Here is a 72,089-nt window from a genome sequence, read left to right as displayed (position 1 = left end):
ATCAGTCAGCATGCAGTGTACAGTGCGGGCCCCCAGCGGGGGTGGGGGGGGTGGGTTTTGTTGTCGCTTGTGATGTCAGGCGGGTGATGTCGGGGATGTACGGTGGGGCTGGGGTTTAGTATTGAGAAAAGAAAAAAAAAGTCCTGCAGCAGCGGGCCGCGTCCGCGGTGATTAGGGTATGCCTGTGCACACCCGGCACACCCTGTGCGCACGCCTATGCCTCCGGTCCTGCGAGTAGTCCCCTGGCCGGGGAGCTCCTCTTACCTAGTCCTCTTACTTCGGCCGGCAGGGACGCCCCCTCGGCTTGATTGACGGGCCGCGTCATCACTCTGCGCTGATGAGGCCAGTAAATCTGGCCGAGGGGGCGTCGCTGCCAGCCGAAGACACGGGACCAGGCAAGAGGAGTTCCCTGCCCAGGGGACTACTTGTGGGGCCGGCGGGGACTAGTTTAAAAGTTCATATCCTAACCATCCCCGCAGGCAGGAGCATTCCCTGGGGATGGTGAGGATAAAGATTTTACCCTATATAATGCTTTGCCAAGCGTTATATAGGGTAAAATCTGATAATTGGTTTCCTTTAAAGTAAAATAAAGTAATAAAAATGCCTTTATAAGTACTGAAGAAATCATAACGTCTCTTTCTAATGCATATTTACCATCTTTGAATATACTGTTTTATAAATAATGGAGGACATTTATCAAGATATTTATAAAAGAGCCTTTTTTTTTACTCACAAAAGTCGCACAAAAAGTCACACATGCGCCTACGCATTTTTTTGTATGACTTTTGTGGGTAGGCAAAAAGTTACAAACAAGTTACCTAAGCAGATTTCAGTTTTCACTTTGCAGTGGTCAGTGGTGATGTGCGAAAAGTCGCACGTAGGCAAAAAAAAAAAGTCACAAACCCCCTTCAAAAAGTCACAAGTCTACTCCAGGTGGGACCTGGAGTACAAAACTCCTGTACGTGAGCAAATTTAAAAAGTCTCCGCCACCGTTCATCTCCCCCCTCCCCCCATCGCTGCCACTCATCTCCCCCACCACTCATCTCCCCTCCCCACCACTGCTCATCTCTCCCCCACCGCAACTCCTCTCCCCCTGCTCATCTCTCCCCGCTGCTGCCGCTCATCTCTCCCCTGCCGCTGCTCATCTCTATCCCGCGGTGAGTGATGAGCAGCGGCGGCGGGGGAGATGAGTGGTGGCAGGGGAGAGATGAGTGGCGGTGGGGAGAGATGGGCGGTGCCGGGGGAGAGATGAGCGACGGCAGCAGGGGAAAGATGGACGGCGGCGGAGGAAGAAATGAGTGGCAGTGGCAGCGGAGTCGGCGGCACCAAGAAATATGAAACTACACTGTAATTTCATATTTCCTGGGCGGTACCGTGATTGGCCACTTGGTCTCGGCCAATCACGGCACCACCCAGGAAATATGAAATTACAGTGTAGTTTCATATTTCTGGGAGACGTCCGCCTCCGCTGCCTCGGCCCCTCATCTCTCCCTCGCCGCCTCTCTTTCCCACCGCCGCCGCTTATTTCGTCCTGCCGCCACTCATCTCTCGGGTGGGAGATGAGTGGTGGGGGAGGGGTGCGGTGGCGGGATGAGGGGACGGGGCTGTCTGGAAAAGATGGTGGTTGTAGTTTAGCAGCAGCTGGAGGCTCCCTGTTTTGAAACACTGCTTTATGGGCATTCTCCCCAGGGGAGAGACCTATAAATGTACTAACATATTTTTGTGATTTTTTTATAATCATTTCAGATTCGCTTATGCAGTGGACTACTTCGGATTCGGAGGACTACAACAATGACCCACTTAAAAAAAATGTTTTAAATATTAATAAAATGGTTAACGAGGGCTTGTGGGGGAGTTGTTTTTTTAATAAAAGTTTTTTTAACGTGTTTTTTTTACTTTTTATTTTATTTACTTTAAAGGCTTTGTAGAGGAAGCTGTCTTATAGATGGAATCCATTACTAAGCCAGGGCCTAGTGGTAGCCTCAAAAACTGCTAGCGCTAACAGCCAATTATTACCCCGGTAAACCCGCCACAGTGTGCAGGGAAAAGCTGGTACCAACAGGCCCGGAGCGTCAAATATGGTGCTCCTGGGCCTAGGTGGTAAAAGGCTGGCGTTATTTAGGATGGAGAGGGCCAGTAACAATAGTCCTCGCCCACCCTGGTAACGTCAGGCTGTTGCTGCTTGGTTGGTATCTGGTTGAGAATGAAAATATGGGCAACCACCCTTTTCTTTTTTTTATTATTTAATTATTTCCAAAAGACATGTGGGGTTCCCAATATTTTCATCCAGATACCAACCAAGCAGCAACAGCCTGACGTTACCAGGATGGGCAAGGACCATTGTTACTGGCCCTCCCCAACCTAAATAATGGCAGCCTGTTTCACCTAGGACCAGGAGTGCCATTTTTTGACGCTCCGGTCCTATTGATACTGGCATAACTGTGGCAGTGGGTAACGGGGTAATAATTGTGGGCCCAAAAAAACACTCCCCCTACAAGCCCTCTTTAAGTATTTTATTAATGAAAAAACACTGGACATCTACGTAGTCCACTGAAGACAAAGAAGTCCTCTGCATACACGGATCTGAAATGAGAAGAGAAAAAACACAAAAAATAGTTTAGTACATTTAAGGGGAAAAAAGTGGTAAAAACTTTTAATAAACACACAGGAGAGGAAGTGGTGTTTCCCAGTGGTAATCTGAAGTTATTTATTGGTTTTTGCTTATGTAAGCTAACAAAAAAATTGGCATTATAAAGAAATTTAAAGTTTTTTGCTTATTTAAGCCAAATTTATCAACCCCCTTTGATAGTATAATAAATATGTCATACATTAGCAAAACCAAAGCAAGAAAAAATGCCTACAGAACTCGGTTACCAAAGCAAACGATGATAAATGTCCCCGAATGTTGTTAGGCTCGTTTCACACTATGAGCATTCATCCGTTATTAAACATCCATTTTCTGTGTAAAAACGGATGTATAATAACGGTGTAACATCCCTGATGTATGGCCGTTTTAACACCTCTGCCTACAGACTCCCACAGCTGGGACTACTACTACTCCCATCATGGAACAGACTTCTTTCCATCATTGGAGTAGTAATTCCCCACTGCGGGAGTCTGTGGGTGGCTGGGGAGGCTGTATTAGTGTTTGCACTACAACCCCCATCATGGAACAGACTCTGTTCCATGATGGGGAGTTGTAGTACAGGGGCTGAGGGGTTGATCGCACCAGGTCTCACTTCTGAGACCCGATGCGATTAGATGTTATTAAACAGGGGAGCGGGTGACATGCTGCGCTCCCCTGCGATGTACAATGTATTTACTTTCATTTTTAAATTCCCTGCCGGAAGCCCTGAATGGCCTGTACTGAGGAGCCATTCAGGGCTCCCGGCGGGGTTTTCAAATAGGAAGGTTGCGGTGGGGAGACATGTATAGAATCGCTGGGGGGAGGGGATGGGAGGTATATATCTGGCCCCCACAGCCCTTCTATATATCTTGCCCCCCGCAGCGCATTTATATATGTTCCCCCCACAGCGCCGCATATATATGTTCCCCCGCAGCGCATATATATGTTCCACCCGCAGCGCTATCATAAGCCCCCGGCAGCGCTATGAATGAAAAGTATTCTACAGCAGCGCATCTGGCCGGCGCAATGTGATGCTGAAAGAATACTTGTCATTCATAGCACTGCAGCGGTATCTGTATATAGATGCGCTGCAGAGGTCAGACATATATCCATATGTCAGGCCCCCACAACGCTTATATAATCAAATGCCGCCGAAGAGCTAGGAATGAAAAGTTTTCTACAGCAGCGCATCGGGCCAACGTGATGTGCTACTGAAAGAATACTTGTCATTCGCGCTGCAGCAGCATCTGTATATAGATGCGCTGCAGGGGTCAGACATGTATCCATATGTCTGGCCCCCACAGCATTTCTATAATGAAATGCCACTGCAGCGCTATTATGAATGAAAAATATTCTTTCAGCACCACATCGCGCCAGCCCGATGCCTGCTGTAGAATACTTTTCATTCATAGCGCTGCGGGGGGAACATATATAAATGAGCTGCCGGGGGGGACATATATAAATGTGCGGGGGGGGGCAAGATATATAGAAGCACTGTGGGGACCAGATATAAACTCCCAGCGATATCTTTCTCCACCGCAGCACTTCTATTTGAAAACCCCGCTGGGAGCCCTGAATGGCTCCTCAATACCGGCCATTCAGGGCTCCTGGCGGGGAATTTAAAAATGAAAGTAAATACATCGTACATCGCAGGGGAGTGGAGCATGCTGCCCTCTCCCCTGTTTAATAACTTCAAATCGCATCGGGTCTCAGAAGTGAGACCCGTTGCGATCAATCCTTCAGCCCCTGTACTACAACCCCCATCATGGAATAGAGTCTGTTCCATGTTGGGGGTTGTAGTAAAAACACTAATGTAGCCTCCCCAGCCACTGGCAGACTCCCACAGCCAGAGAACTACTACTCCCATCATGGAAACAAGTCTGTTCCATGATGTTAGTAGTAGTCCTTCAGCACTGCAGGAGTCTGCTGATGTCCCCTCTTCTAAGCATGCTCAGAAGTAATAACTGATATCATAAACCAGGTGCAAACAGATGACCTAAAGGCTCATCCATTTGCCATAGACTTCGATGTTAAAAATAACGGCCGTTAATTTACCAGTTTCTTGTGACGGAAGAAAAATTTGTACAGGTGCCGTTTTTTTCTTCCGTCACAATTAACGTCCGTTATTCATGACGGGCCATAACGGATAATCAAAAAATCCCATAGACTTGAATGGGATTTTGTAACGGACGTTTAATATCCGTTTTTAAAGGGTTTCTAACGGACGCTTATAACGGATCTTTTAACTGATGATTTTTATAGTGTGAAAGCAGCCTTAAATGTTATACCATAAAAATTGGTCCACTAATAAAACATGTCTAAGACTGATGATAGTAATAATAAGGAATTGAGCTTATAATCAATTGAATAGGGCTATGCTGTAATTCTTAACACAGATGGCAAACACACGTGTTTTCTCTATATAAAAAAAATAATGAATCTACTTTCTCATATCATACATTTCATGTAATATGTCTTTTAAACCCTTGTATAAGTCAATCTTTCACTGTTATGGTGTAAAAATATTATGTGACGGATCCCCCCATGTAAGAGATGTCATGACTGTTTAACTCTATGTTATAAATGTCTGTTATGTTTATGTTTTGAAAACCCAATAAAAAGATTGTAAAAAAAAATAAAATAAAGAAAAGAAAAGAAACTATAATAGTATAATTAGTATATGAGTGAAATGTATCAAAACCTGTGTAGAGGAAAAGTTGACCAGTTGCCCATAGCAACCAATCAAATTGCTTCTTTCATTAAAAAAAGCCTCTGGAAAATAAAATAAAAGCTATCTGATTGGATGCTATGGGCAACAACACAACTCTTTCTCTACACAAGTTTTGATAAATATCCCCCTATATGTCCATAAATGTATCAGAAATGTGTTCTATAATGATAACTAAATGCTAAGGACATGTAATGTTGCGCATGATTTATCCAATTACTAGCAGAGTACCCAGCAATGCCCATTTTTTCAACCTAATTCTTGTGGGAGAGGAAAAACATATTGTCCTCATATCCCGTCCTCATATCCCATCCTCATATCCCATTGTCAAATCCCATCCCCATATTCCATCCTCATATTCTGACCTCGTATCCTGACCTCATATCTGGAGATGAGAGAACTTTTGAAAAATTCAATTTGACCGAATCACCAAATTTTTGAAGAAATTTGGTTCGATACGAATTAAGTCTCATTGAATCTACATTAAAAACACCTATTTCTGGACTACAGAAAGCCTCAGTAGGGGTGTAGAACACTTTGCTTTGTTCTAACATGCATATGGAGTGTGCTGGGATAGTGAAATAATATTGTTATTCAGTATGACATGCAGATTACAGGCATCGCTTTTAGAATCACTGCCGCAGAGCAGCACAATGACAGAGCCTGGTGGTGGCATTAGTATGAGGAGACCATGTAGTGGCTGAATAACACAGCGTGGAGGTGTTGGCAGCATGAGGAGACTATATAGTGGCTGAATGACACAGCGTGGAGGTGTTGGCAGCATGAGGAGACCATATAGTGGTTGAATGACAAAAGCTTGGATGTGGCTGAAGCATCAGGAGACAATATAGTGGCTGAATGACACAGCGTGGAGGTGGTGGCAGCATGAGGAGACCATATAGTGGATGAATGACACAGCGTGGAGGTGTTGGCAGCATATGGAGACCATATAGTGGCTAAATGAAACAGCCTGGAGGTGTTGGCAGCATGAGAACACCATATAGTGGCTGAATGAAACAGCTTGGATGTGGCTGAAGCATGAGGAGACCATATAGTGGCTGAATGACACAGTGCGGAGGTGTTGGCAGCATGAGGCGACCATATAGTGGAAGAATGACACAGCGTGGAGGAGTTGGCAGCATGTGGAGACCATATAGTGGCTGAATGACACAGCGTGGAGGTGTTGGCAGCATGAGGAGACCATACAGTTGCTGAATGACACAGCCTGGAGCTGGCAGCAGCATGAGTTGACAGTAGGGCTTCACAATCCCTAAGATTAAAAGATGAATTTTGAAATTTAAATTAAAGATTTATGATAGCTGATGCTACCATAAAAAAATGTAGGCGCAGGCCCAGCAGCATCAGTAAACCATATATTGGCTGAATGACACAACCTGGAGGTGGCTGAAGCATGAGGAGGCCATATAGTGGCTGAATAACACAGCCTGGAGTTGACTGAAGCATGAGGAGACCATGTAGTCTTTGAATGGCACAGCCTGGAGTTGGCAGAAGCATGAGGAGACCAATGAAATTTAAGATTTGTAAATAGAAATTTAAGATATTGAAATTGAGGATCTTGAAATTGAAATTTTAACTCCCAAGTTTTAGTGTCCCTGGCCTCGGCATGTGGGTACAAAGGACAAAATCTAACAAGGAGTCACATGTCACATGGCAGCACAATGACAGAGCCTGGAGGTGGCATCAGTATGAGGCGACCATATAGTTGCTGAATGACACAGCTTGGAGCTGGCAGCAGAATGAGTAGACACTAGGGCTTCACAATCTCTAAGATTAAATGATGAATTTTGATATTTAAATTAAAGATTTATGGTAGCTACTGCTACCATAATTTTTTTTAGGCCCAGGCCCAGCAGCATTAGTAAACCATATATTGGCTTAATGATACAGCCTGGAGGTGGCTGAAGCATGAGGAGACCATACAGTGGCTGAATGACTCAGCCTGGAGTTGGCTGAAGCAAGAGGAGACCATATAGTGGCTGAAGGACACAGCCTGGAGTTGGCTGAAGCATGATGAGACCCTATAGTGGCTGAATGGCACAGCCTGGAGGTGGCTGAAGCATAAGGATACCATATACTGTATGAATGGCAGAGCCTGGAGTTAGCAGAAGCATGGGGAGGCCATTGCAATTTAAGATTTATTTTTTATTTATTTTTTTATTGAAATTGAGTATTTTGAAATAGAAATATTAACTCCCAAGTTTTAGTGCCCTGGGCCCCGGCGTGTGGGTACAAAGGACCAAATTTAACAAGGAATCACAAGGCGGCACAATGACAGAGCCTGGAGATGGCATAAGTATGAGGAGACCATATAATGGCTGAATGACTGCCTGGAGTTTGTGGCAGCATGGGGAGACCATATAGTGGCTGAATGACACAGCCTGGAGTTGGCTAAATCATGAGACCATATAGTGGCTGAATTGCACAGCCTGGAGGTGGCTGAAGCATGAGGAGACGATTGAAATTTAAGATTTAGAAATGTAAGATTTTGAAATTGAAATTGAGGATTGTGGGTACAAAATACCAAATTTAGCAAGCAGTCACATGTCACATGTCAGCGCAATGAGAGAGCCTTGAAGTGGCAGCAGCAGCATGAGGGCCATGCCAACTGAGGGTTGAGTCTGAGGAACCCAACGACTGTTGACTGGGGGTGTCAAATGTCACTTGGGATGAAGTGGATGACCGAGTGAACCGATCCATCACAGCTGCTGGGTTGCTGGTCGAGACACAACTTCTAGCTGATAACGAGAGCTCAGACCTCTCGCTGGGACCTCTGCCTGCACCTGAAGAACTCCAATGTTGACGTCCTGGCACTACTCTGCCTGACATACTTATTGCGTATAGGAGGGAAATACAATACGCTTCACTATGCTTAAAATAGTATTTGTCTAAAACAGCAGCAGTGTACTATTGGCTGTCCATTCAAAGTACATAGACCCTTTACAGATTAACATGTACAAAATAGTACACTACTTAGATGTATGCATGTGGTATGCACTTATGAGGGCAGAAAAATGCGCTACACTACACTTAAAAAAGTATCTGAGTAAAAACACCAGCCTGTGAGTACTTTTGCCTGGACTTTCACAGTATCTAGGCCCTTAACAGATTAATACTAGGTTCACACTGCGGAATCTCCGGGCAGAAAGTTTCCACCTGGAGATTCCGAGTGAGAACAGCGCCGACTACAGCAGTCTCCAATAGACTCCAATGTGTTCCGCGAGTATTTCCGCCTGAAGAATGAGCAATGCCATTCTTAAGGCGGAAATTTCCAAGCGGATTTTCCGTTCACAAATTCCGCTTCACAAATTCCGAAGTGTGAATTTGTGAACGGAAACCCATTCACTACACAGTACATTTTAGCAAATGGAATTTCCGCCTGCAAATTCAAAGCGGAATTGCAGGCGGAAATTCCGTAGTGTGAACCTAGCCAGACAGGTACAAAATAGTACACTACTTAGATGTAGGTATGTGGTATGCACTTATGAGGGCACAAAAATGCACTGCAGTACACTTAAAGGGGTATTCCAGGAAAAACCTTTTTTTATATCAACTGGCTCCAGAAAGTTAAACAGATTTCTAAATTACTTCTATTAAAAAATCTTAATTCTTTCAATAATTATCAGCTGCTGAAGTTGAGCTGTTGTTTGCTGTCTGGCAACAGTGCTCTCTGCTGACATATCTGCTTGTCTCGGGAACTGCACAGAGTAGAAGATGTTTGTTATGGGGATTTGCTTCTAACCTGGGCGGTTCCCGAGACACGTGTCATCAGAAAGCACTTAGACAGAAAAGAACACCTCAACTTCAGCAGCTCATAAGTGCTAAAAGATTTTTTAATAGAAGTAATTACAACTCTGTTTAACTTTCTGGAGCCAGTTGATAGATAAAAAAAAATGTTTTTTCCTTGATAACCCCTTTAACCCCTTACGGACCCAGCCATTTTACACCTTAGGACCAGAGCGTTTTTTTAACATCTGACCACTGTCACTTTAAACATTAATAACTCTGAAATGCTTTTAGTTATCATTCTGATTCTGAGAATATTTTTCGTGACATATTCTGCTTTAACATAGTGGTAATTTTTTGTGGTAAATTGCATACTTTCTTGGTGAAAAATTCCAAAATTTTATGAAAAAATTTAAAATTTAGCATTTTTCTAAATTTGAAGCTGTCTGCTTGTAAGAAAAATGGATATTCCAAATAAATTTTATTTTTATTCACAAACACAATATGTCTACTTTATGTTTTGCATCATAAAATTGACATGTTTTTACTTTTGGAAGACACCAGAGGGCTTCAAAGTTCAGCAGCAATTTTAAAATTTTTCACAAAATTTTCAAACTCACTATTTTTCAGTGACCAGTTCAGATTTGAAGTGGATTTGAAGGGTCTTCATATTAGAAATACCCCACAAATGACCCCATTATAAAAACTGCACTCTCCAAAGTATTCAAAATGACAATCAGTAAATGTTTTAACCCTTTAGTTGTTTCACAGGAATAGCAGCAAAGTGAAGGACAAAATTCAAAATCTTCATTTTTTACACTCGCATGTTCTAGTAGACCCAATTTTAGAATTTTTGCAAGGGGTAAAAAGGAGAAAATTTTTACTGGTATTTGAAACCCAATTTCTCTTGAGTAAGCACATACGTCATATGTCTATGTTAATTGTTCGGTGGGCGCAGTAGAGGGCTCAGAAGGGAAGGAGCGACAAATGGTTTTTGGGGGGCATGTCACCTTTAGGAAGCCCCTATGGTGCCAGAACAGCAAAAAAAAAAAAAAAACATGGCATACCATTTTGGAAACTAGACCCCTCGGGGAACGTAACAAGGGGTAAAGCGAACCTTAATACCTCACAGGTGTTTCACAACTTTTGCATATGTAAAAAAAAAAATTTACCTAAAATGCTTGGTTTCCCAAAAATTTTACATTTTTAAAAAGGGTAATAGCAGAAAATACCCCCCAAAATTTGTAACACAATTTCTCCCGAGTACGGCAATACCCCACATGTGACCCTAAACTGTTGCCTTGAAATACGACAGGGCTCCAAAGTTAGAGCGCCATGTGCATTTGAGGCCTAAATTGGGGACTTGCATAGGGGTGGACATAGGGGTATTCTACGCCAGTGATTCCCAAACAGGGTGCCTCCAGCTGTTGTAAAACTCCCAGCATGCCTGGACAGTCAGTGGCTGTCTGGCAATACTGGGAGTAGTTGTTTTGCAACAGCTGGAGGCTCATTTTTGGAAACAGTGGCGTACCAGACGTTTTTCATTTTTATTGGGGAGGGGAGGGGGGCTGTGTAGGGGTATGTGTATATGTAGTTTTTTTACTTTATTTGCCGCAGCTCAAACTTGCAGCCGGATACTTACTGTAAACCTCCGCCCATGTGAGTGTACCCTGTACATTCACATTGGGGGGGAACATCCAGCTGTTGCAAAACTACAACTCCCAACATGTACGGTCTATCAGTGCATGCTGGGAGTTATAGTTTTGCAACAGCTGGAGGCATACTACTTTGGCTGGGAATGCTGGGGATTGTAGTTATGCAACAGCTGGAGACACACTGGTTTGCTGCTTAACTCAGTGTTTCACAACCAGTGTGCCTCCAGCTGTTCCAAAACTACAACTCCCAGCATGTCCGGTGCATGCTGGGAGTTGTAGTTTGCAACAGCTGGAGGCACACTGGTCGTGAAACACTAAGTTAAGTAAAAAAAAAAACTCTGTGTTTCACAACCAGAGTGCCTTCAGCTGTTGCAAAACTACAACTCTCAGCAGTCACCGACAGCCAACGGGCATGCTGAGAGTTGTAGTTATGCAACCAGCAGATGCACCACTACAACTCCCAGCATGCACTTTAGCTGATTTAGCAAGCTGGGAGTTGTAGTTATACAACAGCTGAAGGTACACTTTTCCATATAAAAAATGTGCCTCCAGCTGTTGCAAAACTATAAGTCTCAGCATGCCCATAAGGGAATGCTGGGAGTTGTGGTGGTCTGCCTCCTGCTGTTGCATAACTACAGCTCCCAGCATGCCCTTTTTGCATGCCGGGAGCTGTTGCTAAGCAACAGCGGGAGGCTGTCACTCACGTCCAATGTTCCACGCCGCCGCTCCTGGGGCCCCGATCCCAACAGGGACGTCGGGGATCGGGGTCCCCAGCTGCCGGGGTCCACGTCCCGCACCCGCTCACGTCCTCCGGAAGAGGGGTGGAGCGGGTTGCGGGAGTGACACCCGCAGCAGGTGCCCTGATTTGCCAACAAATCAGGGCGATCGTGAGGTGGCACCAGGTCACTGGAGTCACCGGGTCACTGGAGACCCGATTGACCAGGAATCCGCCGCAGATCATTGGGCTGAATTGTCCAGTGATCTGCGGCCATCGCCGACATGGGGGGTCATCATTACCCCCCTGGGCGATATGCCGCGATGCCTGCTGAACGATTTCAGCAGGCATCGGGCACCGACTCCACTCCAGATGGCTGCGGGGGGCCGGGAAAGCGCATGACGTTCTCATACGTCATGTGTCCTTAAGGACTTGGAAATGGAGACGTATGAGAACGTCATGTGTCCTTAAGGGGTTAAAGAGGTATCTGAGTAAAAGCACCAGCCGGTGAGTACTTTTGCCTGGACTTTCACAGTATTTAGGACCTTGACAGATTAACATGTACAAAATAAATTTTTTTTTCAAGTAACTTTTTATTGGGTTTTCCAAACAGAATATACAGCAAAAGGAACAAAATGTACTTCACAACATACAGTGATGGTAAAGCATGGTAGTAATTAAGTCAAAATTACAAATAACAGTAATAACGAATAGAATATGAAAGCTAAACTTCAGGTAAGTGGGTAAGAGTGGTGATGTAAAGGATAGGTATAAAAGGGGAATGGGTTAAGGGAGGGGGAGGGAAGATATACTAGAGAGTGAGTCCTTCACTTCCGCAACTTTTCCTCCACCAGTGAACATGATAAATATGTATTGTCCCAATATTCGCGTAGTTCGGGAAGAGGACACTATACAACCCTGCCCTTGCAATATTCTGACTGAATCCAGGGCTTCCATATTTTAGTAAATTTATCATGGGATCTCAACATTCTGTGGTGCATCTCTTCGAACCGACATATTTGGTGTACTTTAGACAGCCATTCAGTGAGAGTGGGTGCAATGGTATGAGGGATTTCGCAGCAGCTAGCAATTGCGAGATTAGGGGATCTTTTATCGGAGAGTATCCTAGGCAAGGCAGACCTAGTAACACCGCCGCTGGTGAGAGTGGAATTGTCGTTTTCATGATTTTGCCAATGGCCCTATTGATCTCAGACCAATATGGTGCCATTGAAGAACATGTCCACCATATGTGGGCGTGTGTCACTACTTGCGATCCACATCTCCAGCAACAGTTAGAATCAGAGAGGCCATGCGTATAAAGAAATTCGGGGGTCTTGTGCCATCTAGCCGTGAGTTTGTATTGAGACTCTTGTAAACGAATGCATCGCGAGGGACCATGGGAGTACTTTAGAATGGACTGAACATCAGTCTCTGAGAGAGAGAGATTCAGTTCCTTGGCCCATGATGAGACAAAGTGTGGTGTGAAGTGTGGTGATGCTGTATCTATGAATGCTTTACAAGTCGAGATACTTCTGCGTTTGGACTGAGAGTTTAGTAATGTCTCTTTGAATTTAGATAGTTTTGTCAGAGGGCCATGTAACTTCCAAAACAGCGCACAACACTCAGTGAAATGGTGTGTATGAAGGAAAGAGTACCTTTGTAGCGGAAGGAGTCCCCTCAACGTCTCCGATGTCAGCACTGTCCCATCCCTGAACAAACTAGAAACTGTGATATGACTCAGGATGATTTAATGTTCACAACCACATGTATAATGCTAACAGGCATAAGTGGGGAAATAGAGGGGGAGAGGGTAGGTGATATATCAGACCAGGTACAGGTAGAGAGAAGACCTAGATACAGCAGGTGTGGTGACTTGGGGTGGTATCTCTTTTGTGTGGGTAACCAATGGCTCTCCAGCAAATCTGGTGGTATGTTCCCCGTGGTCCCCTGCAGTACGTCGTGTGTATTTGTAATGGGGGCTATCAAGTCCATCCAGTTTCGTAGCTGAATGGCCTTGTACAGTTTGTTAACATCGGGAAGTCCTATGCCTCCTTCCCCTGTCCGGTTAATCAGAATTCTATGTGCCAGGCGTGGTTTTTGTGTCTTCCAAACGTATTTTGAGAATAGTGACTTTATGGTTTTAGAGAATGTTTGAGGAAGCGCTATTGGTAGCATCCTGAGAACATAGAGCACCTTTGGGAGTACATAGCAGTTTAGAACATTCTTCCTGCCTAACCAGGAAATCATGGGAAGATTGTAATCTTCCAGGATCTTCTCTATCTCCTTAAAGGGGTACTCCGGTGCTTAGACATCTTATCCCCTATCCAAAGGATAGGGGATAAGATGCCTGATCACGGGAGTACCGCAGCTGGGGACGCCCGCGATCATGCGCGCGGCACCCCGTTAGCGAACACGCTCCGGGTCTGATTACGTTCCGCCCCCGCCCCCGTGTGACGTCCTGCTCCGCCCCTCAATGCAAGCCTATGGGAGGGGGCTTGATATGGGATAAGATGTCTAAGCACCGGAGTACCCTTTTAAGCAATGGCTTGTAATTAGCATCATATATGTCTGTGATGTTCTTCGTGATATGCACTCCAAAATACCTCAATGAGGTTCTTTCCCAGGGGATGGGGTTAGTTGCAGAAACTCTGACTTTAAGGGGCTCTGGGAGGGAGATGTTCAAAAGTTCTGATTTTTGTAAGTTTACTTTAAAGTTTGACAGTTCACCAAATCGCTCAAACAGGTATGTGACATGTGGTAGACTGGCAATAGGGTCGCTCAGTAAAAAGAGTAAATCGTCTGCGAAGGCTAAAAAGTTTAGTTCAGCGCTGTGAGTGGATATCCCCTTTACTTCGAACTTTCTGTAGCAGCGTTTCCATGACCAACACAAACAGTGTTGGGGACAGGGGACATCCTTGTCTAGTTCTGTTCCCTATAGGGAAGGACGAAGAGATGATCTAATTTAGCAGGAGGGAAGCTTAAGGTGCAGAGTATAAGGAGAAGATTGCGTTTATGAAGGGGTCTGGGATATGGAATTTTCTTAATACTGCTTTCATAAAGCTCCAGCCAACTCTATTGAATGCCTTCTCGGCGTCAACACCGAGAAGAACAAGATGTGATCTCTGTAGAGAGACCTCATGTATTCCCCTGAGCAGTTTCCAAGTGTTTGTACAGCCTTCCCTACCAGGGACAAATCCAGCTTGCTCACTTCCAACTAGGCGTGGAAGAAACTTTTTTAAGCGTAGTGACAACAACTTCGCCCAGACCTTTAGGTCAAGGTTGAGAAGCGAAATTGGTCTATAACGACCACATTCTACTGGGTCTTTCCCCTCTTTGGGTAGCAAAGTGATATGTGCCTTGAGAGACTGCGCAGGTAGAGTGTCCCCCTTGAATACGGCATTACACCATTCAGTGAGTCTAGGCGTGAGGATGTCCCCAAACATTTTGTAATAGGAGAGGGGAAGACCATCAGGTCCCGGGCTTTTACCTGGTGGAAAAGACTTCAGAACCCCGGCCACCTCATCTTCTGACACCGGGAGAGTTAATTCCAGCCCCATGTCCTCGGTAAGCCCTGGTAGATCAAGGTCCTGGAGAAAAGCTTGTGTGAGTTTGTAACGTTCTTCCACCTGTGACCCCGAATCATGTTCCCTTAAATTATATAGGGAGTGATAGTACTCTCTAAAGGAGTTGGCCATATTAGGCGACAGTTTGTTAAGTTCCCCCTCCGAATTACGAATCATGTGGATGTGGGTTTTAGCTTTGTCCTTTTTGATTAGCTTAGACATGAGCTTCCCCCCCTTGTCGCCATGGGCATATATTTTATGTCTACAGTGAAGGTAAGATTTCTCCGATTTTTTATGTAAATGTGTTAGTAATCGCTCCCTCAGGGCTGTTAAGTTTGACAGTGTTTCCACGGATCTCATGCGTTTGTGATCTTTTTCTAGTTTTGCAATGTCAACAAGCAATGAATGTACATATTTCTGTTGATCTTTTTTAAACTTGGAACCCCAGGAGATCAGGATTCCCCTAATATAAGATTTATGGGCTTCCCACACATATGGGGTAGATGGCCCAGAGCCTGCGTTGATCTCAAAGTAAGAGTTCAGATGTCCCCTGACATCCTCCCTCACTCCTTGATTTTCCAGGAGATTTTCATTTAGCCTCCATCTGGTAGGGGAAGGGTGAGGGGGTGAAAGAAAGAGAGAAAGATAGACAGGTGCGTGATCTTAGACAGTTACTACGTCTATACCTGCGGTTGTGACATTTGATAGCAGTGATGAATGCACGAAAAGGTAGTCCAGCCTCTGATAGGAATTGTGTACCACCGAGAAGTGAGAGTAATCTTTTTCCGATGGATAGAGACAGCACCAGACATCTAGTAGAGAGAGTTCGGTTAATTTAGAGCTTAACTTTGCTAATGCTCTCTGTGAAATGTGGGATCTACCGGTTGAAGAGTCTAGTGCAGGGTTAAGGGTGATATTTAAGTCACTTCCTAAAAATTACTGGGCCATCCGCAAACAAAGATAGTCTATCCAGTGTAGCTATCAGCCAGTGAATTTGACCCTGGTTGGGTGCGTAGATATTAGCTATTGTAAAGGTGTGTGTTGGTGATTGAGCCTTCAGGAACAGGTACCTACCATCTGCATCACTAAGAGTGTCCAAAACTTGTAGATGAAGAGAGTGATGAATGGCTATGGACACTCCCCTTGACACCAAGTCAGGATTACAGGAGTGGAACCATCTGTCATAGTGTCGTGTCGGCATCTTGGGCAACTTTCCCTCTTTAAAATGTGTTTCCTGAAACATCAGAATTTTGGCATTTCTCTTACGTATGACTTCCAGGACATGATGCCTCTTATTAGGGGAGTTGTAGCCTCTGACATTAAAGGATAGGATTGTTATGTCTGCCATGTGGTACAGTGTTGATGCAAGAAAGTTGAGGACAGTCGCGAGATAGAAATCGCCTGTCTCACCAAGTCCGACTAGACACTCAGGTCGTGGGTAGGATTGGGAAGTAGAGGGGATGGGGGTTGGGAAACCAGGTCAGTGGTAGGGTAGAGGAAGAAGTTATGTGTGGGTGGGTTAGTAGACTAATAACTCAAATTGAAGAGAAGAGTAAGAAGTATCTAAATAATGAAAATTCCAGCCGCAACAGGAACACAGTAGTACAGCGGGAATTCAACAAGAATAACTTAATGAACAGGTATTCAATCAATATGAATAATGTGAGGAAGGAGATTCAGTTGTTCCTATAACTGATGTCCAGCCTGTGAAACACGGGCCCAACATCTATAACATGGGCCTAAAGAGAAATATAGCTACAAAACAGGGTGAGCTCTATTACCAAGGTGCAGAATATGGTCTCAGGCAACATCATGACAAGACTCCGAGACGCCAGATGATTAACATTGTACATGCAACAATAACAATAAAATATATTGAGCAGGAGAGGGAGATAGGCAAAGGAGCGGAGTAGGAAAACAAGAAATCATAAGGATATCTGGGGTATCTCTCAAAGGGTCTTCTACTCGTATTTAGTGCTTCTCAATGGACACATATTTTTTTTTTTTTGAACATGTGCTGCACTCTTCCCCACCCCCTCAGCCCAACCCTATATAAATAGTAGTTAGCTACACATGGGTCATTTCTTTCCTAGCAGCCTCCCAGTCTGACTGGGAGAGCATGGTAAGTGAGCCATTACGCCTTGTTCACACTGGTGTGGTGCTGTGCGGTGTCCGTTGCTGCCGTGGCGCCGTGTCTGCGGGGGGGTGCGGCCCATAGACTGGTTTGAGTGGCATTGGGGCCGCTCTACCGGTGGGGCGTACCCCCCTGTGGGCATTGGTGTCGCGGCGGTGGTGGTCGCCGCCCGGTGCTGCACCATTTTATGCTAGGGACGTTAGGGACTCACTGTAAATAGGTGGCCTTGACGTGGCGAGTGGGCTTGTACTTTTTGATCAAAAATGTATACTAACAACCTGTTAGTTTTTGATATTATGCTGAGAAGCAATCAGATCATTATACAAGATTGTAGATGTGCACCATGTCTGTTTTTCTACCTGAATTCACACTGTGATTTCTATCCCCTTTTTTTTTTTTTTTTGAACATGTGCTGCACTCTTCCCCACCCCCTCAGCCCAACCCTATATAAGTAGTAGTTAGCTACACATGGGTCATTTCTTTCCTAGCAGCCTCCCAGTCTGACTGGGAGAGCATGGTAAGTGAGCCATTACACCTTGTTCACACTGGTGTGGTGCTTTGCGGTGTCCGTTGCTGCCGTGGCGCCGTGTCTGCGGGGGGTTGTGGCCCATAGACTGGTTTGAGTGGCATTGGGGCTGCTCTGCCGGTGGGTCGTACCCCCCTGTGGGCATTGGTGTCGCGGCGGTGGTGGTCGCCGCCCGGTGCTGCGCCATTTTATGCTAGGGATGTTAGGGACCCACTCTAAATAGGTGGCCTTGATGTGGCGTGTGGGCTTGTACTTTTTGATAAAAAATGTATACTAACAACCTGTTAGTTTTTGATATTATGCTGAGAAGCAATCAGATCATTATACAAGATTGTAGATGTGCACCATGTCTGTTTTTCTACCCGAATTCTCAATGGACACATAGATGCATTGAGTAGTGGGGGGAAGATCTAAAACCAACAGTAACTCTATGCAATTCCACAGTCACGCATGCATGAGATAATGATGGGGGGTAGGTATGTACAAAGCGCAACTCTTTGACATAAAGATAAAGACTATCCCCGGGCAGTGATAAGCTATTAGGAAGGATAAGGAGAGATGAAGACATACAAGAAATAGAGGGTAGAGATATACAGTGCTCAAGTATAGAGGTTAGAAGTAGGTCAATGGAGCACAATAAAGCTGCTCATAAATCAATCAGGAGTAAAATACTTATCTCCGCAGAGATGGCATTACAGAAGTTAACCACTTAGACAATCTCCCTCCATCTCCCTCCCTCCACCCCCCAGCTGCAGCTGGAACTCTGAGGGTTAATAGGAGATAGTTCTAAGGCTCCACGAAGTGTCCATAACCCCTGTCTCAATAACTATACTGTACCAACAATCAACGAGGAGGTGGTAAGTCTTTAGTTGGGGTTTTCTTCGCCTTGTTGTTCTTTTGCCTTGCGAAGTGTTTCCATTCTTCTTGCCGGGGGAGAGCGGGCAGCGGGGACAAATCAGATACCGGCAGCCAGGAGGGAATGTCCAGCGGAGCAACATCCAGGGTAGACCAGACTGCTGTCAGATCCTCCAGTGTTCTTACTATCAGTCTCTTGCCGGGTAGATTGATGGATACTCCAAAAGGAAACAGCCAATCGTAAGTGTTTTTCTCCCTGAGCAAGACCAGTAGAGGTCTCAATGTTCTTCTTTTGGCTAAAGTATTAGGTGATATGTCCTGGTATAGTGTAATTTCGTCCTCCCAAGGACTAGAGTTCGATGGTCTCGTGCTGCTTTGAGAACTGCAGCAGTGTCCACATAGGAGAGAAAGCCGCATATGACATCCCTTGGAGGTTCCAGCTGGCGCGGTTTAGGACGCAGGGCTCTGGGGACTCTCTCAATGGTGATCATGGCCGCTCTCTCAGGGCCCAGCAGAGTAGTGAATATCTCCATAGCTGCATCTTTTAGGGTGTCAGGAGCCCATGCTTCAGGGATGCCCATAAGGTGAATATTCTTTCTACGGCTCCTATTTTCCTGGTCCTCTATTAGTGCCAGGGCCGTGTTCACGTGGGAGACCAACTTACTTTGTCTTGCTACCATGGCTTCAGAGTGTTCAGTTAAGCCACTGCAAGTCGCCTCCAGTGCCTCCGTGCGATACTCTATAGCATGCACCTCTGTCTTTATCTCTGACAGATCTGCGATGACCGGCTTCAGGGCGTCAGTCAGGGCTTTCCACATGAAAGACTTAAGGAACTTCTGCGTTATAACAGCTGAGGTATGACTCTCTCCGTCTCCTCCCGAGTCCTCCACTTCATCGTACATGCTCTGTAGTGAGGAAGCCGACGCCATCTTGGGTGGTCTCGCTGGTGAGGCAGTGTTATGTTTCTTCAAGAATTTTGCCATGTCGGCTTGAGTTTTGCCCGGGCCAGGTGATTCAGCAACATCCTGGTAAGCTCCCCTACCGATTTTGCCCATTTTGAAGCTGATAAAATGGCTATGTTAGATGCTGAGAGCGTGTTAGGACAGGGAGCTGCAGGCTCACACGTCCATTTTAGTCCGCGGCTAGGCTCCGCCTCCAGTGATTACTTTTGCCTGGACTTTCACAGTATCTAGGCCCTTGACAGATTAACAGGTAAAAAAATAGTGCACTACTTAGATGTATGTATGTGGTATGCAGTTATGCACTTATGAGGGCAGAAAAATATGGTACAGTATGCTTTAAAAAAAAAGTATTTTACTAAAACACCAGCCAGTGATTACTTTTTCCTGGACTTTCACAGTATCTAGGCCCTTGACAGATTAACAGGTACAAAATAGTACACTACTTAGATGTACGTATGTGGTAAGCACTTATGAGGGCAGAAAAATGTGGTACAGTACACTTTAAAAAACATATTTTTGCACAACACCAGTACACAAATAAGCTGTGCACTAAACACAAAATTGCACTCTGTCAAAGACTATTAGGAATGGACTTCTGGGTATCATATCGTCTACAGACTAGTTTAACCAGCAGATGATTTGTTGTGGAACAAAAACACAGAATTGCGCTGAAAAATTATTCCTGCCTCCTCTGCTAAGGTTTGTGAAGTTGAGGCAGTGTATGAGGCAACACACAGCTATCTGCCCCTCTCTGTAATACAATGCTGAAGAAAGTGACTGGAAGGTTAATGACTGCAGTAAAAATCCTTTTCAGTGAAAAAAAACACTGCTCTCTGTCCACCAGAACGCTGATGTGACTAGGATGTGAAACGCTGCTGGAATGAGCTTTTCTGTGTAACACAAACACACACAGCATTGTCTGTCCGTCCCAGTCGCAAAATGGCTGCCGAATATATAGGGCTGTGACATCACAAGGGTGACTGGCTGCTGATAGGCTGCATCCTGCATGTGATTCGGGGTCATCCCGCTTACTTCCCGTCTTGCCTTTCAGCCTTTCCAGCGTTCCTTGCACCATGTACTGACATGTGGATGCGCAATTTTAGATGCCCTGGAGCCTGGACCGCAGTAAATGGAGTTTAATTAAGCAATTCGTGAGATAGAATTGTGGCGATATTCGCATTCGTTACAAAGCCAATATTTCATGACATTTTTAACAAATATTTCTTCCTCATATCCCCTCCTCATATCCCAGCCTCATATCCTAACCTCATATCCTGACCTCATATCTTGTCCTCATATGCTGATTTCATTTTCAATCCTCATATCCAGTCTTCATATCCCATAAGAGATTGTAGACCGAAAATAGAGGGGGCTTTGTTGGGGGCAGGTGGCATTGTGGAAGTGGGTGTAACTTGCAAGTCAGTTTGACACACAAAAAGGGTTAAAAATAAAAGGTGGTGTGGTTTTGCTGGAAAAGGCATGGCTTAGCAAGAGGTATGTGGCTTGTAATCTGGACAAATGCACAATAAAGGACCAAAATAGAACCTGGTGGGCTTGTGGTAGGTGCCATGGCTTGCAAACTGGACCTACACATTCGCCTAGAGATGCAGAGCGATGCTTGTGAACTGAGTTGAAGCTAATTTGTGATGAGAGGTGTCGCCAGGGAGGGGGTGGGGCTAACTGGGCTGTAGCCCCGAGTGTAATGCAAATAGCCCTGGGTCTCTGACGGGGCTGATTATTTAAAAAAAAATTCTTGGTCAACTAGGGCGGCCCTGCCACTGCTGCGCTGCCAGTGCTCACTTTTTTAAAGCCCCTGCCGCGCAATAGCGCAGCGGCCAATTTAAAACAGTGAGTCTGCCAGCCGGGTCTGACAAGGGACGTCACGTAGTACCTCCGCAGACCCGCGCAGGAGGATGTCAGTGACATCACTCGTCAGGCTGCCGCTGGAGATAAGCCAGGTGAGTGTGTGTGTGTCTGTGTGTCGGGGGTCAGGGGAGGGCTGGGAGGAACTATGCTGATGTGGAGGAACTGCTACCTAATGTGGGGAAGCTATGCTAATGTGAGGAATTGGTACCTAATGTGGGGGAAGCTATGCTAATGTCGAGGAGCTGTTACCTAATGTGGGGAAACTATGCTAATGTGGGGGAACTGTTACCTAATGTGGGGAAGCTATGCCAATATGGGGGAATTGCTACCTAATGTAGGGAAGCTATGCCAATATGGGGTAATTGCTACCTAATGTGGGGAAACTATGCTAATGTGGGGGAACTGCTACCTAATGTGGGAAAGCTATGCTAATGTGGGGAAACTGCTACCTAATGTGGGGAAACTATGCTAATGTGGGGTAACTGCTTCCTAATGTGGGGAAACTATGCTAATGTGGAGAAACTGCTACCTAATGTGGGGAAGCAATGCTAATGTAGGGAAACTGCTACCTAATGTGGGGAAATTGCTACCTAATGTGGGGAAACTGATACCTAATGTGGGAAAAGTATGCTAATGTGGGGAAACTGCTACCTAATGTGGGGAAACTATGCTAATGTGGGGAAATTGCTACCTAATATGGGGAAACTGCTACATAATGTGGGGAAACAATGCTAATGTGGGGAAACGATGCTACCTAATGTGGGGAAACGATGCTACCTAATGTGGGAAAACTATGGTATCTAATTTGGGGAAACTATGCTACCTAATGTGGGGGAACCATGCTGCCTACCTAATGTGGGGGAATTATGCTGCCTATCTAATGTGGGGGAGCTATGCTGCCTCTCTAATGTGGGGGAAATATGCTGTCTATCTAATGCAGGGGAACTATGCTGCCTATCTAATGCGGGGGAACTGCTGCTTATGTAATGCTGCAGATTAATGTGAGTTGCATTGCTGTGGAGCTCTTGAATATGCAGTGCAATTTTATGGCATTTATTTCTTTGGGGGGGGGGGGGGCTGGAATTCGTTCTTGGACCCAGGCGCAGTACAATGTCTTTGGCAGGACCTGGTACAACCTGCCAGAAGACGCCGGCCCCTATGTTTGGCACCGAGAAGTGGAGAGCCTCGACCTCGGGGGGAGCCTCGGCATTCGGCAGGCTCAGTGTGGACCTGGAAGGGCCGGCTCGGCAGAAAGGTATTTGACCCACATGGTGAAGAGGTGGGGTACAGGTGTTGACCACACCATGACCCCACCGCCATCTTATGTCCCTCTGTAGATGTAGAGAAACTACAACTCTCAGCATGTCCAGACAGGGCTTGCTAGGAGTTGTAGTTTTGCAACATCTAGAGGCACCTTGGTTGTAAAAAAAAATCACTGCATTGAAAGACTTCCAAGCCAGTGTTTCCCAACCAAAGTGCCTCCAGGTAAAGCAGTAGAAAGATAAGAAATTCAGGAGGCACTCACGTTCGGAAGGTGGATCACGGCTTCTTTATTATAGATGCGGCAGTCTGCTGACGGCGGCGTGGGACGCCGGAGCGGTAGGAATACACTGAGTGACAATTGTTTCACGCCCCTCCGGGCGTTTCTTCAGACTAACCCGTCTCTGGATCTTCACACAGGTAAATACCTTCACCCTGCGTGACGTCACCAGAGGGGGGGAGGTAACTTGTTATACAAGATAAAACAGTTAAAAACATATACAGTGAATCCATAACAATTAATTACATGGAGTGCTACATAGGATTACAAAAACACACTAAGATCTAAACGGTCATTTAACCCTAGATTTCCCTGGGCGTTCAACTCTAAGATTAGCCTGGCTTCTCGTTGTAACAGGGCTCTATAATGATCCACTCCTTCCTTATAGTTAACTCTTTCTATTCCCAGGAATTTTAAACTAGTGGGATCTCCATTATGCTGTTCTAAAACATGTTCTATTAATCTAGGGCTACCATGACCGGTTTTTAATGAATGTACATGTTCCCTAAAACGGATGTTTAGAGCTCTTTTTGTACAGCCTACATAAAACCTTTTACACGGGCATATTATGATGTATATGACAAAACTGGTTCTGCAACATATAGTGTCCTTGAACTGTATAAATTTGCCACCTATATTTACGCTTTTATCTATGCATACATAACTGCACCAGTTGCATATATTACATTTGTAATTACCTGGTGGCAAAGTTTTACACAGCCAATCACTATTTTGTTTCTTTTCAGTGAACTTACTTTGGACCAATTCATCTTTCAGATTTCTGCATTTTCTAAATGCTATTAAGGGTTTATTTTTAGTAAATTCCCTCAAATTCACATCATTTTGCACCAGAAACCAGTTGTTAGAAATTGCCTTCTTGATTTTTTCTGCCATGGGGCTAAACCGGAATGAAAAAGCAAAAGAAGGTGTATCTCCTTGATTCCTTTATTTTTTATAATGTTTTTTCCCTTTTAGCAGGTCCTTCCTCTGTTGTTTGGAGGCTCTATCTAGAGCCTAATCTAAAACTTTTGCTGGATAACCTCTAGCAATAAGGCGTCGTTTTAAGTCCAGTGCCTGCAAATTAAAATCCTCATCATTGCTGTTCACTCTTCTTAGTCGCAAGAACTGCCCATAAGGCACAGCCTTTTTGACATGTTCAGGATGATAAGATTCAAAATGCAAGAGGGAATTGCAGGCAGTGGGCTTTCGATACCCTTTGGTTTTAAGGTATCTCCCTCCAGACAGACTAAGACGTCAAGAAATTCAATTTCTTTTCCTCCGATCTTATAGGTAAATTTAAGGTTCATATCGTTGGTATCATTTAGGTCGGACACGAAGGCCTCAAAAGAGGACTCCGTGTCCGTCCAAACGATGAACACGTCATCAACAAATTGCCTGTAACAGGCAATTGACCTCAAATGCTTATTTTTCCCTGAAAAAATAAACCTCTTTTCAAAAGCCGCTACGTATAGGTTAGCCAGTGTACGCGCCACTGGCGTCCCCATAGCAACTCCTCCGGTTTGAGTAAACCATTGTTCTCCAAATTTAAAGGAGTTATTCGTGAGGATAAGTTCCAGGGAATCTCAGATGAAGTCAATATAACCTGTCGTTTTGTCAGAGGCCTGTAACAAGTCACGTATGGTTTTTATTGCTTCTACTTGGGGGATACTAGTATAGAGGCTCTCTATGTCCACGGATGCTAAAATGCAGTCCGTGGGCCAAGAGAGCCCCTCTAGAGTTATCAAAAACTCATTAGTATCCTTGACTAAAGATGGGATTTCCGTCAATAGAGGATGGAGGAGCCAGTCCACAAACTTAGAGATGGGCTCCGTTAGAGTCCCCACCCCGGACACAATAGGGCGTCCGGGTGGGGACTACAACGTTTTGTGGATTTTTGGGAGAAAGTACCAATGGGCTGCTTTCATTGTCTTGGGCAGTAATTTTTCGGCCATTTTTTTAGAAATAATATTTTTCTCCTTGTAATGACGCAACAGAGATTGTAATTTATTTTTAATTTTAGGAAGGGGATTGGATTTAACTTTTTGATAGAACCTGTTGTCATTTAGTTGTCTATTTGCCTCTCCTATATAGTACTCCTTTTTCATGAGAACTATGTTGCCCCCTTTATCAGATTTTTTGATAATTATGTCTTCCCTCTTTTTTAATGTTTCTAGGGCTATTTTTTCTTTTTTATTTAGATTATCATTCCCCCCTGGGTAGTGAAGGGCTTTGATGTTCTCAAGTACCCTCTGTTGAAAGAGGTCTAAGCCACTTCCCACCGCTAGTGGTGGACAAAATACAGATTTATTACCCCCTACAAATTCAGGGACAGACAAAAAATCGTCATGAATGGGGTCAGGATCATTCTCACTTAACAGGTCTATCAGAGATTCCAAGCCTTCCAATTCAGCAGGGGAGGCCTCATCAAAGACACTAAATCCCAATGTACCTATATTAACTGGAATTTCCCCCTCACATCTCTGTTGCTCATAGGTGTATTTATTAAGGGAAAAAAAATCTCTTTAAATTCAACTTCCTGACAGTCTTAAACAGGTCAATTTCAAATTGTATGGGATCAAATTTTTCAACCATACAAAAACTCAGTCCTTTTTTCAACAGACTTTCCATATATGGATCTAACTGAAGGTCTGTTAAATTAATGATGACTAGACTGTCCTGATTTGATTCATTCTGTCCAGTCAATGCCTCCAGGACACTTTCTTCCTCTTGAATTTTCCTTCTTTGCTTTGCCCATCTTGTGTGTCCTCTCCTGGTCCTCCTCCTAAAGGGTGACTCGATGCCGATTGGGAGGTACTGGCTTCTGATGTTTTCCCAGGAACATTGCCTTTTCCTGATAGGCCAGAATTTAAATCTTCAGTACCGCTGGACTCCGAATCTGTTGTCCAATAGTCCGTTTTTTAATTACTGTTTTTATTCTTATTACGGCGGCCTCTATACTTGTTCTGGCGTTTTGTGACTTTAGCATATGTAAAAACTTTATCAGTGTCATAGTCCGTCTTGTCTCGGATAAATTTATCCTTCTTGACGTCTTTAATAACGGTCTGAATGGAGGTAAGTTTTTTCTCCATTTTAATGAGAAAAGCAGAGAAATTTTCTTCCGGGATTCTCACTTTTAGCTCCATCTTGGCTTTGAGTAACTCAGCCGTTATCTCTTCGTATTCTTTTTCATGCCGGGCTATTACTAGCTTCATCATGTTTAGGGAGTATACTTCGTGTATTTTCGTACATTCTTTCAAGAAAGAGGTGTCGTCTGTGTAGAGGGCTGGCTCCTTATAATTTCTTAATCCTCTTGGGACTCGATTGCACTCGGCATATGATTTTAAAGATTTCAGAGTCCAGAAGAGTCTAGTCTCTTTTTCAGCCAAATTAGCCACTCTAAACTCCAAATTTTTGACACTCAACACTTGATAAATATCTTTACTGTTGCACTCCATGAAGAAATTGTCCGCATCCTGGCTTCCCACATTAAACGCACCTTCGGTGCTACCAGCTGCACTGCTCACTGAATCATCTGATTCCATTTTAGAATTGCTGTACACTTGTCTTTTAGATAGACTACGGTGTGCTCAGGTAAAACCAGATAGTTCAAATCAAGATAGGATCCAAGACACAGAACCGGCACTGCTGCTGTGTATGGCAATAGCGCAATGTATGCACTGGTACTGAGAGCTAAAGCAGCATTCACAACCATATGTCCAACAATCCTGGCGGTGCTCAATCCTCTCAAGGTAACAACAAGTAAAGCAGTAGAAAGATAAGAAATTCAGGAGGCACTCACGTTCGGAAGGTGGATCACAGCTTCTTTATTATAGATGCGGCAGTCTGCTGACGGCGGCGTGGGACGCCGGAGCGGTAGGAATACACTGAGTGACAATTGTTTCACGCCCCTCCGGGCGTTTCTTCAGACTAACCCGTCTCTGGATCTTCACACAGGTAAATACGTTCACCCTGCGTGACGTCACCAGAGGGGGGGAGGTAACTTGTTATACCTTGAGAGGATTGAGCACCGCCAGGATTGTTGGACATATTGTTGTGAACGCTGCTTTAGCTCTCAGTACCAGTGCATACATTGCGCTATTGCCATACACAGCAGCAGTGCCGGTTCTGTGTCTTGGATCCTATCTTGATTTGAACTATCTGGTTTTACCTGAGCACGCTGCAGTCTATCTAAAAGACAAGTGTACAGCAATTCTAAAATGGAATCAGATGATTCAGTGAGCAGTGCAGCTGGTAGCACCGAAGGTGTGTTTAATGTGGGACGCCAGGATGCGGACAATTTCTTCATGGAGTGCAACAGTAAAGATATTTATCAAGTGTTGAGTGCCAAAAATTTGGAGTTTAGAGTGGCTAATTTGGCTGAAAAAGAGACTAGACTCTTCTGGACTCTGAAATCTTTAAAATCATATGCCGAGTGCAATCGAGTCCCAAGAGGATTAAGAAATTATAAGGAGCCAGCCCTCTACACAGACAACACCTCTTTCTTGAAAGAATGGACGAAAATACACGAAGTATACTCCCTAAACATGATGAAGCTAGTAATAGCCCGGCATGAAAAAGAATACGAAGAGATAACGGCTGAGTTACTCAAAGCCAAGATGGAGCTAAAAGTGAGAATCCCGGAAGAAAATTTCTCTGCTTTTCTCATTAAAATGGAGAAAAAACTTACCTCCATTCAGACCGTTATTAAAGACGTCAAGAAGGATAAATTTATCCGAGACAAGACGGACTATGACAACGATAAAGTTTTTACATATGCTAAAGTCACAAAACGCCAGAACAAGTATAGAGGCCGCCGTAATAAGAATAAAAACAGTAATAAAAAAGCGGACTATTGGACAACAGATTCGGAGTCCAGCGGTACTGAAGATTTAAATTCTGGCCTATCAGGAAAAGGCAATGTTCCTGGGAAAACATCAGAAGCCAGTACCTCCCAATCGGCATCGAGTCACCCTTTAGGAGGAGGACCAGGAGAGGACACACAAGATGGGCAAAGCAAAGAAGGAAAATTCAAGAGGAAGAAAGTGTCCTGGAGGCATTGACTGGACAGAATGAATCAAATCAGGACAGTCTAGTCATCATTAATTTAACAGACCTTCAGTTAGATCCATATATGGAAAATCTGTTGAAAAAAGGACTGAGTTTTTGTATGGTTGAAAAATTTGATCCCATACAATTTGAAATTGACCTGTTTAAGACTGTCAGGAAGTTGAATTTAAAGAGATTTTTTTTCCCTTATTAAATACACCTATGAGCAACAGATATGTGAGGGGGAAATTCCAGTTAATATAGGTACATTGGGATTTAGTGTCTTTGATGAGGCCTCCCCTGCTGAATTGGAAGGCTTGGAATCTCTGATAGACCTTTTAAGTGAGAATGATCCCGACCCCATTCATGACGATTTTTTGTCTGTCCCTGAATTTGTAGGGGGTAATAAATCTGTATTTTGTCCACCACTAGCGGTGGGAAGTGGCTTAGACCTCTTTCAACAGAGGGTACTTGAGAACATCAAAGCCCTTCACTACCCAGGGGGGAATGATAATCTTAATAAAAAAGAAAAAATAGCCCTAGAAACATTAAAAAAGAGGGAAGACATAATTATCAAAAAATCTGATAAAGGGGGCAACATAGTTCTCATGAAAAAGGAGTACTATATAGGAGAGGCAAATAGACAACTAAATGACAACAGGTTCTATCAAAAAGTTAAATCCAATCCCCTTCCTAAAATTAAAAATAAATTACAATCTCTGTTGCGTCATTACAAGGAGAAAAATATTATTTCTAAAAAAATGGCCGAAAAATTACTGCCCAAGACAATGAAAGCAGCCCATTGGTACTTTCTCCCAAAAATCCCCAAAACGTTGGAGTCCCCACCCGGACGCCCTATTGTGTCCGGGGTGGGGACTCTAACGGAGCCCATCTCTAAGTTTGTGGACTGGCCCCTCCATCCTCTATTGACGGAAATCCCATCTTTAGTCAAGGATACTAATGAGTTTTTGATAACTCTAGAGGGGCTCTCTTGGCCCACGGACTGCATTTTAGCATCCGTGGACATAGAGAGCCTCTATACCAGTATCCCCCAAGTAGAAGCAATAAAAACCATACGTGACTTGTTACAGGCCTCTGACAAAACGACAGGTTATATTGACTTCATCTGTGATTCCCTGGAACTTATCCTCACGAATAACTCCTTTAAATTTGGAGAACAATGGTTTACTCAAACCGGAGGAGTTGCTATGGGGACGCCAGTGGCGTGTACACTGGCTAACCTATACGTAGCGGCTTTTGAAAAGAGGTTTATTTTTTCAGGGAAAAATAAGCATTTGAGGTCAATTGCTTGTTACAGGCGATTTGTTGATGACGTGTTCATCGTTTGGACGGACACGGAGTCCTCTTTTGAGGCCTTCGTGTCCGACCTAAATGATACCAACGATATGAACCTTAAATTTACCTATAAGATCGGAGGAAAAGAACTTGAATTTCTTGACGTCTTAGTCTGTCTGGAGGGAGATACCTTAAAAACCAAAGGGTATCGAAAGCCCACTGCCTGCAATTCCCTCTTGCATTTTGAATCTTATCATCCTGAACATGTCAAAAGGGCTGTGCCTTATGGGCAGTTCTTGCGACTAAGAAGAGTGAACAGCAATGATGAGGATTTTAATTTGCAGGCACTGGACTTAAAACGACGCCTTATTGCTAGAGGTTATCCAGCAAAAGTTTTAGATTAGGCTCTAGATAGAGCCTCCAAACAACAGAGGAAGGACCTGCTAAAAGGGAAAAAACATTATAAAAAACAAAGGAATCAAGGAGATACACCTTCTTTTGCTTTTTCATTCCGGTTTAGCCCCATGGCAGAAAAAATCAAGAAGGCAATTTCTGACAACTGGTTTCTGGTGCAAAATGATGTGAATTTGAGGGAATTTACTAAAAATAAACCATTAATAGCATTTAGAAAATGCAGAAATCTGAAAGATGAATTGGTCCAAAGTAAGTTCACTGAAAAGAAACAAAATAGTGATTGGCTGTGTAAAACTTTGCCACCAGGTAATTACAAATGTAATACATGCAACTGGTGCAGTTATTTATGCATAGATAAAAGCGTAAATATAGGTGACAAATTTATACAGTTCAATGACACTATATGTTGCAGAACCAGTTTTGTCATATACATCATAATATGCCCGTGTAAAAGGTTTTATGTAGGCTGTACAAAAAGAGCTCTAAACATCCGTTTTAGGGAACATGTACATTCATTAAAAACCGGTCATGGTAGCCCTAGATTAATAGAACATGTTTTAGAACAGCATAATGGAGATCCCACTAGTTTAAAATTCCTGGGAATAGAAAGAGTTAACTATAAGGAAGGAGTGGATCGTTATAGAGCCCTGTTACAACGAGAAGCCAGGCTAATCTTAGAGTTGAACGCCCAGGGAAATCTAGGGTTAAATGACCGTTTAGATCTTAGTGTGTTTTTGTAATCCTATGTAGCACTCCATGTAATTAATTGTTATGGATTCACTGTATATGTTTTTAACTGTTTTATCTTGTATAACAAGTTACCTCCCCCCCTCTGGTGACGTCACGCAGGGTGAAGGTATTTACCTGTGTGAAGATCCAGAGACGGGTTAGTCTGAAGAAATGCCCGGAGGGGCGTGAAACAATTGTCACTCAGTGTATTCCTACCGCTCCGGCGTCCCACGCCGCCGTCAGCAGACTGCCGCATCTATAATAAAGAAGCCGTGATCCACCTTCCGAACGTGAGTGCCTCCTGAATTTCTTATCTTTCTACTGCTTTACTTGTTGTTACCTTGAGAGGATTGAGCACCGCCAGGATTGTTGGACATATGGTTGTGAACGCTGCTTTAGCTCTCAGTACCTGTGCATACATTGCTCTATTGCCATACACAGCAGCAGTGCTGGTTCTGTGTCTTGGATCCTATCTTGAAAGTGACTCCAGGTATTGCAAAACTACAACTGCCAGCATGCCCAGACAGCCAAAGGATGTTTGATCAAACTGAGAGTTGTAGTTTTGCAACAGCTTGAGGTACATTAGTTGGGGAACGCTGCCTTAGAAGCCTTCCAAGGCAGTGTATCACAACCAGGGTGCCTCCAAGTGTGGCAAAACTACAACTCCCAGCATGCCTAGACAGCCAAAGCCTTTTTGAGCATGCTAAGAGTTATAGTTTTGCAACAGCTGAAGGCACCCTGGTTGGGAAACACTCACCTACTGTCATACTGGGCTACCTAACTTAACTACATACATGCCTACCTAACTGCCTAGCTACATACTTGACTACCTCCCTACTTTCCTAAAAAAAATAGAAAACTGGCTACCTAACTACCTGGTTAGTTACCTAGTTACATACCTGACTACTTGGTTATCTACGTGCCCATTTTTACTGAGCAGGACACCAATGGGGCATTTTTATAGGATGGAGGACTATAGATAGGAAGATTGTGTAGAGGAGGGCACTGGCACTGGAAAAATGTGGAGTCTATCATGTTTGTCCTGCAGATGCCAAAGAGATTAAGTTTTGGCTGGAAGAAGCAGTCATGTACATCTGATCTGAATGGAGAAGAAAATGAAAGAGGACACCGCTGATCAGAAAAGACACCCTCTTTGAGTCCCTAGATGTACTTTTATGTCTATGTTAACACATGCGTATTTTCTACAGCAGATTTGCTTTAGTAGATTGTGCTGCCCACTGACTTTGAGCAGTTGCAAAATCTGCTACGGCAAATCTCCAGCAGAGAATACACAGGTGTGAATGTTCCCTTTATCACTTATGGAGTCAAACACCAAGGTTTCGGTGGTCAAATCAGGGCTGAAGATTTATTGCAACATTTAACATACAGTGCTTTGTTTTATGGTGCAATGAATCTTCAGTCCTGATTTGAACATCAAAACCTTGGAGTTGTGCTGCTACTTTCTTTGTCTTTCTGTACTGTGTACAGCTGGTATCTACCTCAATATAGTCCTGAATATAATCACTTACATGGTATACAGATACTGTGTACAGCTGGTATATACCACTATATGGTCCTGTATATAATCACTTACGTGCTATACAGATCCTGTGTACAGCTTGTTTATACCACTTTATGGCCATGGGTCCTGTATTTAATCAATTACATGGTATACAGATCCTGTGCACCGCTGGTATCTACCTTTGTATGGTGAATTTGGGAATATGGTCTTTTGTTCAGTTTATTTTATTCAGCAACAAATATAATGTTATTAGTCAGTGGTAATGGTAGTAGTGGTCAGTGTATGGCGGTATTATTTGTTCCTACTGGTAACACACAAAACTAGCAGTTTGCACTTCTGCATGTGTTTCATATTGTTTGGAGATGCTGACCATTTTTGCTTTTTTTACAGTGACCCCCTGACCTACGATGGCCCCGACATATGATAAAATCGACATACGATGGCCTCTCAGAGGTCATCGCATGTCGATGTCAGCATCGACATACGATGCTTTTTTATGTCGGGGCCATCGCATTAAGTGCTATCCGGCAGCGCTAAATGCTTAAGCTGCTGCCGGATAGCAGCTTAATGTTCCCCGTGTGGTGCGGTAAGTATTACTTACCCCTCCACGATGCTCCGGGGTGCCCTCAGGGTCCAGCGCTGGTCTTCCCGTGTCTTCTCGGCCCTCTCCGATGACGTCAATACGCTGCTGCGCACGTCATCCAATAGGAATGGCGTACGCAGTGGCGTAATGACGTCGCTACGCAGGCCCAGTAAGGCCTTGCGGAAGAAAGCAGAGGACCGGAGAAGACAGCAGAGGACCGGAGAATACAGCAGAGGACCGGAGAAGACAGCGGAGGACCGGAGAAGACAGCGGAGAGCCCAGCGGAGGCGTGGGGACACCATCTCGAGCGGCGGGTTACAGGTTAGTACAGCTTCCTATACTTTACATTGCACGAATCCCTCAACATACGATGGATTTGACAAACGATGGCTCATTTGGAACAAATTACCATCGTATGTTGAGGGACCACTGTACTGGTATTATTGGTCTTAGTTTTGGTTAGATATGGTCGCTAATAGAGGTGAGTGAATTTCTGAAAAATTCAATTCAGCTGATTTGCCGAATTTTCAGAAAAAATGTGGTTCAAACTAGATTTATTTGTGGTGAATCGCCATTAAAAATGGCTATTTCTGGCCTACAGTGAGGCTCAATAGGGGTGTAGAACACTTTGCCTTGTCCTAACACACATAGGGAGTGTGCTGTGTAAGTGAAATAATACTGTTATTCAGTATGACATGCACATTACAGGCATTACAGGCTATTAAAATCACTGCTGCAGAGTGTCTAAATGTGGCAGATTTTTTATGTAATTTTTATTTTATTTTATTTGAATTTTTTGATTACCCATTCTGGTGAGCATCGGTCCTCTGCCAGGTGAGATACCACCTGTTCCAGCCCCTGCCTCTCAGCACCCCCCTGACTGTGAAAGTGTGAAAGTTTCATTTAGTTCAAGGTTCATTGTTATTGCTCCCAGCTGTTTCATTCGATTCTTGCAATAAATCCATGACGTCGACAATCATAGGGCCTCAGTCTTGAAAAGATTACATCGTTTTTTTTTTTTTTAATTTAAGATTTATATTAGATTCCCACATTTAATGTCCCAGTGTTTACTTTGAACTAATACCGTATGACCACAAAACGAATCTAACAAGGAATCACATGGCAACACAATGACAGAGCCTAGAGGTGGCAGCAGCAAGAGGAGACCATAATCTGGCAGAATAACACAGCATGGAATTGGCGGCAGCAAGAGGAGACCATATAGTGGCTGAATGACACAGCCTGGAGTTGACGGCAGCATGAGGAGACCATAGGGCTTCACAATCCCTAAGATTAAAAGATGAATTTTCACATTTAAATTGAAGATTTATGGTAGCTAGAGCTACCATAACATTTTTAAGGTAATGTCCCAGGCCCAGCAGCATCAGTAAACCATATAGTGGCTGAATGACACAGCTTGGAGCTGGTGGCAGCATAAGGAGACAATAGGGCTTCACAATCCCTAAGTTTAAAAAAATAATTTTCAAATTTAAATTGAAGATTTATGGTGTCTAGTGCTACCATAAACATTTTTAGGAATTGTCTCAGGCCTAGCAGCATGAGTAAACCATATAGTGGCTGAATGACACAGCCTGGAGGTGACAGAAGCATGAGGAAACCATATAGTGGCTGAAAGGAACAGCCTGGAGTTGGCAGTAGCATGAGGAGACCATATAGTGGCTGAATGGCACAGCCTGGAGTTGGCGGCAGCATGAGGAGAACATATAGTGACTGAATGACACAGCATGGAGGTGGCGGAAGCATGAGGAGACCACAAAGTGGCTGAATGACACAGCTTGGAGGTGGAAGCATGAGGAGATAATATAGTGGTTGAATGACACGCGTGGAGGTGGCGGCAGCATGAGGAGAACATATGGTGGCAGAATGAGACAGCCTTGAGGTGGCAGCAGCATCAGAAGTCCTGAAAGGGACCAGGTGACAGAATGGTTCGGTGGGTGGATGATAGGCATCGGCCAACTAAGTACGTAGGATGTCTCTGTAGTAGGTCAGTTTGTCCTCTCTCTCAGTGGATGTAAAAAAGGCCCCCATTTTGTGTCGTAAGCGAGGGTCCAATAAGGTGGAGAGTCAGAAGTCTTTCTGCTGCCAAATGGTGACAATTTGGTGGTCACTACGCAAGCAACTGAGCATGTATCATGCCATTTGTACAAGTAACTCGGGGGGACTCCCTGCCTCAATCTCCACTGCATACTGCCACGGTGTGTCTGGGTCCTCTGTCTCGCCTTCCTCATAACCCTCTAGCTCCTCTAGCTGCTCCTGCTCCTCCTCTCCTGTCAGATGACTAGAAAAACTGCCCATTTCTTGAAACCTAAACTTTGTTCCACTGTGCCTCTCCCCTTCCTCCTCCTCCTCCAGTTCAGCCCCCACAGGGCTCATGTTGCCATGAGATGTAGGCGCCACGTCTCCAGTTCCCTGACCAGCCATCATTTCCAACACGTGTTGTAGGAAATGAAGCAGTGGAATCAACTTGTTCATTCAGTCTAATTATGTGGCTTCCTCAAAGGGCCTGAGCAAACGGCAGGTGTCACATATGAGCGGCCACTGTTTGACATTGAAGTTAGTTACACAGGGAAGTACCCCTATCCGCTTGGATCATCAAGAAATCGGTGATGGCTTTTCTTTGTTCATGTAGTCAGTCCAACATATGGAGGGATGAATTCAAACGTGTGACAACGTCTGAAATTAGACTATGTTGTGGGATACCATTCTGATGCTGGAGCTCAAGGAGGGTATGCTTTGCGGTGTACGAGTGACTGAAGTGCATGCAAAGTTTCCTTCCCATTGTTATGATATCTTGCAAATGGGGGGGAACACTTCAGGAACCGCTTGACAACCAAATTGAACATGTGTGCCATGCAGGGTGCCATGGCTCAGCCTTTCTTGTTGCAGCGCAGACAAGATGTTCTTCCCGTTGTCAGTTACCATGGTTCCCAATTCCAGTTTTCGTGGAGTAAGCCATGCTCCAATTTATTTATGAATGATTTTTAGCAGTTCCTCCCCTGTGTGACTCCGTTCGCCAAGGCAAACCATGTGTAGAACAGCGTGACACCGCCGTGCCCTGCACACATGGTATGCTGGAGGGACACTGAGACTTGTCCGTGCAGTGGAGGCTGAGGACATGATGGAGGAAGAAGAGGTGGAGACGGACACTGTCACAGAACCAATGACCTGAGAGCATGGAGGAGGAAGCAGCTGGACCTTTCCAAGTTGGTGTTGTGGCTGTGAAGGAACCATATTCACCCAGTGGGCCGTAAATGACATGTATTGTCCCTGACCATAGTTACAGCTCCAGATGTCGGCACTGCTGTGCACTTTGGTATACACCGACAGTCTCAGGGACTGACCCACTTTCTCTTCCACAAAATTGTGCAAGGCTGGCACTGCCTTCTTCGCAAAGAAATGACGGCTTGGGACTCTCCACCTCAGCTTGGCACAAGCCATCAGTTCTCTGAAAGGTGCAGAGTCCACCACTTGAAAAGGGAGGGACTGCAGGACCAGCAACTTGGACAGGAGCACATTCTGCTTCTGCACCGTGGGATTAGTGGGCGCATACAGTTGTCTCTTGGACATGGCTTCACCGATGGATTTCTAGTGGAATGATTGACTAAAAGTAGGAGGAGCAGGAGCATCTGGAGCAACAGAAGGAGGGTATGACACACAACTTTCTTCGGCTGAGGTGGAGGAGCCTTGGCTGGCTGAAACATGAAGCAGCGAGCCATTGGGTGATGCAGCAGGCTGGACCACCACATCGGAGCCACAGTTCTCCCAGGCCGCTTCATGGTGGTACAGCATGGTGGTGCCAATACCGGGACCTTGGCTATGCTTCACCTTCTGCCGACACATCTTGCATGTGGCTATGTTACCCTCCTCCGGATGCTTGATGAAAAACTGCCACACCGCAGAGTAACTGATTTACCCACCAACAGTCCGCACTAATTGTCTGCTAATGCCACCGTCTCCAGAAAACCCTGCTCCACTACCTCCCAGGATGGTAGGCTGCCACGAAGCAGGTGGTGTCCCCCGGGCACGTTTGAGTCAAGAATTTCCACTTCTGCCACCATGCTGACTGCAAACCATGCTACCCCCTTGCTGGCTCAGCTGCTGTCTCACGGGCAACCTGCAACCCTCTTCTCCAGATGATGATGAAGCCCCTTCTGCACCCTGGTCCCAATTGCGATCGGCTTCATAATCATTAACAAGTGTCTGCATGTCACTGATATCCTCCTCAGGTTCCTCAACAGTATCTGGTTCATGAGCCTGAATTCTGGCAACACCACCTTCCATGCCACTCTCCTCATGACTACCTGTCCGCCTATAGGAGGAAGCGGCGGATTTCTCCTCCACTTTCTCCTGACTGTGCTCTATTAGATCATCCTCACCGAATAGTGGAGCTGAACCCACAGCATAAGATACTTCTTTAGATGAAGGAACAGCATAGGACAGAGGCAATGCAAGGACAGGGACGTCTCCCAGGCCATGCCAACTGAGTGTTGTGTCTGAGGAACCCACCGACTGTTTACTGGGGGTATCAGATGTCACTTGTGATGAAGTAGATGACCGTGTTAACCAATTGATGACGGCAGTTGGGTTTCTGGACAAGACACGACCGCTGGCTGATACCGGAAGATGAGGCATCTCGCTGTGAATCCTGCTGCCACTCACCCCTAGTCTGCTGCGATCTCTGCCTGCGCCTGATGAATTTAGGCCACTCATCTGAGCACGTCCTGGCACTTCTCTGCCTGACATACTTAGTGTGTATATGAGGGGAGTACAATACGCTTCACTACGCTTAAAACAGCATTTGTCTAGAACAGCAGCAGATGTTTACTTTTGGCTGGCCTTTACAGTATCTAGGCCCTGAAGACTTTATCAGGAACAAAATGGTAGGACACTTTGATGTACATATGTGGTATGCACTTATAAGGGGAGAAAAATGCTCTACAGAACGCTTATAAAAGTTTTTGTGTACAACACCAGCTGGTGAGTACTTTTGGCTGCCCTTTCCCAGTATCTAGGCCCTTGAGACTTTATTAGGAAAACAATGGAACAACACTTTGATGTTCTTATGTGGTATGTATTTATGAGTGCAGAAAAGTGCGCTACAGTATGCTTAAAAAAGTTTATGTGTACAACACCAACCTGTGAGTACTTTTGGCTGCCCCTTCACAGTATCTAGGCCCTTTAGACTTTATCAGGAAAAAAAATGGAACAGCACTTTGATGTACGTATGTGCTATGCACTTATGAGGGCAGAATGATGCAGTACAACTACACTACGCTTAAAAAAGATTTTGTGCACAACACCAGCAGTAGACACCAGTGATGCAGCACACAGTCACTTGTACTACAGCCAAAATTGCACTTTCTCAATCTCACTCCCTTCCCTATCAGTGCTTCTAGCCAGGATTTGTGCTTGAGCTGAATCGCTGCTGTTCTTCTGTGCAACACACTGCTCTCTGATCCTCTCTATAATAGAATGCTGTAGACAGTGACTGGAAGGTGGATTGCTGCAGTAAGCATGATTTTCTGTAACAAGCAAACTGCTCTATGTCCAACAGAACACTGACTTGGCTAGGAGGTAAATTGCTGCTGTAAAAAGCTTTTCTGTGTAACACACACAGGGCTGTTTGTCCCTATGTATCTTTCTACAGTGAAAGGATGAAGTGACTAGCTGGAACATGGCTGCCGATCATATAGGGGTGTGACATCACAGTGGTGACTGGCTGCTGATAGGCTGCATCCTGCAAGTGATTCAGGGTCATCCCGCCTACCCTTGTTCCTGTGTTCCCAGGATTCCTTGCCCCATGTCCTCACATGTGGATCCATCATTTTAGATGCCCTGGATCCTGGACTGCACTAAATGGAGTTTAATGAAGCGATTCTCGCGATAAAATCGCATTCATTACAAATTAAATTTTCTATGAAATTTGCAAAGAATTCGGATTCGTCAGATTGAATTTGCTCATCTCTAGTCATTAACAGTATGGCAGTAATATGTATGGTGATAATATTTCTCTTTGTATACTGTGTGAGATTGTGGTCAGGGGCGTGACTGGGGTGTGGTTCGGGGCGAGACTGGGGTGTTGTTATCAGCGTGGCTTGGGCTATGGGTACTAGCCCCCGGTCTTTTGAAGACCTAACAACGCCCCTGTTTGTGATAAAGATATAGGACCTGTGATGTGTTTGTATCAGGCGTAAATGGTGTTTTGGCCATGAGTTGAAACAAAAAAGGGCAGAATGTAGAAGGGGTGACTTGTGGGAGGAGCATGGCTTTGGATAGTGGCTTTGCTTGCAATCTGGACTGAGGCAGTCACCCAGAGATTCAGAGCAAAACTTGTGGAGTAAGGTACCAAAAGTCCCATAGACTTGCATGGGACTTAAGACAAAAACACCTAAGGTGGTGGGTTCATTTAACTATCCTATATTTTATTTAACATATAAGTAAGGCTAGGTTCACATCACGAATGTGCCTCTGAGGCCCGGATACATTGGTAAAATGTCAAAATGACATGCCCACGTAGCCATGCTCGGACAGGCATGGGCCCAATTCATATAAATTGCTTAAGCATAGTCTGCTAGTGGCTACGTTTGGGTCCTTTCTTGAACATATACAAGTTTTGATTTAGACTAAGAAACTCTGATACATTGGCTAAATGACTTGAACCTAGACACTTACTGACTACACTCGGGCCATTAAAATGAATGGGGCCCATACCTGACCGAGCACGGATATGTTGGCACGTCATTTTGACATTTTTCTGACGTATGCGTACTTCAGAGGTACCAATCATGATATAAATGAGGCCTAATCTGTGTGCTAAGTTACATTAAAATATCTCCAGCCTTTTGGAAGTTATTATGGAATATACACTTCCCATAGACTTGCATTCAATTTTTATAAAAAACCTCTATGCTTGCAAATGGGAGACGGTTGGGGTTAATTTAAGCATACATACATGCCTTTATATATATATATATATATATATATATATATATATATATATATATATATATATATATATACACATACACCATGGCTAAATCTTTACAATAGTTAATTTCTGAATGTGGGACAGATCACAACAAAATTCTATTTCTGGATAGCTGCAAACAGTTACCAAATTTTAAAGAACTAAAAAAATGTAAGAGTTTTTTTTTTTTTTTTCAAAATAAAATTATAATTCATAAATATATATCAATATTAATTTATAAACTAGCACAAATTCCAAATTTGAAAGCCCAGCCCTTCACTAGCAGGCTTTAAAACATTTCTTTATTAAATCATGTTAAAACAAATATTAAGTTATTGGGTCAATTACCATATGTGTTTTTTCTTATATTAAAATTTTTTCTATATTATAAAAATATGTTAAACACTACATGCAAGTTTTAATAATACAACCTCACAATATTAATAATACAACCTCTTGATATGATATAGCCTCTAATAGAACAATAAAAAAATAACTTCCCTTCATTTGTGGAATCATTAATTATTCAGATTCTTTAAGTGCTCAGTAAATTTACATTTAAATAAATATTCATTGCCTATGCTCGAAATAATCTTTATTCATGTTGGAGCCAAATTATATATTTTGATTTGTTACTGAAACAAAAATGTCATGTAAGAAGTATTGTCTTTTGTTTGTTTTCTTTACTTTAAAAATATTACATATGTTCCTTATTTTAACCCCTTAAGGACTGGGCCAATTTTCATTGTTGTACTTTCATTTTTTCCTCCTTGCCCTTTATTAGCCATAACGCTTTTATTTTGTACTCTACACACCCATATAAGAGTTTATTTTTTTGTAAGTCCAATTGTACGTTGTAATGTCTTTGCCTTTAGCAATCAAGCTAAAACTATACCCAATTTGTATAGTTTGCATCATGTTTTACTAATTAAAAAAAATTCTAAACTTTTTAGATTTTTTTTTAATTTCCATTTTCTGACCACTATAACTTTTCAATTTTTTTGTTTACCGGGCTCTATGAGGGCTAATTTTTTGTGCCTTGATCTATAGTTTTTATCAGTACCATGGTGGTATATATTTTTGATCTCTTTTTACTTAATTTTTCTGGGATATGAGGTGATAAAAAAAATTCTGTGGTATTTTTTAACGTTTTATTTTAATAGTTCAGACAATTACGGTATATGCCGGCGTATAAGACGACTGAGCGTACAAGACGACCCACAACTTTTACACTGAAAATATAGAGCTTGGGATATACTTGCCGTATAAGACTACCCCTCCTACCACGATGCACAGTACATTGTAGTTCCCCCCATATTAAGTAGGCAGTATAGTTCCCCTACATTAGGTAGGCAGCATGTTCCCCTACAATAGTAGGAAGCTCCCCCACATTAGGTCAGCAGCTCCCACACATTAGGTCAGCAGCTCCCACACATTAGGTCAGCAGCTCCCCCACATTAGGTCAGCAGCTCCCACACATTAGGTCAACAGTTCCCCCACATTAGGTCAGTAGTTCCCACACATTAGGTCAGCAGCTCTCACACATTAGGTCAGCAGCTCCCCCACATTAGGTCGGCAGTTCCCCCACAATAGTAGGCAGCTCCCCCACATTAGGTCGGCAGCACCCCCCACAATAGTCAGCAGCTCCCCCCACAATAGTAGGCAGCCCCCCCCCCACAATAGTTGGCAGCTCCCCCCACAATAGTCGGCAGCTCCCCCCACAATAGTAGGCAGTCCCCCCACAATAGTAGGCAGCTCCCCCCCACAATAGTAGGCAGCTCTCCCCCACAATAGTAGGCAGCTCTCCCCCACAATAGTAGGCAGCTCTCCCCCACAATAGTCGGCAGCTCCCCCCACAATAGTAGGCAGCTCCCCCACAATAGTAGGCAGCTCCCCCCCACAATAGTAGGCAGCTCTCCCCCACAATAGTAGGCAGCTCTCCCCCACAATAGTAGGCAGCTCCCCCCACAATAGTATGCAGCTCCCCCCACAATAGTAGGCAGCTCCCCCCACAGACATACAACTTCCAGCCATATAGAGTGTATGGCTGGAGGCTGTATACTGCCCCCCACAGTGTTTCGGTCACCGCTCCTCCGGCCCGGGGTCACAATCTACTGCTATGGCCTATGGACCATAGCAGCAGTCCCGAAACCGGAGGAGAGGTGATCGGAACACTGTGGATGACGCGCCGCCGGTCACTCACCAGGCCCCAGCCGGCGCTCGTCCTCCTGCGCCTCTATGGTTGTACGCACGGGACATCACTGACGTCCCGTGCGTACAACCATAGAGAGGTGGAGAAGCGCAGAAGGACCGGAGGAAGACCGCAGGAGGACGCGCGGCGGCCGGGGAATGGTTAGTGACCCACGGACATCCTTAGGTCCCGAAATGATTTTTCGGGACACAGGGATGTCCGGAATAGGAACACTTATAATTATCTGCCCGGGCTGGCTCCTGTGTGCGGCTGCAGGCTGGGGCCGGCCAGAGCATGTAAAAACTAATTCATGTATACTAAAAACCAGGGTGCCTCCAGCTGTTGTGAAACTACAACTACCAGCATGCCCGGACAGCCTTTGCCGGTCCGGGCATGCTGGGAGTTGTAGTTTCACAACAGCTGGAGGCACCCTGTTTTTTAAGTATACAGTTATTAGTTTGTACATGCTCTGGCTGGTCCCCGCCTGCAGCCGCACACAGGAGCTGACCCGGGCTGATAATCATAAGTATTCCTATGCCAGACCCCAATACCCGGCGTATAAGACGACCCCTGACTTTTCAGAAGAAAACTCGGGGTTAAAAAGTCGTCTTATACGCCGTGATATACAGTACCCAAGCAGCGATACATAATGTGTTTATTTTTATTATGTTTACATTTTTTTTTATATGGAATTTGGGAAAAGGAGGGTGATTCAAACTTTTAATATGGAAGGTGTTAATGGGTGTTTTTTTAAACATTTCTTCAACTTTTTTTTTCTTCCACTTTATTAGTCCCTTTAGGCTAGGTTCACACTACGGAATCTCAGAGATTTCGAGTGCGGCTAGCACTGACTGAATCAGTCAGCGTTAGGACAACGTGGACACTGCAGCCTTCAGTAGACTGCAATGTGTTCCGCGAGTATTGCTGCCTGAAGAATGAGCAACACCATTCTTCAGGAAGAAATTTTCAAGCGGATTTTCCGTTCACAAATTCCGCTTCACAAATTCCGAAGTGTGAATTTGTGAACGGAAACCAATTCACTATACTACACATTTTAGTAAGTGGAATTTCTGCCTGCAATTTCAAAGCGGAATTGCAGGCGGAAATTCCGTAGTGTGAACCTAGCCTTAGAGAGCTTTTAGGAAGAATTATTAGATTCCTCATACAGAGCAATGTAGATCCACAGAACTACATTGATCTGTGTGCTCTACGCTCGATTGATAATGCCTGGTCCAGGCTTTATCAATTACAGAGCCACAGCAACCACAGTCAGTGGTGTAAACACAAAAAAAAATTCTTAATACCAAAATTGATGATTTGTGGTCACGTTACAACCCCCCCCCCCCCCCCCCCCAAATAAAAGTGAATAAAAGGGATCAAAAATCAAGTCAGAAATTGGCATAAACAACATGAAAGCATGGATCCATCAATGCTTATATGAATGGCTCTGGCTGGCGGTGATGGTGTAATGGTATGGAGCCCCTCAGTACCAATAGAGCACTTTTGGTATGTAGTGAAATCTGAGATTCACATCATAGATGTGCTGTCAACAAATCTGAAGTAAAAGGTGTGATGCCATTATGTAAATTTTTACCATTTGACTATGTAGACAGTATGCCATGAAGAATGAAGGAAATACAGGGTGGGCCATTTATATGGATACACCTTAATAAAATGGGAATGGTTGGTGATATTAATTTCCTGTTTGTGGCACATTAGTATATGTGAGGGGGGGAAATTTTCAAGATGGGTGGGGACCATGGTGGCCATTTTGAAGTTGGCCATTTTGAATCCAACTTTTTTTTTTTTAATAGGAAGAGGGTCATGTGACACATCAGACTTATTGGGAATTTCACAAGAAAAACAATGATGTGCTTGGTTTTAACGTAACTTTATTCTTTCATGAGATATTTACAAGTTTCTGAACACTTAAATGTGTTCAATGTGCTGCCCAATTTGTTGGATTGTCAATGCAACCCTCTTCTCCCACTCTTCACACACTGATAGCAACACCGCTGGAGAAATGCTAGCATAGGCTTTCAGTATTTGTAGTTTCAGGTGCTGCACATCTCGTATCGTCACAGCACAGACAATTGCCTTCAGATGACCCCAAAGATAAAAGTCTAAGGGGGTCAGATCGGGAGACCTCAAGGCCACTGGCTATGCGAAATTGCTACATAATGATGTGTTTCCCTCTTTATGCACTGAAGCTGGCACGTTCCCTGAGTTTTTCCAGCAAGATGGTGCACCACCACATTATGGGTGTCAGGTCCGAGCATTCCAGTTTCCTGGAAAATGGATTGGTCATTGTGGGCCAGTTGAATTGCCCCCAAGGTCTCCCAATCTGACCCCTTAAACTTTTATCTTTGGGGTCATCTGAAGGCAATTGTCTATGCTGTGAACATACGAGATGTGCAGCACCTGAAACTACGGATACTGGAAGCCTGTGCTAGCATTTCTCCTGCAGTGTTGCTATCAGTGTGTGAAAAGTTGGAGAAGACACATTTTATAAGTGGTCAGAAACTTGTGAATAACTCATGAAAGAATAAAGTTACGTTAAAACCAAGCACATCATAGTTTTTCTTGTGACATTCCCAATAAGTTTGATGTGTCACATGACCCTCTTCCTATTGAAAAAAAAAGTTGGATTCAAAATGGCAGACTTCAAAATGGCCACCATGGTCACCAACTATCTTGAAAAGTTTCCCCCCACCCTCACATATAATAATGTGCAACAAACAGGAAGTTAATATCACCAACCATTCCCATTTTATTAAGGTGTATCCATATAAATGGCCAACCCTGGACACTCACTGGCCACTTAATTAGATACACATTGGTATTACTGAGTCTGACCTCCTTTTGCCTTCATAACTGCCTTCATGGCATTCTTCCTACAAGGTGTTGAAAACATTCCTTAGAGATTTTGGTCCAGGGTTGGGATATGGTTGACTTGAATGTTCCTTTATATTTCTGAAGCTTTGTGATAAAGGGATTAAAGTGTTCTAGAGAAATCTAAACTTAATATCTCATTTTAATATTTTATAAATCAGGAATACAATATATATCAAGTATAATAAAATTAAATTAAAAATATCATGTCAAAATTGTTATGATTGACAAGAGCCATTCCTGAAATGACATGTCTGCAAAAACATAATTATTTCAATAAAAGGATCTTGTTACCAAGAATTGATTTGACTGAAGCTAAATGGAACTATTGACATTCAATTTACAATATGAATATTTTATTTAAGGTGCAAAAAAAAAAAAGGAATATATAAATATATATATATATATATCCATCCATACACACACACACACACACACACACACACATACCACATCTCTATTATAACCAAACATTTGATTGCTTATAAAAATCAATGTAATGCATATGCTTTAACACCTTTTACACCCCTCTATGGTTCTATTATCACCAACATTTTAGTGGTAAAGCCTGCCTGAGACAGGTTGCACCAAATGCCGTGCCTAGCTATGATCTTGGGCTGGCCTGATAGCCTCTTAGGCTGCTTTCACACTATAAAAATTCATCCGTTACAAACGTCCGTTAGAAAAGCCCTGGTAAACGGCCGTTAAAGAATCCCATTAAAGTCTATGGGATTTTTTGATTATCCTTTATGACCCGTTATAGTCCATCATGAATAATGGATGTTAGTTGTGACGGAAGAAATAACGGAACATGCACTAATTTTTCTTCTGTCACAAGAAACAGGTAAATTAACGGCTGTTATTTTTAACATTGAAGTCTATGGTTGACGGATGAGCCTTTATGTCATCCGTTTGCACACAGTTTATTATATCCGTTATTACTTCTGAGCATGCTCAGAAGAGGCTAAATTAGCAGACTCCTGCAGTGCTGAGCATGCACTACTACTCCCATCATGGAACAGACTTGTTTCCATGATGGGAGTAGTAATTCCCTGGCTGCGGGAGTCTGCAGACAGTTGGGGAGGCTAGATTAGTGTTTGTACTACAACCCCCATCATGGAACAGAGTCTGTTCCATGATAGGGGTTGTAGTACAGGGGCTGAGGGATTGATCGCACCGGGTTTCACTTTTGAGACCCGATGCGATCAAAAGCTATTAAGCAGGGGAGCGGGCGGCATGCTCCGCAACCCTGCGATGCATCAGTGTGTTTTAACTTTCATTTTTGAATCCCCCGCGGGAAGCCCTTAATGGCTGATCAGGGCTCTCAGCGAGAGATTGAAAAATGAACTTTGAGAGTAGCAGGGGCCAAAGAGCACTGTGGGGGGCAAGATATATAGCGCTGCGGGGGAGGCAGACATATAGCCTATATCTCTAGCCCCCCCGCAGCCAGCGCATTAGGTATGACCCCTGCCTGCACATTAAATATATACCCGCTGGCGCATTAAATATATACCCCCTGCCGGCGCATTAAATATATACCCCCGCAGCGCATGTATATGTGCCCTTGCAACTCTTCTATATACATATGCCCCTATCGCCCTATGAATCAAAAGTATTTCTATTAGCAGCGCATATTGCCGGCTCCCGGCACTATGCGCTGCTAATAGAAATACCTTTCATTCATATGGCAGCAGGGGTATATGTATGTAGAAGCACTGGGGGGAAGATAACCCTATATGTCTGCCCCCCACAGCTCTTCTATATACATATACCCCTGCCGCCGTATGAATAAAAAGTATTTCTGTTAGCAGCGCATATTGCCGACTCCCGACACTATGCACTGCTAATAGAAATAATTTTCATTCATTCGGCGGCAGGGGCATGTGTATATAGAAGAGCTGTGGGGGGCAGACATATAGGGTTATCTGCCCCCCCTGTGCTTCTACATACATATACCCCTGCTGCATATGAATGAAAGGTATTTCTATTAGCAGTGCATAGTGTCGGGAGCCGGCAATATGCGCTGCTAACAGAAATACTTTTCATTCATACGGCGGTAGTGGCATGTGTATATACATGCGCTGCGGGGGTATATATTTAATGCGCTGGCGGGGGTATATATTTAATGCGCCAGCGGGTAAATATTTAATGCGCAGGCGGGGGTCATATCTAATGCGCTGCTGGGGGGCTAGATATATAGGCTATATGTCTGCCCCCCCTCTGCAGCGCTATATATCTTGTCCCCCACAGTGCCCTTTGGCCCCTGCTACTCTCAAAGTTCATTTTTCAATCTCTCGCTGAGAGCCCTGATTGGCTCCTCAGTACCGGCCATTCAGGGCTTCCCGCGGGGGATTCAAAAATGAATGTGGGCTGTGGGAGTCTGTAGGCAGAGGTGTTTGGCCATACATGAGGGATAAGGGTAACGGATGAATATTTATTCATCCGTTATTAAATGTCCATTTTTACAGAGAAAACGGACATTTAATAACAGATGAATGCTCATAGTGTGAAAGCAGCCTACCTGCACAATACTTCCTCACCCACCCTATGATGTAAATGTACATCAAAGGTTTGGAAGGGGTTAAAATATTATAAAGCAAAATTAAATTCAATTGTAACTTCATCCTAGTTTATTCTGATAATTATTTTTAAAAATCAGTGGTCCACATTTATCATTGCAGTGTAAGTGAAGCATTTATTACACCTTTTTTTTTGGTGTGCTGATAATGTGTAGGCACATCAAATTTATTAAATGGTCACAGAACATTTGATAAATTTTGTGCAGGTCACATTTTCTGAAATTTCTGTCTTCACATACACCAAAAAGCGAAGTCTGGGCTGGTGTATTTTAGAGACTTTTCAGTGGCTTTGCGCCTTTTTTTGCTCCTTTTTACAAAAAGGCGCAGTTGATAAAACCCTTCCATATCATGTATATTGCCAAAATCTGTGGATTGCAACTCAAAATCAGCAGAAATATGTAAACAAAAAGGGGCAAAAAAAGGCGCAATAAACCCTGCTCGCTCCTTTTTTGCCTCTTTTTTAGACACAAAAAAACAGTGTAAAGACAATGATAAATGTGGGCCATTGTGTTGTTCTTTCAGGGTTGAACAACAACAACACAAATTTTTTATTTTATTTTTGACCTTAGAAGCCCTTTTTTATACTGAAAGGCACACTTTAACCCCTTAACCCCTCAACGCAGAACGACGGGTATACCCATCGGCTGCTGAAGTGCATTCGCGCAGAGTGACGGGTATACCCGTCTTTCACATATTTGCAGCTGCTGCTCCATTCCGGGGGCTGAACTTTTCACCTCCGGTTGTCTCTGGCAGGTGAGAAGTTCTGCTTAACCCCTTTGCGCTGAACGTTGCATTTATACAATGGATAACGTGATACCTTCGCGCATTCTGCAGTATAAAAGCAGCTTTTATTAAGTGCTTGTTTCCGCGGCGCTGATCGGGTTAATTAGCAAAAGTCCCGGGGTGTCCGGCAGGAGACCATTCCTGCCCGACACCCCGGGATCCCATTTGATTAACCCGATCAGCGATCGGGTGTGCAGGGGCGGCGGAGGGGGTGTGGCGGGTGCGCGGCGATCCGGAGGTTCGCCACGCACCGCCATCACCACTGCTGGACCTCCAGCCATGTGTGGAAGTCCGGGAAGAGCAGGGTACAGCGGGGCGAGAGGGAATAGGAAGTCCTTGCTTACCCGGTGGCGGATCCTGCAGGCTGCGGGGGGATCTGACTGGCCGGTGAGTGATCCTCCAGTTCTTGCAAAACTACAACTCCCGGCAGACAGGCATTGGCTGTCTGGGCATGCTGGGAGTTGTAGTTTTGCAGCATCTGGAGGACCACTGTTTGGAGACCACTGTGTAGTGGTCTCCAAACTATGATCCTCCAGATCTTGCAAAACTACAACTCCCAGCATGCCCAGCCTGTCTGGACATGCTGGGAGTTGTTGTTTTGCAACATCTGGAGGACCACTGTTTGGAGACCACTGTGTAGTGGTCACCAAACTGTCATCCTCCAGATGCTGCAAAACTACAACTTCCAGCATGCCCAGACAGCCAATGCCTGTCTGGGCATGACGGGAGGGAGTTGTTGATTTGCAAGATCTGGAGGATCACAGTTTGGAGACCACAACACAGAGTTCTCCAAACTGTAGTCCTCCAGATCTTGCAAAACTACAACTCCCAGCATGCCCAGCTGCAAACGGCTGTCTGGGCATGCTGGGAGTTATAGTTGTGTGCCTCAAGCTGTTGCAAAATTACAACTCCCAGCATGCCCAGACAGTCAATGCCTGTCTGGGCATGCCGGGAGTTGTAGTTTTGCAAGATCTGGAGGATCACAGTTTGGAGACCACTACACAGTGGTCTCCAAACTGTAGCCCTCCAGATGTTGCAAAACGACAACTCCCAGCATGCCCGGCTGCAAGCGGCTGTCTGGGCATGCTGGGAGTTGTAGTTGCGTACCTCCAGCTGTTGCAGAACTACATCTCCCAGCATGCCCTTTGGCGATCAGTACATGCTGGGAGTTGTAGTTTTGCAACAGCTGGAGGCACCCTGGTTGGAAAATACTGAATTAGGTAACAGAACCTAACTGAAGGTTTTCCAACCAGTGTGCCTCCAGCTGTTGCAAAAGTAGTTTTGAAACAGCTGGAGGTTTGCCCCCCCCCCCCCCCCCCCCCATGTGAATGTACAGGGTACATTCACACGGGCAGGTTTACAGTAAGTTTGCTGCTTCAAGTTTGAGCTGCGGCGAGTTTCTGCCGCGGCGCAAACTCCTAGCGGGAAACTCACTGTAAACCCGTCAGTGCGAATGTACCCTAAAAACACTACACTACACTGACACATAATAAAGGGTAAAACACTACATATACACCCCCTTACACTGCCCCCCCCCCCAATAAAAATCTAAAAAACATTGTACGGCAGTGTTTCCAAAAGGGAGCCTCCAGCTGTTGCAAAACAACTTCTCCCAGCATTTCTGGACAGCCACTGACTGTCCAGGCATGCTGGGAGTTTAGCAACAGCTGGAGGCACCCTGTTTGGGAAACACTGGCGTAGAATACCCCTATGTCCACCCATATGCAATCCCTATTTTAGTCCTCAAATGCGCATGGTGCTCTCACTTAGGAGCCCTGTCGTATTTCAAGGAAACAGTTTAGGGCCACATATGGGGTATTTCCGTACTCTGGAGCAATTGCGTTACAAATTTTGGGGGGCTTTTTCTCCTTTTACCCCTTATGAAAAGGGAAAGTTGGGGTCTACATCAGCCGGTTAGTGTAAAAATTTTTTTTTACACTAACATGGTGGTGTTTCCCCATACTTTTTATTTTCGCAAGAGGTAAAAAGAAAAAAAGACCCCCAAAATGTATAACGCAAATTTCTCCTGAGTACGGAAATACCCCATATGTGGGCGTAAAATGCTCTGCTGGCACACAACAAGACTAAGGAGTAAATAGTGAGCCTTAACACCCCACAGATGTTTCATGAATTTTCGTTAAAGTTGGATGGGAAAATGAAGAAAAAAAAATGTTTCACTAAAATGCTGGTGTTACCCTAAATTTTTCATTTTCACAAGGGAAAATAGGAAAAAAGCCTCCCAAAATTTGTAACCCATTTCTTCTGAGTAAGAACATGCCCCATATGTGAATTTAAAGGGCTCTGCGGGCAAACTACAATGCTCAGAAGAGAAGGAGTGTCATTGGGATTTTGGAGAGAAAATTGGTCCGGAATTGAAGGCCACGTGTGTTTACAAAGCCCCCATAGTGCCAGAACAATGGACTCCCCAACATGTGACCCCATTTTGGAAATTACACCCCTCACGGAATGTAATAAGGTGTGCAGTGAGCATTTACGCCCCACAGGTGTCTGACAGATTTTTGGAACAATGGTCCGTGAAAATGAAAAATTTTATTTTTCCTTTGCACAGCCCACTGTTCCAAGGATCTGTCAAACACCAGTGGGGTGAAAATGCTCACTGCACCCCTTATTAAATTCTGTGGGGGTGTAGTTTCCAAAATGTGGTCACATGTGGTTAGGTCTACTGTTCTGGCACTACGGGGGGCTTTGTAAATGCACAAGGCCACCGACTTCTATTCTAACCAAATTCTCTCTCCATGAGCTTAATGGCGCTCCTTCTCTTCTGAGCATTGTAATGCGCCAGCAGAGCACTTGACATCCACACATGGGGTATTTCCATACTTAGAAGAAATGGGGTTACACATTTTGGGGGGAATTTTCTCCTATTACTCCTTGTAGAAATGTAAAATTTGGGGAAAAAGCTGCAGTTTAGTGAGAAAAAAATTCATTTACACATCCAAATTTAACTAAAATTCGTCAAACACCTGTGGGGTGTTAAGGCTCACTGGACCCCTTGTTACGTTCCCCGAGGGGTGATGTTTCCAAAATACTATGCCATGTGGGGGTTTTCTTGCTGTTCTGGCACCATAGGGGCTTCCTAAATGTGACATGCCCCCAAAAACCATTTCAGCAAAACTTGCTTTCTAAAAGCCAAATGCGACTCATTCTCTTCTGAGCATTGTAGTGCGCCCGTAGTGCACTTGAAATCCACACATGGGGTATTTCCATAGTCAGAAGAAATGGGGTTACAAATTTTGGGGGGCATTTTCTCCCATTACTCCTTGTAAAAATGTTAAATTTGGGGAAAAAACTGCTTTACACGGCAAACTTTAACGTCGTCAAACACCTGTGGGGTGTAAAGGCTCACTGGACCCCTTGGTATGTTCCCTGAGGAGTGTAGTTTCCAAAATAGTATGCCATGTGGGGTTTTAGGAAGATTGTTCTCCTTTTACCCCTTGTAAAAATTTGAAAACTGGGCCTACAAGAACATGCGAGTGGAAAAAATAAAGGGTTAACACACTTAGTGAATATCATTTTGAATACTTTGAGGGGTGCAGTTTTTTAATGGGGTCATTTGTGGGGTATTTCTAATATGAAGGCCCCTCAAATCCACTTCAAAACTGAACTGGTCCCTGAAAAATTCAGATTTTGAAAATTTTGTGAAAAAGTTAAAAATTGCTGCTATATTTTGAAGCCCTCTGATGTCTTCCAAAAGTAAAAACATGTCAACTTTATGATGTAAATATAAAGTAGACATATTATATATGTGAATCGATATATCATTTATTTGGAATATCCATTTTCCTTATAAGCAGAGAGTTTCAAAGTAAAAAAAAAAGCAACAATTTTGGAATTTTTCAGCAAGAAATTATGCAAGTATCGACAAAATTTTACCACTAACATAAAGTAGAATATGTCACAAAAAAACAATCCCGGAATCAGAATGAAAGGTAAAAGCATCCCAGAGTTATTAATTCTTGAAGTGACAGTGGTCAGATTTGCAAAAAAGGCCTGTGTCCTTAAGGTGAAAATGAGCTGTGTACTTAAGGGGTTAATGACCACGGGTTTTTGAACTTTCGTTTTTCCTCCTCACCTTTTAAAAATCATAACCCTTTCAATTTTGCACCTACAAATCCATATGATGGCTTATTTTTTGCGCCACCAATTCTTCTTTGCAGCGACATCAGACATTTTAGCCAAAAATCTATGACAAAACTGAAAAAAAAATCATTGTGCGACAAAATTGAAGAAAAAACGCCATTTTGTAACTTTTGAGAGCTTCCGTTTCTAGACAGTACATTTATCAGTAAAAATGACACCTTATTTTTATTCTGTAGGTCCATACAATTAAAATGATACCCTACTTATATAGGTTTGGTTTTGTCGTACTTCTGGAAAAAATCATAACTACATGCAGGAAAATTTATAAGTTTAAAATTGTCATCATCTGACCCCTATAACTTTTTCATTTTACTGGGTATGGGGCGGTTTGAGGGCTAATTTTTTGCGCCGTGATCTTAAGTTTGTATCAGTACCATTTTTGTATTGATCGGACAATTTGATCGCTTTTTATTCCTTTTTCATCATATAAAAAGGGACCAAAAATACGTTATTTTTAACTTCTTGGAATTTTTTTGCGTATATGCCATTGACCGTGCGATTTAATTAATGATATATTTTTATAGTTCGGACATTTACGCACGCGGTGATACCACATATGTTTATATTTATTTACATGTTTTTGTTTTTTTATGGGAAAAGGGGGGTGATTTGGACTTTTATTAGGGAAAAGGTTAAATCACATTTATTGACTTTTTTTTACACTTTTTTTGCAGTGTTATAGCTCCCATAGGGGGCTATAACCCTGCACACACTGATCTTTTACACTGATCACTGCAAAGCCATAGCTTTGCATTGATCAGTGTTATCGGCGGTTGATTGCTTAAGCCTGCATCTCAGGCTTGGAGCAATCAAATGCTGAACGGACACGTCGGAGGAAGGTAAGAGGACCTCCGCTCGCATCCTAGCTGATCGGGACACCACATTTTCACTGTGGTGGTCCCGAACAGCCCCACTGAGCAGCCAGGAAGCTTTTACTTTCGTTTTAGACATGGCGTTTAACTTTGAACGCTGCATCTAAAGGGTTAATAGTGCATGGCACCGCAATTGCTGCCGCGCACTATTAGCCCCGGGTCCCGGCTTCAGTTACATGCCGGGACCGACCCGATATGACACGGGGTCACCGTGTGGCCCTGTGTTATATTGCGGGAGCCGCCCAAGGAGGTAAATATATGTCCTTGGTCGTTAAGGGGTTAAGAAGCCCAAGGGTACTCACACACGTAGTATATGCAGTAAAAAAAAAAAAAACAACCTTGGAGGTCCTTGCTTCTAGCTTGCTATTCAGGTCCCTGAAAACATTTTAAGGACACTCCACCAACCTTTTACTTTTTCATTGCTGCCAATATGCAGGCTGATAGTCTGATAGCTCTGAGGCAGTTTACATATTCAAGATGGCCTCCGCTGATGTGAAGCTGCGCTGCACCAATTGCTAAACATACAGTGCCTAAGGCCACCATCATAACTCCGCACATGCCCTGATCATGCCTTATCATTTTCATAACAATAAAGGAATGCAGCAATGGATTTGTGCATGGTAGGCATTGTTTTAATCAGCGTCACCTACACTGTTCAGTGTCAGTGCACTGTTACAAATGGATCTGGATAGCTTGGAGGTTTGGGTTGGGAAGTGGAAGATGAGGTTCAACACTGATAAGTGTAAGGTACTGCACATGGGGAGGAAAATCCGCGCTGGGATTATGTATTAAATGGGAGAACACTTGGGAATACTTACATGGAAAAGGACTTAGGGGTCTTAGTTAATAGTAAATTTAGCTGTAGTGACCAGTGTCGGGCAGCTGCTGTCAAGGCAAATAAAATCATGGGGTCCATCAATAGGGGCATAGATGCCCACGTCAAGGAAATAATTCTACTGCTGTATAAATCACTAGTCAGACCACACATAGAATACTGTGTACAGTACTGGGCACCAATATACAAGAAAGATATAGTGGAGCTGGAGAGGGTTCAAAGACGGGCAACCAGAGTAATACGAGGAACGGGAGGACTACAGTACCCAGAAAGATTATCAGAATTGGGGTTATTTAGTTTAGAAAAAAGAAGGCTTAGGAGTGAACTAATAACTTAGTATAAATATATCAGAGGACCATACAGAGATCTCTCCCATGATCTATTTATACCCAGGACTGTATCCATAACAAGGGGCATCCTCTACATTTAGAGGAAAAAAGGTTTTTTCACCAGCACAAACAGAGGTTCTTTACTGTAAGAGCAGCGAGACTGTGTAACTCTCTGCCTGAGGAGGTGGTCATAGTGAACTCGGTAAAAGAGTTCAAAATGTGACTTGATGCATTTCTGGACAGTAATAACATCGCTGGTTATGGCTACTAGATTTATAGGAACAAAAGGTTGATCCAGGGATTTATTCTGACTGCCATTATTCGAGAAGGAATTTTTACCCCTAGTATGAATTTTTTTTTTTACTTCCTCTGGATCAACTCAGCAGGGACTCAATAAGCATATAGGTTGAACTTGATGGACTCTGGTCTTTTTTTCAACGTTATGAACCATGTTACTATGTTACTACCAGCCAGTACCACTGCTTAGCCTGCTGACAGTTTTCCTTTAAGATATGCAAAAGTAAAAACTTTCTCTGTACTGGCAACAAGGTTGGGGTCTCAAGAAACAAATAGTTTTTTTTTTTTTTTTTTTGGATTGGTTTCTGGCACAATTTCATACCAAACCATGTTTATATGACTAATAAAACTTTTTAAAATAAAGTCCAAGTGTTTTTTTTTACTGTTTACCATTTATTTCAATTGGAGAAAACCACGCTGCTCATAAGCAGAACCTCACATAGGAAGTAACATGCCACTTCGTTTTCAAGCAGTAATAGTAAGAAAAGGAAAAAAACACAAGTCTCCTATTGAAACTAATGGTGAGTCGTTTTCTAGCAAAAAGTGTTTTTTGAGGTGAAAATCATGTTTTGCTTTGATGTTTTGTCACTGGCCATTTGTTACTGGTGCTACTTTATTACAGGCCTTTACTTTCTTGCCATCCTTGTTGAATCACCCTGAATGGCTTGTCTCATTCTCTCATTTGTATGGCCCTTTGCTTTATTTTCTGGTACAATGATGAAGTGCTTTAAATGTACAATTAAACCATTATGCAGGAGTGAAATGTGTAAACTAGCCATTTTCTCTTTCAACAGAATTTCATTAATCTAACACCTTTGAGTTGTCTGACATCAGACTTGTCACATACATTCATTTTGTTTTCAATAAGCATTATTAACATATAATAGAAATCAATATAAGAATGGCCGGTAGCAAAGCTATGTTTATAAATGAAGAACCAAAAACTCCTCAATAATAGAAAGACTTCTGCTTTAGTTATGCTTGTTTGTGTCCTAAGCTCATTTATGAACCAGATTATGAAAAATTCAATAATAGAATGTCAACATACAGTACCATTGTAACTCTAGTCAGGAAGCAGGGGTGAAAGGACAGTAACACCCAATTCTTAACAAACAGATTCCCCAATAATCTGTATAGTTTATCTCAAAGATTATTTGAGAAAAACATTTCTACATGTCATAGAGACATGCTCTTGTGGGTGTTTTATACTTTATCTTTGGTATGACGTTACCATCATTGATCACATGTTTTGCACACGCTGTTAACATTGGACATACTGTAAGCAGTAAAATTTACATAATCACAAAATAACTTATTTAGGTCTTAACTTAGGCTCTTCTCACAATAAGAGTATTATTTACCAAGTTCTGATTCTTATTAAACTCCTTGATATTGTTGATTAGTGTTGAGCACGAATATTCATAATGCAAATTTTTACCGCGAACATCGGCAATTCGCGATTTCGCGAATATTTAGAATATAGTGGTCGCGTCACTCGTCACTGCGCCTCGCAGCGCATAGCAATGATGCATAGACGCCACACCGGAGCCAGAACCAGCGCCGGCCCGATCCCGGCAACAGGTAATCATAAAACCGGGGATGGGGGGAGGCAATGGGACAGCGGCATCGGCAATGGGGCAGCGGCGACGATAGCCAGGGGGAGAGAAGCGGCAGCAGCAGGGCTGTAGACCCCAGGAAAGGCAGGGAGAGAGAAGCGGGCAGCGAAGGCCTCTCTCCCCCTGCCTTTCCTGGGGGCTTCTGCAGGGGTCAGAAAAAACGGGGGGATGGGGGAGGCAATGGGGCAGCGGCGCCAGCAGTCTCTGGACCCCAGGATAGGCAGGGGCAGAGAATCGGGCAGCGATGGCAGGTCTCTGGACCTGCAAAAGCCGCAACTGTTCATTGATTTAAAGCGCCCGCTTTAAATCATTGAACTGCAGCGGCTTATTGGAGTATAACACGCAGATAGACTTTAGGCTAAAAATTTTAACCTAAAAAATACGGTATATACTTTTCTTTTAGTGTCTGACCAGATGTCCTAGGGACTCTAAACACCTGTTGCCAGCTGGTTTAAAGAGACCATATACAGAGTGGCCCAAACAATGTATGCATACTTTAACACAAAATTTATCTTCCTATCAGCTATATTACTAAATGTACTGTATAAAGACATCAAAGGGTAGCTATAAGTCATGTTTAATGCTCAAGGGGTAGTCATTAACATCCATAATCGTCTGATTTTGGTAAGCTACTGCGTGAGCAACATTGATTTGCGAGTCCACAGGGGTTGCTCTGTACAACAATACAATTTCTTCCTATAGTGCAGCCAGTGTAGCCGGTTTTCTATAGTATAACACATCCTTTCTGGTCGCCCACAGGTAGAAGTCAATGGTAGAAATCAGGGAAGAGTGAAAGCAACAGCACCTCTTCATCCTTCTTGCAGAATGTCACTGAGATGGGCTCTCACGTCTTGATGTTAGTGCGGTGGTGCCAAAGTGGTATTGCTCATTTCCTTAAAGCGTGCAAATGGCTTGTAAAAAGGTTGTGCGAAGCATGTTGAGATACCCTTGGCCAGTGACTGTGTCTTAAAAAGAAAGGTCCAGTTAAACCCCTTGATGACAGTCCACATCAGATATTATGCCCCTGTAAATTGACTGCTTTGTCCACATGAATGTGAAGATTATGATCATTTGCTGTACCATTTAGTTTAAATTGTGCTTCATCAGACCAAAGCATTTTCTCAAAAAAAACTTCTCATTCTCATGTATAATGTGTTGAAACCACTTACAGTTTTGCATTCAGAGTTATCTTCATTCATGGCATGTAACAATCTCAGGATGTAAACTTCTCAATATGCTCTCTTAAGAATGTGTTGCATGATTCATCTCCTTACTCCTGTCTCACTTGATGGACTTTTAAACTATTTCAGCATATTTAACCAGTTAAGGATGCAGGGCATACTGGTACGCCACCGTTCCTGTACGCCCTGATCCCGTTACTGGGGTTTAAAATGTTCTCATGAGCGGGGAATGCTTCAAACCCCATGGGCCCTGACTGCTATCAGCAGCCAGGACCAAGGGTTAATGCCAAGCACTGCCGATCAGGCTGATGCCCAGCATTAACCCTTTAGACACCGCAATCAAAGTTTAAACTATCCCAGCAGCTCAGCGGAGCAGATCGAGACAATCGCGACAGAATAGCGATGTCCCGATCAGCTTATTGGACGACAGTAGGGTCCTCACCTGCCTTCCTTGTTGTCCAAACGCTGCGTGCATAAATGTCCGAACTATTAAAATATAAAGTTAGCTAAACTGCACGGTCGATGGTGTACACCAATCGGGCTGATGCCCGGCATGAACCCTTTAGATGCTGCAATCAACGGGACAATCGCAACAGAATCACAATGTCCCGATCAGCTTATTGGACGACGGAAGTGTCCACATCTGCCTCCTTGTTGTCCGGTCGCCGCGTACATAAATGTCTGAACTATTAAAATATAAGGTTAGCTAAACCGAACGGTCATTGGTGTACACGTAAAAAAAAAATACCAAAGTCCAAAATTGTACATTTTTGGTCACTTCATATATTATAAAAATATTAATAAAAAGCAATCAAAATGTGCGATCAATTAAAATGGTACAAATAAAAACTACAGACCACGGCGCTTGAAATGAGCTACGTACGCAGAAAAATATAATTTTTTTTTAAGTAGTAAAATAAATAAAACCTACATAAATTGGGTATCCCTGCAACTGTATGGACCTACAGAATAAAGATAAGGTGTTATTTTTACCGGAAAGTGCACTGCTTAGAAACGGAAGCCCTAAAATTGCATTTTTTTTTCATTTCACCCCACAAATAATTTTTTTTTGTGTTGCCACAGAGTTTGTTATAAAATAAGTGATGTCATTACAACTTGGTGACACAAAAAACAAGCCCTTAGATGGGTCTGTAGGTGCAAAATTGAACGTGATATGATTTTTTGAAACAAAAAGTGCAAAACATTTTATTGTTTAGTGTCCTTAAAGGGGTACTCCAGTGGAATTTTTTTTTTTAAATCAACTGGTGCCAGAAAATTAAACAGATTTGTAAATTACTTCTAATAAAAATCTTAATCCTTCCAGTACTCATTAGCTGCTGAATACTAAAGAGGAAATTATTTTCTTTTTGGAACACAGTGCTCTCTGCTGACATCACGAGCATAGTGCTCTCTGCTGACATCTCTTGTCCATTTTAGAAACTGTCCAGAGCAGCATATGTTTGCTATGGGGATTTACTCCTACTCTGGACAGTTCTTAAAAGGACAAAAATGTCAGCAGAGAGCACTGTTCTTGTGATTCAGCAGAGAGCTCTGTGTTCTAAAAAGAAAATAATTTCCTCTGTAGTATTCAGCAGCTAATAAGTACTGGAAGGATTAAGATTTTGTAATAGAAGTAATTTACAAATCTGTTTAACTTTCTGGCACCAGTTGTTTAAAAAAAAAAGAAAAAGGTTTCCACCGGCGTACCTCTTTAACCCCTTAAGGACTCAGGGTTTTTCCGTTTTTGCACTTTTGTTTTTTCCTCCTTACCTTTTAAAAATCACAACCCTTTCAATTTTCCACCTAAAAATCCATATTATGGCTTATTTTTTGCGTCACCAATTCTACTTTGCAGTGACATCAGTCATTTTACCCAACAATTCACGACGAAGCGGGAAAAAAAATCATTGTGCGACAAAATCGAAGAAAAAACGCCATTGTGTAACTTTTGGAGGCTTCCGTTTCTACGCAGTGCATATTTCGGTAATAATTACACCTTATCATTATTCTGTAGGTCCATATGCAAAAAATCATAACTACATGCAAGAAAATTTATACGTTTAAAAATGTCCTCTTCTGACCCCTATAACTTTTTATTTTTCCATGTACAGGGCGGTATGAGGGCTCATTTTTTGCGCCGTGATCTGAAGTTTTTATTGGTACAATTTTTGTTTGATCGGACTTTTTGATCACTTTTTATTCATTTTTAATGGTATAAAAAGTGACCAAAATACGCTTTTTTGGACTTTGGAATTTTTTTGCCCGTACGTCATTGACCGTGCGGTTTAATTTATGATATATATTTTTATAGTTCGGACATTTACGCATGCGGCGATACCACATATGTTTATTTTTATTTACACTGTTTTATTTTTTTATGGGAAAAGGGGGGTGATTCAAATTTTTATTAGGGAAGGGGTTAAATGACCTTTATTAACACTTTTTTTAAACTTTTTTTTGCAGTGTTATAGGTCCCATAGGGACCTATAACACTGCACACACTGATCTCTCATCCTGATCACAGGCGTGTATTAACACGCCTGTGATCAGTGTTATCGGCGCTTGACTGCTCCTGCCTGGATCTCAGGCACGGAGCAGTCATTCGTCGATCGGACACCGAGGAGGCAGGTAAGGGCCCTCCTGGTGTCCTGCAAGCTGTACGGGACGCCGCGATTTCACCGCGGCGGTCCCGAACAGCCCGACTGACTAGCCGGGATACTTTCACTTTCACTTTAGAAACGGCGGTCAGCTTTGACCGCCGCTTCTAAAGGGTTAATACCGCACATAGCCGCGATGTGTGGTATTAGCCGCGGGTCCCGGCCGTTGATGAGCGCCGGGACCGACGAGATGTGATGCGGGGTCGCAGTAAATATACGTCCTGCATCGTTAAAGGGTTAAAGGGGTACTCCGGTGGAAAACATTTTTTTTTTTAAATCAACTGGTGCCGGAAAGTTAAACAGATTTGTAAATTACTTATATTAAAAAATCTTTATCCTTCCAGTACTTTTTAGCAGCTGTATGACACAGAGGAAATTCTTTTCTTTTTTAATTTCTTTTTTGTCTTGTCCACAGTGCTCTCTGCTGACACCTGATGCCCATCAGGAACTGTCCAGAGCAGGAGAAAATCCTCATAGCAAATCTATGCTACTCTGGATAGTTCCTGACACGGAGAGAGGTGTCAGCAGAGAGCACTGTGGACAAGACAAAAAAGAAAATCAAAAAGTAAAAAATTTCCTCTGTAGCATACAACTGCTATTAAGTAATGGAAGGATAAAGATTTTTTTTATAGAACTCATTTACAAATCTATTTAACTTTCTAGCACCAGTTCATAAAAAAAAAAAAAAAAAAAACCTTTAAGATGAAAATGGGCTGAGTCCATAAGGGTTAAGGAAGCAGGCCTTGTTACTGCAAAACCTCCCAGATCTTTGCTTGTGGTGCCATAGGTTTCATAACATAATATAAGGAATGTGTGTAATTGTTAGAGTGTTGGTGGTTCTATTTCAAACTCATGTCCACACAGTCTTGCAGAGCTGTAGCTAGCTCCTTTTGCGCCCAAGGCAAGCCCAGAAAAGTGTGCCCCCCACCCCCGTTTTAACATTTATCCCATATTCTTTGGATATAGAGTGGCACTGGCAGCAAAAACAAGAGGCCTAGCGCCTCATGGGACATTCAGCAGCACATGCAGTTAAGGGACAGATTTTATATCAGACAGGAGGCTCGTATCAAAATGCACATTCCTTCTTTATTAAACTCACTAGCAGAAAGAAATGCAAAGTAACTTTAACATTGAAAGAAAAAACCTGGATGCAGGTCACCTAGCAACCTGACCACACCCTAATCACCATTCCTACCAATCCCATCCAACTTGCTCCTTATAAAACTGGCTCCGGCTCCACCCTCATCCTCTTTCTTTCTGCTCACTAGCTGCTTACCAGATAAGTACCCTGAGTGATTAGATTTCTTGTTAGTGTTTTCATGTGACAAGTTTGATTTTATTTTTATTTTTACCCTTGGCACTTGGAACTCTGTTTCCGGACTTTCTCTATTCTGCCTGGGGTTTTTCATTTTTATTATTGTCCCCGGCGTAGATACGGTACACGCTGGGGCTAGTAGGTGTTTTTTATCCTGTTTGTGTCTCATTCCGGTGAGTCGAGGCGCGCTTCGGTTATCCCGGTCCCGCGCCTCACCTGACGGCGTTCTTTGGTTTCCCCGTTGTCCCTGATGTCCCCTGTTCTCACCGCCATTGCTGGTGACGTCAGGGTGCTGTTGTCTGGGCCCGCCCTTCTTCTCGGCCTGTGCGCGCGAATCTCTGTGCGCTGGCCGCGCGTCTAGCCGGGCCTGGGGGCGGGAGCTAGCCACGCCCCTCCCCTCTGCCTGTATAGCTGCGTTCCGGGCCTCGTTTTGACAGCAGCGCCGGCGAGAGCGCTCTGCAGTGCTGTCAGCGGCAGGTACCTGCTGAGAGAGTGGTGATTTATTGCTCTCTCTGCAGGTCCTTGACTGTGCTTCATATATATTTATTCTTGTATGCATTAATACACGGCAGTCTAATTCTGGGGTGTGTGGGGATCATCTTCCCCTCTCCACACCCTCTCCCCCCCCTCTCTTTTTCTATTTGAATTAAACTTTACTGTTTTTTCTCTTCTCCACAGATCCTTGGGTATCCGTTTTTCTCCCCACGTCAGACTTTCTAATTATGTCTATTGATAATGGTACCATGACCCTGGGGGAGGGCCCCAATAACACGCAGCAGACGGAATCTATGTCTGCGGATCAAATTACTGCTCTGGTCAATAGGTCGGTGCAATCGGCCTTGACATCGGCCATGTCATCCCTTAATGATGTTATTACTAATTCTGTGTCAATGGCGATGCTGAGTACTCGTCGCGATGCGTATGCCCCTCCACCTACCGTGTCTAATTTGGAGGTGGTTGATGCAGGAGATTCTAGCTAGAAAAGACCCGGCAAGTCTGACCGGAAGAAAAACCACACATCAGACTTTCAGACCTCTCCTGTGGCGGGAGATGGCATAAATAATCAAGCCAACCCCATATCTGGGGGCGACGACCAATCGCGGGGAAAACGTCCCTTGCACAAGGAGATATCCTAGTGCATAAGGCCGCTAGGGGGCTAAACGGGTAAAACCCAACACTTTTGTGGACGACTCTGAGGTGGAATCGGAGGTCGAGTCGGTGCTGTCCCAGTCGGTTGACTCGGGTGATGAGGTGGATGCTGATTACGAGGAAGAGGGAGCGGCCCTAGGCGACCCCGCTAAGTGGACCCCCATTCCGGAAGTGGCGAAATACTTGGAGGCCTGGCTCCGTAAACCATTGGGCAAAAGTAATCATAATAAACTCCGTGCGGAGCGTCCTCGGCCTTCTCTGGCCAATCAGGTGGCGGTTACTCCCGAATTAGACCCTATATTGGCGAAATATCTGGTGAAATCGGGAAAGAATCCGAAAAAAGGGATTGACCGCTCTTTTCGGTTGGTCCAGGATAAGTTGTTGGACCTCCTCGGTCCCATCACCAAGATCCTTAATATGGCGGAGCGGGCCGTCGCCTCTGGCGAACAGGTAGATGCAGCGACCCTGAAAGGGTGGGCGGTCTGAGCTGCTTGCCTTTTGGGTAATGCTAACTCTGCCGCATCGGCTGAACGTCGACGGTCCATTCTCATGCGCTTGGATCCGCAACTTTCACATTTAGCTACAGAGGAACCGGGCCCTTCCGCTAAGGGGCTGTTGTTCGGGGATTCCCTGTTAAAAAATATAAACAAATTTGTGGGTTTGTTTTATGGCCTTGATAAAGCACAAAATTCCCTAAAAAAGAATCTTGGGAACAAGGTTTTCGGAAAGGCTGGAAGGGGTAGTGGTCGCCCTTCCGGCCGTGGTACCTACTTTAGACCCTATCATAGAGGCATGGGGCAGTATGTCCAGGATCGATCTCAGACCCCAATGGTTGCTGCAGCAGTTGCCCCCACACCGTTCTTTCCAGCGAGAGGGAGGCCCTGGAGGGCTAGAGGTGCCCGTGGATTCCCGAGAGGCAGGAGCAAAGGTGGGTCTAACTGTCCCAGTCGTGACACATATACCTGTGGGGGGCAGGATTCGTTTTTTTACCCACGCTTGGTCCCAGATTACGGTAGATCCGTGGGTCCTTCAGGTAGTGTCGGGTTACACCATAGAGTTTGTGTCCACGCCGATTCAACGGCGGGTGCCGGGTCCTCTCCATTTTTCGAAAGCAGACCGGTTGCTGGTTCAGGCGGAGATCGAAGATCTCTTCTTCAAACGAGCCATACATCCGGTAGACGAGTATTCACCGGGTTTTCTCAGCAGTATCTTCTTGGTAAAGAAGAAGGATGGCGGTCATCGACCGGTCATAAATCTAAGAGATCTGAACGAGTACGTGCTATATCGCCACTTCAAGTAAAGGGCGTTCATCTTCTCAGGGACTTATTGCTCCCAGGAGATTGGTTGGCAAAAATCGACCTGAAAGACGCGTATCTCACGGTACCGATTCATCGTTCCTCCCAACCTTTCCTACAGTTCCGGTGGGAGGGTCAGACATGGGAGTTTTCTTGTCTCCCGTTCGGTCTGTCGTCCGCCCCATGGTGTTTCACCAAACTTTTGAAACCGGTGGTGACGTGTCTACGAAGTCGAGGAGTGAGATTGATCATTTATCTAGACGATATCTTGATCATGTCTCGCTCGTACAATCAGGCTCGGATACATGTGGGCTGGACCATGTCCCTGCTGGAGGAATTGGGGTTTCTCATCAACGAGAAAAAATCTGTCCTGGTTCCGGCCCAGGAGATGGAGTTCTTAGGATTTGTGGTGAATACGAAGTTGGCGACTTTGAGTCTGCCCAACAAGAAGCTTGCGGTGCTCCGCAAAGAAATAAGGAGTTTGTTGCGCAAGCAGATGGTGACTTTGCGAGCGGTGGCTCGCATTGTGGGCCTGTTGGCAGCCTCGGTGCAAGCGATTTTTCCGGCACCGCTTCAATACAGAGCGCTGCAGAGGTTGAAGAATGTTCATTTGTCAGGCGGCCTGACGTACGAGACTCTGGTCCCTCTGTCGCAAGAGGCTCGAGAGGAATTACGGTGGTGGCTTTGGCATGTCCAGGATTGGAATGGGAGGACAATCTTCAATTCCAAACCGGACTTGATTATAGAGTCGGATGCCAGTCTCGAAGGGTGGGGCGCCCGATGCGGGTCGTCCACCACAGGGGGCAAATGGTCCCCGTTCGAGGCGCAGTTACACATCAATTGCCTGGAATTACTTGCGGGGACGTTTGCTCTGCGCAGTTTTGTGCCCCGAAGGAGAGATTGTTGTGTGCTCATGCGCATGGACAATATCTCCGCTGTACAATATGTCAACCGTTTGGGGGGCACCAGGTCTAGACAACTGTCGGATCTGGCGAAGGAGCTGTGGTTTTTCTGCCTGGAGAGGAACATTTTTCTTCAGGCGGAATATTTACCGAGCGTTTCCAATTCAGTTGCGGATTGGAATTCCAGACTGGTGGACGGAAGCGACTGGACATTGCATCCGGTAGTTTTTCAGGCTATCCAGACCTTGTGGGGGTCACTTGTGCTGGATCTGTTCGCATCACGGCTCAATCGCCAACTGCCCAAGTTTTTCAGTTGGAGGCCGGATCCGGAAGCATTGGCGACAGATGCTTTCCTGCAGTTTTGGCCTCGGGGGACGCTGTATGCGTTTCCCCCATTCGCCATGATTCCCAGAGTCTTATGGCAAATGGAGTCGCAGAAGTCGACGCTGGTTCTGATTACTCCATGGTGGCCGACCCAGCCGTGGTTCCCACAGGTCTTGGGAATGACCATAGATCATCCGAGAATTTGCCCGCAGTTTCCATTGATTCTGACGGGTCCGGCAGGGGAGTTGCACCCGCTGGTGCTGGCAGACCAGTTGCCTCTGGTGGCTTGGAAGATCTCGGGGGTTACCTCTCTGATAGAGGTTTATCGCAGTCAGCTAGGGACCTCATTCGGGAGGCCTGGGCTCCAGGTACCAGGTCGGCTTACCGATCAGCCTGGGGATTTTGGGTTCATTGGTGCGCACAGCAACAAATGGATCCCATTCTTGCCCCTGTGTCAGGAGTGATGAATTTTTTATCCCAAGCTTTTGATGAGGGTAAAGCTTATCGGACCATTAACGTGTATAGGTCGGCGATTTCAGCCCAACACGTGGCGATTGATGGGGTGTTGGTTGGCCAACATCCGTTAGTGTGTCGATTGTTGAGAGGAATCAGGTTTAAACGACCGCCGGGTGTCCGATATCAATCCACGTGGGATGTGTCATTAGTGTTGAGTATGTTCTGCGGTTGGGAAGATAATGAGGCTTTGTCTCTCCATATGTTGTCTTATAAGCTTACGATGTTGTTGTGCCTGGTGTCGGTTAAACGTGTCTTGGATGTTCGGGCTCTGGACATTTCCAGGAGACAATTTACTCCTCATGGGGTTCAATTTTTCGTATCTAGACGTACGAAAACTAACTTGCGCATTGTTTTTTATCCGAGTTTTCCGCCGCACCCCAAGCTTTGTGTGGTACGTTGCCTTAAGGCGTATGAAGCAATGACGAAGGAGGTACGTTCTCCGAGTTTTTCGCAGTTGTTGATTTCATTTCGATCACCTCATCTACCAGTATCTTCTCAGACGTTATCTCGGTGGGTGAGGTGTGTTATGGAACTGGCTGGAGTTGATATTTCGCTTTTTCGTGTGCATTCTTCCCGTGGCGCCATGGCCACTAAAGTGGCACAGACGGGAGGTTCGTTATCTGAACTTTTAAAGGCGGCGGATTGGTCGTCGGAGGTTACTTTTCGGACTTTTTATTTTCGACCTGAACATCATGTTTCAATGCCTGTTTTGTGAGATTGGTTTATTGTACTTTGAACTTGGATTTTGATACGAGCCTCCTGTCTGATATAAAATTTAGGATTTTCCTAGTGGTGTGACGGAAAATATAGATTTTATGAAGACAGGAGGCGAGTATCATCCCTCCCTGTTTACCCGACCCTGTCATGGTGTGTGTTTTCTTCTCTTTCAGGTTATTGACCGTTATGCCAGGACGAATCGGGGTTGCTGATCTAGTCCTTTCGTTTGGTCGTCTGTTCTATGGTTGGAGGCGAGAAGTTCCGTTTTCTCTGGAAAGGGAAGTTTCGTTGCTTCGGCTGGAGCTGGCAGTGTCATGATGATGTTGGCCGAAGATGTTAGTTCCGTTCAGTGGTTCATCATGCACCGTGTTATGCCATGGACTGTTCGCTTCAAGAAAGAGGATGAGGGTGGAGCCGGAGCCAGTTTTATAAGGAGCAAGTTGGATGGGATTGGTGGGAATGGTGATTAGGGTGCGGTCAGGTTGCTAGGTGACCTGCATCCAGGTTTTTTCTTTCAATGTTAAAGTTACTTTGCATTTCTTTCTGCTAGTGAGTTTAATAAAGAAGGAATATGCATTTTGATACTCTCCTCCTGTCTTCATAAAATCTATATTTTCCGTCACACCACTAGGAAAATCCTAAATTATACCGCAACACTATGACCACTACCATTACCACCATATAATGACGGGATAATATTACCATACTGATACTGAATAAAATCACTATACAGAGACCATTATTACCACTATACAAGGGACAAATAATTGCAACACACCATGACCACTATCATTACACCATATAGTGATGAGCTAATACTACCATACTAATACTAAATATAACCACTGTACACAGAACAGAATCACCAATAAAACCACTACACACAGACCAGTATCACCAATAACACACCAATACACAGACCAGCATCACCAATAACACCACTATACACAGACCAATATCACCATTAACATCACTATACACAGACCAATATCACCAGTAACACCACTGTACATAGACCAATATCACCATTAAAAGGGGTACTCCGCCCCTAGACATCTTATCCCCTATCCAAAGGATAGGGGATAAGATGTCAGATCGCCAGAGTCCCGCTGCTGGGGACCCCCTGGATCTTGGCTGCGGCACCCCACTCTCATTATTGCACAGAGCAAACTCGTTCTGTGTGTAATGACCAGCCATACAGGGGCCGGAGCAGCGTGACATCACGGCTCCGCCCCCTCATGACGTCACGGCCCACCCCCTTAATGCAAGACTATGGGAGGGAGCATGATGGCCGCCACGCCCCCTCCCATAGACTTTTGTTGAGGGGGCGGACAGTGAAATCACAAAGGGGGGGCGGATCCGTGACGTAACGATGCTCCAGCCCCTGAAATGCCCGTCATTACGCACAGAGCGAATTTGCTCTGTGCAGTAATGATAGAGGGATGCCGCAGCCAAGATCACGGGGGTGCCAAGCAGCGGGACCCCGGCGATCTGACATCTTATCCCCTATCCTTTGGATAGGGGATAAGATGCTAGGGGCGGAGTACCCCTTTAACACCACTATACACAGACCAATATCACCATTAACACCACTGTACACAGACCAATATGACCATTAACATGACGGTACACAGACCAATATCACCAATGACAGGACTATACAAGGGACAGATAATACCGCAACACTATGACCACCATCATTACCACCATATTATAACGGGATAATATTACCATACTGAATAAAATCACTATACAGAGACCATTATCACCACTATACAAGGGACAAATAATTGCACCACACCATGACCACTTTCATTACCACCATATAGTGACGAGATAATACTACCTTACTGATACAAAATATAACCACTGTATACAGACCAGAATTACCAATAAAATCACTATACAAGAGACAAATAATTGCACCCCACCATGACCACCATATAGTGTCAAGATAATTCTACCATACTAAAACTAACTATAACAACTGTGGACCAGAATCACACAGACCAGAATCACCAATAAAACCACTATATACAGACCAGTAACACCACTAAACAAGGGATAAATAATACTGCAACAATATGACCACTACCATTACCACCATATAATGATGGGATAATATTACCATACTGATACTGAGTAAAACCACTGCACACAGACTAATGTCCCCCATACAGTGACCATATAGTAGTGCCCCCCGGCTCTACAGACCATATAAGTGATTACATACAGTTACATCAGATGATGTATTGTCTAATTGGAGTCGATCACTATTCTTTTTCTTCTCCATCTGGCCCAGACCGTCATGTCAATTGTTCCATTCACAATTCGTCTCCACAGAACCTGCCGGACAAACATTTTGGGATCCGTACTCTTTAAGCACCTATAGAGCTATATACAGTAATAATTACCCCTTGGTGTCTCACACAGTAAAGTAAGTAGATAATCAGATTGGGGAAATGTAGGTGCCCCCATTAAGTAGATCCCTTCACATGGTTTTCCCCATTATAAAGTCACCCCGAGTAGGTAAATGCCACCTGTAGGTATTTACTTCCTGCATGCAGTAGCAGCCTCCTATTAGTATGGGTTACTCCATGTAGGTAGGTCCCATTGTAGATGGTAGCCCCCCTTTATTAAGTTAAAGTCCCCAGTATATGGTTGCCGCCCAACATATATAGTAGTTGAAGGCCTCCCACATATAATTGTAGCAGCCCCCGTAGGTAGTAGTAATAGTAGAAGCCCCCTTTAGGTAGTAGTAGTAGCAACTCCCTTTAGGTAGTAGCAGGCCATTACTGTGAAAGGCCAAACAAACTACACACTTGTTTTTGTAGCCTTATATAGTTTGCAGCGAAGCGTATTGTCCTCCTCTCATAAGTGTAAACTGTTTGTACACCTGCGTGGTGTCCTTTCTATTTTTCCTGTAAAACTTATTTGGGCCTTGTTACTGTGAAAGGCCTGCCAAAGCTACACACTTGTTTTTTTTTTAGCCTAATACAGTTTGTAGCAGAACATACTGTCCTCCTCTCATAAGTGTAAACTGTATGTACACCTAAATGGTGTCCTTTGTATTTTTCCTGTTAAACTAATTTAGGCCTAGTTACTGTGAAAGGCCACCCAAAGCTACACACTTGATTCTGTAGTCTACTACAGTTTTAAGCATAGTGGAGCACAATGTCCTCCTCTCATAAGTGTATATAGTACGTACACATACGTGGTGTACGACTTTGTTACTGTTTAAGTCATAAGGGCCTAGTTACTCTGAAAGGGCAGCCAAAACTAAACACCTGCTTTTGTAGCCAAATACAGTTTTAAGCGTAGTGGAGCATATTGTCCTCCTCTCATAAGTGTAACATATACGCACTCAGCTGATGTATACGTATGTCAGGCAGAGAAGTGCCAGGACATACACAGAGGAGTGGCAGAGGCCTAAATTCATCAGGCGCAGGCAGAGGTCGCAGCAGACTAGGGGCGAGTGGCAGCAGGAGTCGCAGCGAGAAGCCTGAGCTCCCGGTTTCAGCTAGCGGTCGTGTCTTGACCAGCAACCCATCTGCCATCATTGATTGGTTAACTCGGTCATCCACTTCATCACAAGTGACATCTGCTACCCCCAGTCAACAGTCGGTGGATTCCTCAGACACAACCCTAAGTTGGCGTGGCCCGGGAGCAGTCCCTTTCCTCCCATTGCCTCTGTCCTATGCCTCGTATGCTGTGGGTTCAGCGCCACTATTTAGTGAGGACGATCTACTAGAGGACGGTCAGCAGCTACTGCCCAGCCAACAAATCGACGAGATATCCACCGCTTCCTCCACTAGGCAAGCAAGTAGTGATGGGGAGAGTGGCGTGGGAGGTGGTGTTGAGAGTGTTCAAGCTCCTGAAGCAAACATTGTTGAGGAACCTGAGGAGGACAGGGGTTCCTGGAGTCGGCAGCCATAGCAGTCAATCAGTGCGGACTGTTGGGGAGTAAATCAGCTACTCAGCTGTGTGGCAGTTTTTCATCAAGCATCCGCAGGATGTTAACCTGGCCACATGCAAGATGTGTCCGCAGAAGGTGAAGCATGGCTAGGGTCCTAATGTTGGCACCACGGCCCTGCGTCAACATATGCAGCATCACCATAAAGCGGCCTGGTAGAACCATGGCTCCGATGCAATGGTCCAGGCTGCTGCATCACCCAGTGGCACGCAGCTCCCTGTTTCTGCCAGCCAAGGCTCTACCACCTCAGCCTAAGGGAGCTGTCTGTCATACCCATCCTCTGTTGGTCCAGATGCTCCTGCTCCTACTTCGAGTCAGTCATTCCGCCAGCAATCCATGAGCGAAGCCATGTCCAAGAGACATCAATATGTGCCCACTCATTCAACGGTGCAGAAGCTGAATGTGCTCCTGTCCAAGTTGCTGGTGCTGCAGTCCCTCACCTTTCAGAGAACTGATGACTTGTGCAAAGCCGAGGTGGAGAGTCCCAAACCATCATCTCTTTGCGAAAAGGCAGTACCAGCCCTGCAAAATTGTGTTGAACAGGAGGTGGGCCAGTGCTTAAGCCTGTCGGTGTATACCAAAGTGCAAAGCGCCGATGTGTGGGGCTGTAGCTACGGTCATGGACAATACATGTCCTTTACGGACCACTGGGTGAATGTGGTTACTGCACAACCACAAAAGCAACTTGGACAGGTCATGCCGCTTCTGCATCCATGCTCTCAGGCCATTGGTCCTGCGACAGTGTGCGACTCAGCCTCCTCATCCTCCACCGTGTTCTCAGCCTCCACTGCACGGACAAGTCTCAGTGGCCCTTAAGCATACTATGTGTGCAGGGCACGGCAGTGCCACTCTGTTCTTCACATGGTTTGCCTTGGTTTGCCAGACAGAGTCACACAGGGGAGGAACTGCTCAAAGTCATTTATCAAGAAATCGAATCATGGTTTACTCCACGAAAACTGGAAATGGGAAACATGGTGACCGACAACATGAAGGACATATTGTCTGTGCTGCATCACAGAAGCCTGGGCCAAGCGCCCTGCATGGGAGACGTGTTCAATCTGGTTGTCAAGCAGTTCCTGAAATGCTCCCTCCTTCAAGATATCCTAACAGTGGGAATTAAACTTTGCATGCACTTCAGCCACTCGTACACTGCAAAGCACACCCTCCTTGAGCTGCAGCATCAGAACGGTATCCCCAAACATAGTCTTATTTACAATGTTTCAACCCATTGGAATTCTACCCTCCATATGTTAGACCGACTATACGAACAGAGAAAAGCCATCACCAATTTCCCTGTGTAACTTCAATATCTATCAGTGGCAGCTCATATGTGACACCTGCCATTGGCTCAGGCCCTTTGAGGAAGCCACATTATTAGTCAGTTGCAGGATTACGGGATGAAGAAAATCATTCCACTGCTTCATTTCCTACAACAGATGGTGGAAACAATGGCTGGTCAGGGCACTGGAAACATGGCACCTACATCTCCAGGCCACATGAGCCCTGTGGGGGCTGAACTGGTAGAGGAGGGGGAGGGGGTAAGTGGGGCACAGGCAATGTTTCACGAAATGGGTGGTTTTTACAGTCATCTGACAGGAGAGGAGGAGCAGGATGTGGAACTACAGGGTGATGAGGAAAACGAGACAGAGGACCCAGACACACCATGGCAGTATGCAGTGCCGGCAGGTAGTCCCTCTGAGTAACTTGCACAAATGACACAATGCATGCTCACTTGCTTGCGTAGTGACGGCCGAATTGTCACCATTCGGCAGGGGGATGACTTCTGGCTCTTCACCTTGTTGGACCCTTGCTACTGGCACAAAATGGGGGCCTTTTTTTACAACCACTGAGAGGTAGGACAAACTGACCTACTACAGTAACATCCTATGTAGTCAGTTGGCCGATGCCTATCTGCGCCATCGTCCATGTTCTTGCAGGTCTGACTCTGGGGGCGCTCTGCACTCACGTTTCACTGCCATGGCTGCTGGGGAGGGGTGGGGTGGCAGGAGTAGT

Source organism: Hyla sarda, chromosome 4 (assembly GCF_029499605.1).
Source record: "Hyla sarda isolate aHylSar1 chromosome 4, aHylSar1.hap1, whole genome shotgun sequence".
NCBI classification, from domain to species: domain Eukaryota; kingdom Metazoa; phylum Chordata; class Amphibia; order Anura; family Hylidae; genus Hyla; species Hyla sarda.
Note: the sequence above shows the minus strand (reverse complement) of the source record.